We start from the raw sequence: 72089 nt of genomic DNA on the forward strand, positions 1-72089 counted from the left end.
ACATTTAGGTTGCTTCCATGCCTTGGCTATTGTAAACAATATTGCAATGAACATTGGAGTACACATATACTTTTGAACCATGTTTTTCTCCAGGTATATGCCCAGGAGTGAGACTGCTGGATCATATGGTAGCTCTATTTTAGTTTCTTAAGGAACTCCTATACTGTTCTCCATAGTGACTGTACCACTTTACATTCTCACCAACAGTGTAGGAGGGTTCCCTTTTCTCCACACCCTCTCCAGCGTTTACTGTTTGTAGACTTTTTCATGATGGCCATTCTGACTGGTGTGAGGTGATATGTCATTGTAGTTTTGATTTGCATTTCTCTAACAATTAGTGATGCTAAGCATCTTTTCATATGCCTCTTGGCCATCTGTATGTCTTCTTTGGAGAAATGTCTATTTAGATCTTCTGCCCACTTTTTGATAGGGTTGTTGGTTTGATATTGAGCCACATGAGCTATTTGTAAATTTTGGTGATTAATCCCTTGTCAATCAGATGGTTTGCAAATATTTTCTCCCATTCTGTGGGCTATCTTTTCATTTTGTTTATGGTTTCCTTTGCTGTGCAAAGGCTTTTGAGTTTAATTAAGTCCCATTTGCTTATTTTTGTATTTTCCATTGCTCTAGGAGACAGATTGAAAAAGATATTGCTGTGATTTATATCAGAGCGTTCTGCCTATGTTTTCCTCTAAGAGTTTTATAGTATCTGGTCTTACATTTAGGCCTTTAATCCATTTTGAGGTTTTTTGTTTGTTTGTTTATGGTGTTAAAGAATGTTCTAATGTTTTTATATGTAGCTCTCCAGGTTTTCCAGTACCATTTATTAAAGAGACTGTCTTTTCTCCATTTTATAGTCTTGCTTCCTTTGTCATAGATTAATTGACCATAGGTGTATGGGTTTATTTCTGGGCTTTCTATCCTGTGTGATTGATCTATATGTTTGTTTTTGTGCCAGCACCATACTGTTTTGATGATGGTAGTTTTGTAGTATAGTCTGAAATCAGTGAGCCTGATGTGGGGCTCAGAACTTTCACTCCAGTGGGAGAACTTCTGTGGTATAATCATTTTCCAGTTTGTGGGTCACCCATCTGGCATGTATGAGGTTTGATTTTATCGTGATTGTACCCATTCTACCATCTCATTGTGGCTTCTTTGTCTTTGGATATAGGGTAACTTTTTTGATAGACTCCAGTGTCTTTTCATTGATTGTTGTTCAGTTGTTCAGTTGTGATTTTGGTGTTTCCACAAGAAGAGGTGAGCTCATGTCCTTCTGCTCCACCATCTTGTCTCCCAATCTAGTCTCCACATTTTTTCAGGAGCTATGAATTAGTAAAAAAAAAAGTTCATTCAGATTTATAGCATTTTAATCTAAATTAAAAATATAAACATAAAGGCAAAACAGTTTTTTTAATGGGAAAGGTAAAGAACAGCCAGACCACCAACATAAAAATTAAATGCCAATTTCTTCATTTACTTAATAACTTTTTAATAAAGACAATCCATGCGCATTTATATAGTGTAAGCATGGATATGCCTAGGTTTATTTAACTTTTTTTAATCTCTATTCATTTAAAAATTTCTTTCCCTTAAAATTCTGGATTTTTGCAAAACTGATATTTTCTCATTTATTTTTCTCATTTGAAAGTGTGAAATTTGTCCTTTTATTTCTATGCTACTTATGGTTAACCTTTACATTTAAAAAATGTTTTATAACCTATGTTTTCCTAACAATGACAAAGAGGAACTATCTGCAACTTCTCTTCCAACCAAAATAAACTTTTTAGCCGGGGGGGGGGGGGAGCAACATGAGGCAAAGCCAACTTTCCTTCTGGTTGTACAGAGAATTAGGTTCATGGGCAAAGGAGTTTCCTTCTGGGCCCTATTCTACTTCTTAGTTCAGCTCCACCACCCCCTCCCATGGAAGTTAGCTCACTTTCGTAAGAGTCTTTCATGTGCTTTTGGCTTGAGGTAAACACTGGAGGCTGGTGCTGCCAGATTGAGATAAGTACCACTGCACTTATTACATTATCCTTGTGATACTCTTCCCAGTTAACTACTCAAAAACCTGTTCACAAAGTTAACACATGGGTCCTATTCTAGTCTATTCTTTCCCTGTATTATTAGTGGGTTCTATAGCTTTGCTGGATTTTAGCATCAATTTGATCCTATTTATATATCTTCCCAAAATTCCTAAATGCTTTGGGATTACAAGTTTTCCTGCTTTGCTGTTTCATATTTTTACATTTCTTCTAGCATCTTAATGTGAGTTTAGGATAAGGGAGACAGGAGCATATGCATTTAGTCAGTTACCTTCCTTAAAATGAAAATTTACAATTACAAACATCAGAACAAAACCTCAAAACTCATATTCATAAATTTGATTTTATTGAGTTATAGGACAAGGCACATAAAAATCAAACATTTGAGTAAATTTTAACTCTTTACTCAAAACTAGAAATTTTAAATAGTAGTAAGTACATTTTTAGAAGATGTCTAAATTGTTAACCACTTATTTATTATTTAAAAACTTTAAGGCAGATATTTACTTATGCGCTGAATCCCCAAATAGGTAAAAAAAATAATCAACTAAAGTTTGTTATCAATTAAAACAAATTAAAGTTATTACTTAAAGAAAAATTGTTGCAAATTAAGCAAATATAAAACATGCTTAATTAGTGTCAGTTCCTTCTCCCCATTTCATATTAAAGAATCACATACTCTCCTCTCACTTTTCTTAAGCAGCATATGAAAATCCCATACATAAAAAAAAAATCTTAAAGTTTAATCTCCCCTAATATTATCTGATCATAAATTTCTTTGGTCAATGGAATATATGATTTTTTCAAGTTATCCATGAAGTAAAGTGGATCAGAAATTTTCAGTGGACTAAATCCTTCTTCCACCAACTGAAACTTCTGTAGTTTGAATGTTCCTGTTGTTTCCATCTTTTCCTATAAAGCAATGACCAGGATTAGTGGAGTAATTGAATATTATCTATAAAATACAATAAAATACTCAACAATATAGACTGTAATATTTAATTATAACATTTTTATATCCAGTGACCATCTCTATTTTTACTATTAATAATTTAACATTAGAAATTTTTAAATGCCCTTTAGAACAGTTAAATCCTTACCTTGATTTTCCTGGGAACTTCATTCAACATATAAGAATTGTGAATGTAGTTAATAACTGATTACAACTGATCACAAATATGTCTAAAACATACAGGTTTACCTCTTCAATCCAATGTCAATATAATATTATGTACAAAGAATGCTACTAGATAGCAAGAAGATAAAAGCTGCAAAAGATAGCGATCTATTCCACAAGGCAAAATACTGCAAGAACCAGAGAGGGTAAGGAATGATCTAAAAGTTGGGTTCCCAAACTAAGCACTGAAGTGCCTCATGGTACCTCAGTGAATTGCCAGGGTCCCCATGGGATATTTAAAATTTTCAAGGTAAACCCAGTGACATCTGTTGTCACGCTAGCAAACGACTAGCTCAAGGTAGTTCATAGTTTCAATGTTAGTTTAGAAACAGGGTTTTTGGTGGTTGCCATGATACTTATTCTACTTTGCCCTAAGTAATGAATAAATGAATGTTTAGGTATTTGTTTTGGCCGAAGAGTGCTATGAACTAATGACTAAGACACTAAAGATGCTATAAATCTAGAAAGTTTAAGAATCTTTGCTTAAGGAATTTAAAGGAGACAAGGATATTATCTCTGTGATAGTTTAAGGCATAGAGAAGCAAACTTGTTTTAACTCAGATGACAGTTAGGGTCCATATAAGGTTCCTGGAGTAGTTTGGCCATTTTTATGCACCCTTCTGAACTAATTCAACACAGTCAACTTCTCTTTGAAACTTCTTCCCCGATCTCATCCCCTACCCAAAACTGTCATCACAGAATTAGATGTAACTGTGTAGAAGCACATATTCTTTTCTCTTTTTTAGAAAATTAAAAGTTCACATTATACACATTGATGTTCTGCCTTTTTTCAAAAAAAAAACCCCAACATTATACCAGGTATGTTTCTCCAGGTTAGATAATTTTCATCAAAATGGCACTTTTTAATGGTTTCATAAGATCTCATCTAATTATAACATGTTAATTAACCTTACTCTTATTCTTGACCTTACAGATAATATTAAAACATTTTACTACTATAAACAATATGTTATATATAACATTTGTGCATCTTTATGTCTATGGGTAAATTTCTGGAAATGAAATTACTAAATCAAAATATATGCAAACTCTAAGAGTGTGATTACATATTTACCAAACTGTTTTATAGAGAGATGATAACAATTTGTGTTCCCACAAGCCGAATGAAAGGACCAGTTGAATTTCATCTCAGCCATACTGAGTAATATCACATTTAAAAATGTTTTGTAAATTTATTGCCAAATAGAATCCTTTTTAAAACTGTGCTAAACAGAGTTTTAATAAGATAGTTGTCTTATTCATTTTGTCAGAAGTAACTTATACTTTTGCATTGCTTATATCAGATCATTTATTATAATTTATTTATTAAATACTTTTACTGCCAACTAAGTGTTATGTACTGTGCTAACTATAGCAAACAATATAATAAACATAACACTCATAGGCCAAGTTCTCTTAGGTGTTTAATGATTCTAAAATATTTTCTAAATTTGTACAAGACTGATTTAATCTTAAAGAGGAGTCCTGTGCTAAAATATTCCTTCTGCTTAATGACAGTGAATTTTAAGTTGCCTTTGGAGGAAAATGTTTAAAATATTATTTGATCCATAAACTTTCTAGTCCATTAAAATACATTCTTTCTGGGGCAAGATGGAGGGGCAGGAGAGAGCTGGATGTGGTTATAAAATGATAATATGAGGGAGCCTTGTGGTGGTGGAATTGTTCATATCCTGACTACGGTCACTGATACATGAAGCTACACAGGTAATAAAAATGTATAGAGCTTAATACACACACAAATGAGGACAAGTAAAACAGAGGGGATTTTAATAAGACGAATGGATTGTATCAATGTCAATATCCTGGTTGCAATCATTTCAAAATATGTTACCATTGGAGGATACTGAGTAAAACGTACACAGGACCTCTCTGTATTGTTTCTTACAAATGTATGTGAATCTACAATTATTTCAAAAATTTCAATAAAATTGTTACTTTTTTTTCATATTTACTTTATTATTTCAGAGAACTGTTATGAAAATAATCTGAGACATGTAAAAGCTCTTAAAATATTATTTAAATGGCATATATACTTATGACAGTTTACATGATGTGTTTCACTGGCCAAGCAGTGACTTGGCCACAAGGATTACTCAGCAAATGCTTTAAAAAAGAATATTAAGTCAGCTATTGTTCTATTAGAGTTCTAACAGTGATATGACAATTACATGCAGAAAAATTCTATGTGATTGGATATTAAGAGAGGATGAGGACTACCTTTGGGAAATAACATTTAAGGCACAACATTAAATGAACAATTGGCTGAATAAATGAGCAAGCAAAGTTGCCCAGTAGCTGAGTAAATCTGTTTTTTTTTTTTTTTTTACTGGACTTTACTCCAGCAACCTCACAAGAGAGAGCCTACCTCTCAAAACAAATGAATTCTGAATTTCCCCAAAATATAAAGTCCCCGAGGGAGATTGGACAGAATGAAGATAAAAATTAAAAGCAAAATTGCTTTAAAGTCAGTTGCCTTAAGGGTCTACACCCTACACATCCTGCAGACACTTTGATGTCAGCTCGGTGGAACCTAATTTTAGGTACACGGCACTAAATGTCTTCAAGAAGCATGAAGGCATGTGTAAGATGTGGGTCTGGCTGGCCACCATCACTGGGACCATTATTTATCTTGATTGAAGAGGGGGAGAGCAACAAATAGGACAACGACAAAGACTTCCTAGCTTTTTATTGTGCTCCCCTCTATAATTAGGCTTCAAATATGGCATAAATTAGCATCCCAATACTTTTCATTGTTCTTGAAATTTTCTAATAAAAATAAAATGCACATATTATCTCAGCGGTAAATATTATTTTGTAATTAAACCATCTCTTAGATTCCTGGTCTTAAATTTTATAGGTAGGTAAAATTACCTGAATTCTTAAAAATCGTGGGCAGGCATAAGCTGGTAAAAATGTTACAACTTGTTCATAAACTTTTTCCAAGTCTAAAGACTTATCTGGTTTCAAAGTAATAGCAGCCATTCCGGTTTTTCCTTCATAATCTGAAAAAAAAGTTTGTAATAGAGTAAGTTTTATAAGTAGTAGATGAGTTTTTTTTTTAAATCCTGTTAATTACACACTAATTGTTACAAATATAGACATTACATCTATTGCAGCAATAACAATGCAACAGCAGCATAAATGAGTGGGTCTTTCCCTGAGCATATATGATTTACTCCCTAGAAATGATTTAGGAAAAAGGAAGTGCAGAGTCTACGTTTAACTGTCTACACTAGAAAAACAAAACAGATAGAATAGAAAACACCATAAATGACCCATAATTTGCATCCTGACATTATTAATATAAAATATTAAGAGGAAATATTAATTTAAAAGCAAATATATTTTAGAGAAATGTCCATACTAAGTAAGCATCAATGCAAAAAATAAAGGGTATTATTCAATATTTTTAAAGTTAGGAAACTACAGACTGGTATTTCCATAACTAATTCCACAGATCGCTTACTGCTTATCATGCCACCTTTTTTCCAGGGGTTCAGAATCTCTTGTAGCATTTCCCCAGCGCCCAGTGCCTGTCTATTAGAGTAAATATCCTTTGTGTTTGCTCCCCTATCCAAACATTCCTACATTCAGTGTCCCCTGCACCTACAAACATTAATTGGAAAATATTGTCATTTGTTAAAAAAAAAAAAAAGGCGACTGTCATGTAATTTCAAGTTGGTCACTTTTATTTGCCAATTTCACCAATACGAGACAATCCTCATGTGCTATTTATAAAGATAAATGAGGCCAAACAGATTTTAAAATAATTTCTGAAAAAGATTCAACTTAACTACAAGTCAGTGTTATTAAACATTTAAATTAGAACACGTTCCTGTTTAGTGGTATGTATAAACTCTACTCATCAAGAGAAAAATAATAGACCATTGAAAAGCTGTTAACTATTTCTAGCAGAGTCACTGACCAGAGTTTTCAAGATCTGCTTGAAAATACACACATATGTTAAAACGCAGTTGGTAACTTTCCCTGGGTGTGACCATAAAGTTTGCTAGCGTGGTGTAGGGCATTACTTGCCAAGCCCAAACTAAGATATTTATTTTAATATGTGAAAAATGAAATGTTGAATTAGTAAGACTGTTACAAAATGAAAGAAAAGTGGCACATTCTGAGAATCCTTCCAAAACCGGAAATATATTCATACCTGGCACAGCCACACCATAGACATTTGCTTCCTGTATGAAATCCAACATTCCAATAACATCAGCAACCTCTGTGGTTGCAACGTTCTCCCCTTTCCATCTGAACAAAAAAGCAGTTCCAGTTAGTACATATATATTTGCAGAATGAGGTACCCAGCTTTAAGTTTTAGTGTCTTGCATTTGGCTCCTTGCAAGCACCTAATAACCAAAAATAATGGCAGTTTTCAAAATGAAAGACGTTTCTAAAGAAAAACTTTGTTGATAAGTCAACAAAATCAGTATCTGTTTTTTAGTTAAAATTATGTTATCTGTGTCTCATTGGTATCAATTGCTTACCGTAAAATGTTTTTTAAAAAATATGTGATAAAAAATAAAATAACAAATCCCTCTTTGTTTTATAATATAACAGTTAAGTACAAAGCATTCTGTATCTCTAATGAAAGAAAAACCTGAAAGGAAAGCTATAGTTGTCTTTCAGTGTACTGACCCCCTTTAATTTCTAGGGATTAACCCCTTTGGCTGTTTTAATGCATTTGAATGAATATTTTAATTAAAAGGATTTTACATAAGGTGACCTCCGAACTTGACACAAAGAAGGTGAGGACATAGGAAGTATAATTCATTTATTCATTCAAACGTTTTTGGACTGCCTACTGTCTGTCCTCCACTGTTGTAAAAGTCATTGATTAGTAAAGCAAAATAAATTTGTAAGTCTAAAATAAACGTAAGGAATTTAAAAAGAAAATATAACAAAGGGAAATTTTGCTGCTTCACTATTTTTGCCATTAGGTCAAGAATTAGACCATATTTGACTAAATTGGTTATCATTTCGGCATCACATCTGTCTGCCTGTATCATATTCTGAAAAAAAGGAGCTCCCTGATTTGAACCCAAATGATTTGTTAAAATAATTATACAAACAACACCAAAATGTAATTTATATTTCAATCTAGAAACAGATGGACAGTGAATTTTTAAATGGGGAGACATGATTGAGACAAAAATGCTCCATGCCCTGAAGGTAGAGAGCAGGTGGTGTATAATGTTTCCGCAGAGCCTCGCTCAGAGCAGGGCTCACAATCACAGAACAAGCTTTGCAACCGACGCTATTTCATACCTGAAAGTGTCTCCAATACGGTCCCAAAAATAAAGGAAATTTTCCTGGTCTTGGACCATTAAATCTCCTGTGTTAAAGTAAACATCTCCCTTCTTAAAAACATCACAAAGCATTTTCTTTTCTGTGTGCTTCTTATTCCCAGCATAGCCAAAAAAGGGATTCTTTGCATTCACTCGAGAAATGAGAAGTCCAGGTTCCCCTGGGAGAGAGGCATTTTCAGCGGTTTGATGAAAACTATTATGACACACACCATGCATGCACCTAAATTACATCTGACCAACACATTCAGTAGAGCTTATCTTACTTTCCTCTGAACTTCTTTTTATTATATTTGACATCAATACTCTGGGTGCCTAAATCTAGCACACCTTTTCACAGACTGCCAAAGCACAAATCATTTTGGAAAAACTAACAGAAAAGGAAACTGAATGTAAAGAAAGGAATATTAAATTTATTTTACATCCTGGGTGGATACATCAATGGCTACATTTTTGGGTTATGTAGAGTCTAACACTGCTAATAATGACAATTCTATAAACAACAACTATAATAATAATTTTAAATAAGATTATGATGGTAGCAATATTTATTTATTGGACACTTACTATGAAACAAGCCCCATGAGAAATGCCACTGTCATCTTACTAATTTTTCACAGCAATCCTTTGAAATCGACCATTACCATCCCTATTTCACAGGCAAGGCACGAGGGCCCAGATAAGTGAAGTATGTTAGCAAAGTCCAACAAATAGAAAGGAATGGACCTAGAACTCAAATTCAAGTCTCCATGATTTTTCTGTAGAATATTATTTCTGATTTAATTAACATGTTATTAGAAGTTTAAGAAAATGTTTTATTCCTCTGGAATGTTATTCTGGAAATCCTCAATGGACAGGAGATAAGCCATGAAATTTATTAGTTTTACTTATATTTAGATACATTATCTAAAATAATTTTTAATCAGACTTATTCAAGTTAACAAGATATTGCCCAGCAATCAGCAAGATAAAAAAACTACTTCTAAGAGTATAAGACAGAGGGGAGCAGCAATCACTTCCCCAGAAGATGTCAAGGCCATTGTTGACTGGTTTTGGCCACTGTGAAGGCAGCTAACAACTAACTATGTGATGAGTTAGATGAGGCTGTATTTAGAGCAAACCCTAAAGCGATTTATATCATTTTAACACTCTCTTTTCAACTCTTATTGTTCCCACGCCTCTGGACATTAGGGATTCCGAGGGCACACGTGCCACTGTCCAAAACTAGCCTGCCCTGCCTCAGCAGGGACCCCTCACGGTCACTGTCATCACCAACACCATCATCATCACAACCACTGCCAATGCTGCACCTACTGAGCACTTTCTGGGTACCAGTCACTATTCTGAGCACTTTACATATGTATCCCCCCTCTTCCTCATCACAAACCTGTAAGACATATGACCTTCATCTTACAGGTGAAGAAGCTGAGGAAGAAAAAGTAATTTGCCCAAAATTACACAGCTGCCAAATGTTGACACTGGAATGTTTTATCCAGGTCCATCTGACTCCAAAGGCTCTCCTTCCTCATATATCCCATCAGGTCTACATTTCCTATATACATTTTAGAATTTTCCAAGCCTCTTATATTTCCCTTAAAATTTATGTTCTTTATTTTTCTTCTTCAGGACATAGGGGATAGTTTCTTCCCTGACAAATTAATTATTGCAAACGCTTAAAAAGGTCAGAGTGTATTCTTATCTTTCCCTCCTAGGCATAATTTATGTGAGACAAAATGCTTTAATGGAAAAAAAATTGAGCAATCCATAATGAGAATTGCAAAATTGTAAAGCAGATATTTGGGGACAATCTCCTTTTGAAAAACCCTGAGGTTGCATAAGCAGTTCGGGGATTCAAGTTCCAATTTCAGATATTATTGTAATTGTAATAAATAAAACATACTAAAAAAGAGTGTTTAAATAAAATTTTTTGCAATCTCCTTAGAAGTGACTTTTTTCTTAGATGCTATTTATAGATTTGAATTAGAGAAAGATATCTGAAAAAGGCTCTTAGGCATGAAAGTCAGAGGATTGGGAATTTGCTTTTTAAGAGATAAGGCTGATATTTTTGTCCGATCTTTCAGCTACCAGGGAAAACAAACACAAAAACAAAACAAACAAACAAACAAAAACCCAGGTCTAGGACCTTTATCTCCATATTTGAAGTCATCTCTGAAATGTAGTGTAAACATATTCTGAGGCAGTAAACAATAACTTTGGCCTGATTCAGACTGGATCTCAAACTGATTCTAAAGGCACATCTCTACGTTACATTTTCTAGACTGATTATATGCAGCTGCATGTTAATTGGGACACTCAGTTTCATCAAAATTTCTAACCCAAAACTATAAGAAAGACTAGCTTGGTGGAGGAGGAGGAGCAGGAGGAGGAAGAGAAAGGGAGGCAGGTAAGGAGCCACTTGCCAGGCCCTCCACAGGGCTCTGCACACATCATCTCATTTAACTGTCAACAATCACCTCACAAAAGAAATATTGTCACCTCTACTGCACATATGAAGAAAATGAGACTCAGACAGGCTGAGTGACCTGCCCAACGCTGGATAGTTTCTGAGAGCCCAGATTTACATCCAAGTCTGTCTCACTTTCCACTATACATAATGTCATAAATTGCCATTCATTTTTATATTATATCTTGGTGATATAGGACATTAGACATGTGCCACTGTAGGAGTGGTGGATTGAGAAAACTATAAGGCAACAGAAATCACTTTTAAATTTTCTTAATTACCACCTGAATAGCCCACATGGGGCCTCTAAATTCTAACAATTAAACCATTCTACCTGCATTAAAATTCCAAATAAGTCACATTACATATGAGAAATAACATTTCTTTCTTTTCTAAATTCAGTAATTAAAGGGAAATTCAGAAACACTGCCTGAGGAGACATCTTCAAATACAAGAATCTTACCTTTCTTCACATGACTACACCAGCCCTGTTCATTTCTAATGGGTTCATCTTTCTGAAAATCATACTTTATCAAGTCAAAAGTGAAAAAAAGCTGAAAAACAAAATCAAACAAAAACAAGATTTAGTTATTTATTTGTGCAGTGACATCTACTGGTAGTAGATTTGAAGCTCAGTCAATTGAAATACAGAATTATCAACAGAACATGGATTAATTAAAACAAGTAAGTTTTCCTGGTAAAAAGTTAAATATTTAAAAATCAAAATTGAAGGTGTTAGTAGCCAGTGCTCATGTACTGGCATTTACTTTCACTTCTTTTATGTTGCTCATTACCTTAGAAAAGCCTTACTAATTTTAATCTTGAATGAGTACCAGGAAGCAATCCCCGGTACTAAATCACATACTCTGTTAACTATAGTTAAGCAGACCACTTTCTTGCCTTCTCTTTTTTGCGATCTTTCAAAACATCCCTTGCAATGGAAAGTTTTAATAGAACTAAAATGTAAACTATGTGAATGCAAAGATTTTGTTGTATATTTTAACCTACCATCCCTTGAAAAGGGATTAGATGCCTCAAAAATACTTGCTTTTGTCACTTAGACCTTTTCCGCAGGCCTTTCACTTTAATGTCCTTAAACTAACTCTCAGTACTCCTGTACACTACTGTGATGTAATATAGAAATTTGTTGGAACATCCTCATTGTATCAGGAAACAAGCTAACTGGACATCTCTCCTTGACCCCCAATATTTCCAGCTCCGCTGCTCTTGTCACGTTCATATTACCATGTCATGCAGATTCATAGATCCTCAAAATCTGACCCTGGGAGAGAACCTGACCCTGGGATTGGTTCAATCCAACTCCCTCATTTCATACCTAAGAAAATTGAGGTTTTCCAAATCAATTAAATAAGCAATCTTATTAAGCTGAACCAGCACATACTAAATTAAAATCGAGGTGATAAAATGAAGTGAGAAAAATAATTAGGAAGGACAAATGAAAGAGAGTAAGAGAGAAGAAGGAACATGGGGAGGAGGAGGGAAACAAACAAATACAGAACAAATGGAAAAATATGAATGAGATTAATGAGATAAATGTAATAGTATTATCTATTATCAAAGACTAAACACAAACATCTCAGGAAAATCAGCATGTAACTACAATCACAATTCACTGTTTGAATCAAAATACAAATGAAAGCAACTAATATTGATTGAGCTCTCACTGTGTCCCAGTCACTGTGCTAAGAGCTTTTAATTTAATCATCAAAACCCCATAAGGTGGAAATTAATATTATCCTATTTTGGGATGAGGGCCAATGAAAGAGACAGCAAAGCAAAATATATTGTCACTCTAGACACAAAGATTCTTATGAAAATGTGAGCTTGCATCTTGTTGGTCTTTGTAATTGGGATAACAGGATATTGGCCACTTGCCTAATGACTGGTAAAAAAGAGAGATTCCCGAAGTTCTAGAACTGCATTTATCATTTTGGCCAAACAAGAACAGAGCCCTGTTTATTAACCATTTTGTCTCTTCTGTTTTAACACGCTTTATATTTTGAAAAATTTGCCCAGCAACTGGTAATATCAGCTTTAATGTTATTTCTTTTAGATTAATTTGGCAACCACATGCGTGCGTAAGATTCACCCCACACCAAATCACTGTTCAGTGTGCCTGTTATCAGACACAGGGGACCTGATGGTCAGAAATTGAGTAATTTTAAAATACAAATGAAATTTAAATATATCACAGCATCTTCTAGAAGTATCCTGGATCACAGCATTAAGTCCCAGCTAGAAGGATTTCTTTTTTTTTCCTTGCTTTTAAGAGGTCCCATGAGGTTACAAAAATGGTTGTGTTATAATAACACAAATTAAAAAAATAGATACTGCACTTTAATATCTCCTAAGCGTATACATACATGTACAGGTATAGGTACAGGAAGAGGTATGTCCAGAACACAGCTGCAGGGGGTCTCATTCATAACAGTCCAGGCAAACGGGTCCCCAGAACTGCGCAGCACACCCTATGTGGCTGTGTACACTGGCCCTGGGAGTTCTCACACATATCTGTATGCTTTTCTATATTCAGATTTGTAAATGTAGAAGTTGGAAAGGGAACACAGAAATTATTTCCTCTATTAATACATGAGCAGACTAAATACAAAAGAAAGTGACTTGTCAAAGTCAAAAAGTCAAGTAGTGGCAGAGCTGGAACTAGAGCCCTAGGTACAGTGATGCCGATTCAGGATTTTTTGCCTCAACATTATATTACATTGCCTCGACCTATGCAGTACAGGCTCATTTACCCCACACCATAGGTAACGGGCAGTTTCTCTGTTTCCTTAAACAGAAGACCCTAAAAAGATACAAACACACACACACACAAATCATAAACTTATCATCTATCAATTATAAATATATATATATAGAGAGAGTAACATCCTATATAGAGTTGGGCCACTATGAACACTTATTTCTAGGATGCATTGTTATGAAATAGCATAGCTCTGAATGGTTCGCAGCGTTGTGTTTAAAAAACCACTGTTTAAAGAAAATCAAGCAAAACAGAAAAAGAAGAAAAACTTAAATTTCCCCAAATCTTAACCAAAAGTAAACCATTCTTAACATGGTGTAATAAATTCTCAACACACAGTGATCCCTGGCTATCCTACCTACAATTTCCAAAGCGCCTCCCAATACACAGGCATAGCCATATACACAATCTCCTCTTCCTGTTCAATCTTCTCCCAATACACAGGCATAGCCATACACACAATCTCCTCTTCCTGTTCAATCTTCCTCTTTTGCCCATATGCGTTTGTGATATAGACTGTAGTTTATGTATTGATCTTGTTGTTTTCTGTCTTTCCCCATAGAATATGACCTGCCCATGGGCAGGAATGTATGCAAGTTTTGTTCACTGTGCTCTCTTGTGGCAGACATACTGGAAACTTACAATAAATATAATTAAAGAAATGCATTTGCTGAACATCATTACAAATGCATTTAAATCAACAGAGAGAAAGGTAGGAAACTGATTAGTAAAATAATTTATGAAAAATGAAACCACATCATTCTAGTAAATGCAATCCATTTAAATTTTGTTGGATTTAACAAAAGACAATGGAACCAAAGTGAAACTAAAATGTGTCTTTGGCATAAGAGATATCAGTCCCTCTAGGGTAAAAGAATTAAACTTTACCCCCCAATTTAATCAGAGTCCTGGCCTTTGCTCTCAGCTTCTGAGAGGTAATCTCTAAGCCCTTGCAATGTCATGAGGGATAAGGCTGTTTTTATTTGCCTAAGGGACTCTGGCAACCAGATAGTAACTACATGATTCAGAGTGGGTGTCTGAACCACGCCAATAATTTTGTGTAGGGTGGGGGCTTTGGGTCACCCACCTTGACCTCCTGAGGGACTAGAGATGGAGGTTGATCACAGAGGCAGTCAACTAGGTTTAAATGACGGAGCGCCCCTCCCCCCGAAAAAGTCTCTGGGCATCAAGGCTGGGTAAGGTTCATAAGTTGGCAATACTCCATGTATATTGTCACACATCAATTCTAGGAGAGTAATGCCTTCCTGACTCCACCAGAGAGGACAACAAGAAGCCTTGCATTTGGTACCCTCCCGGATTCTACCCTACTGCTCCTTCCCTTGACTGATGTTAATCTGTATCCTTTAGGTTTCATAAACTGTAACTATTTTGCAGCTTTTGTGCATCCTTCTAGTGAATTATCAAACTTAAAGGTGGTCTCAGGGACTCCCAAACTGCAACTGATGTCAGATGTGAAGGTGGTCTTGTTTGAACTGTTTTCAGACTTCACAGATGGCTAAATTTGCTAGTCTCTAAAAGATGCCTACTTTAAGACAATAAAAAAGTTTATACAAATGTGAAAAAAAGGAGCCTTTTTATTAAGTCCCATACTTTATCTTTACTTTGTATCTATGGATTTACCACCATAAAAATAATTAGCATTTATACCTTCTCTCCTCCCACACAATTCCCATTTTTGTTAGTTATAAATATTTTTATATTGTAAGGATTTATACTTCCATTCCATCTACAAACATAATTCAGAGCTTTTCAATCCTCTTTATTTAAATGGATTCAATCAAACCTTTTAACTGAAGGTGGTTCCTTCATTTCTAAATGCTGCTTTATCTTCCAGTTCACCAGAATTTTTCATTCAGTGAATATAAAGAAGTAGTATATTCCTGTAAGTACATAGGAGTTATATTCTCTGGTTTCTTAAAAGTTTGAGAACACTGCTTTGTTGCCTTTGTACTTGTAGGACAACTTTGTTAGAACTAAAATTCTTAGGTGAAAAAATTACTTTATTTTGGGGGGGGCATTGAGTGTAATATTTTTGTTTTGAAAGATGCCTAAGACATTTCCCATCCTCACCCTACAGTTTGTAAATCTTTTGCTTTGTCTGCCTTAGCATCTTATGGTTCTTCAATTTATGTGCAGTAATTTCACCAGAATATATTTTCTGATGACCATTCTGTACCAAATTCCAACCCGTTCCCCAGCCCCTCCCCGGAACATAATGTGCTCTTTTGGTAAAGATTCAAATCTTTACTTTCAGGAAGTTTTCTTCTTTCAAATAGTTTTTTTTCACTTTGATTTTTTTTTTTCCTGAAGGAACATGAATTAAGCATGTCAGATCATTGTCTATGTTTTCAAAATTTATCTTTTTAATCTTTTATATTATTATTTGCTTATTCTTTATATTTCTTTATATTGTTTGTGTGACTCCTTAACCCCATCCATCTTGCTTCCTAACCATGTTAACAGTCTTGTTTATTTTTAAGTCCTTCAATATGGTGTTCAGCTCTGTAATATTGTCATTTTTCCCTTTCATTCTTTTTCCTCTGGGTCGAACATGCCAACTTTCCAGTTCCAATTGTTGATCTATGCTTTCCTTGCTCTTTCCTCTGAGCTCTTATGTTTAAAGAGAAGATTATTACAATTTTTTCTGGTCATTTGGGGGGACTTATTATTTTGATGTTCAACCATATCTTTTAAGCTGTTTTTTATTTAGATTCATTTTCTCCCTTTTTTTCCAGTTTTATTTCCTCTATGGATTTCAGGTTTGTTCTTTCTCAATTATTATTACTGGGTATAGAAAAGGAGAAGGCAGTCCAAAATTTTTACGTGGATTTGTCTTTCAAATACACTGTCACCACATTTTTTATATTGTTTACTTTGGGGGCATATATGGAACACACCTCCCTTCAGTTTTATGCATTTAAGTAGCAAGCATAGCACACAAGAAGACACTTGGGTCACAGGAACTCTTTGTGCTGCTGCCTCATCTTTTTCTTTTGGTTATAGCATCCTATCTCTTTTCAGAGGCTGATTCTTCTCTGAGACAGTAAGTGTAAGTCTCCAAAAGGTTTAAATTTTTGAGAGACATACTTATCAACTCTCTTTGCATAATTATGAAAGTTACTGGTCCAATTTTTTTCTGATTACCTGCTGTGTAATGAAACAATATGCAAATGAAATGATAAAAGATTAGAATTCATATGACATCAGGGTTTTTTTTTTCACTTCCAAACTGAAAAAAAAAAAAAAATCAGAAAACCAATCAGAAGTTTTCCAAATAAATTGGATACAGTCATAACTTCCTGCATTATGGACATTATAACAGTCTGACAGGAACTTTAAGATATTAGAAAAATATAATGAAGTCAAGCCAGCAATATAAAATAAATTTCTTCTTCATTTTATTCCTATTACATGATTACTTAGGAATGACTCAGCTTCACCAAAAAGCTTCAATATGAATATGAAATTTTTAAAGCAACCAGTGCAATCCATTGAGAAAATTAACTGTAAAGAATGTAGTACTCAGTAATATCAGCACTTACTTTTCCCCAATTATTTTCGTTCACAATGCACATGTATTTCTGAAATGTCAACAAGACCCTCACAATCCCAAAGAACACATTATAAAAATAGTTTGCACCTTCTTTAAGTTTCAAACATTAGGGCAATTTATACCAGATTTGAATCTATTTCTTTACTTTTTAAAAATTATACTTTTATCTCTTTTGATACTCCTCACTAAACATTTCTTTTCTACTTCTTTAAATTATGATCTTTATTATTTTCTTCCTTTTATAGTCTTTGAGTTTATTTAGTTGTTTTTTAAAATGAACTTATAGAAATGGATATTTAGCTCACTAATTTTTAACTATTCTTATCTGAGTCGGCAAGTTTTTAAATGTAACATTTTCATTATGATTCAGCTTAAATTATTTTCTATTTCTATTTTTCTATTATGATTTTTTTCTTTGACTAATAGAAATTTAGTGAATGAAAAATGTTTCATTTCCAAATTTATAGGAGATGATCTAGCTGTTATTTTAAACATTTCTATCTTAATTAAACTGTTGTCAGAGAACCTAATCCATATATATTCAATCCTATGAAATTTGCTGGAATTCCCTATGTACTCCTGTAATCTTTCTGAATATTTCATAAACACTTAAAAATAATGGCTATTCTGCAGTTTTTAAATGCAATGTCCTATATATGTTCATTAGTTCAAGTAGCTTATTTATTGTATTATTCTATTGGCTAAAAAGTTCATTCAGGTTTTTCCATAAGATCCCGATAATACACTATGTCATTGAAAAAATTTTTTGCATGTTCTATCAAATAGTGAAAGAGCTAAAATAAAATATTCTACTATGATTCTGGATTTGTTTATTTCCCCTTGAGGTTATATACATTTTCATTTTTTTTTAATTTTCATTTTTATTCTTTAAAAAATATTACTGTCAAATATAAATTCTATCTTGATAATTATTTTCTCCAAGCAAGTTGAAGATATCTGACCACTATATTTTGTCTTCCATGGTTGCTATTGAGAAATCAGCTGTCTTTCACTCCTAAGAAGGTAATTTTTTGGCTACTTTAAAAATTTTAGTGATATCATGACACAGATTTTAAGGAAACCATATATCAGAAGCTTACATATAATTTTTGAGTGATTAAAAATGAATGGAAAATAGAAATAGTGGATTGAAAACACAGAAAATGGAGTCAAATTAATATATATCAGGACCTATGCTTGCTGTTTATACATTACATCATTAAATTTGAAAACTGAACAAAAGAACTATCATTATCCCCATATTACAGAAGGAAAAGATGGGAGAGAGTTGAGGTTTTCATAATCTATGGCACCACAGTTTATCTAGAGGCCACTGTGTCATTTATAGAAGTTCTCAAATTAAAAATAAATAGGTAATAATATTTAGCATAATTTTACAAGCCTAAAGTCTAGAGGGGAGATTAGCAATCTCAATATATTTCTTTTGTAAAGAAAAATATTGTGCTTACTTTGTGAAAGAAATTCGCTCTACCGACTGATCCAATTTTCCCAGTGTGATTCATGAAACAAATGTTTCCTTCAGTAGCTCCATAAAGCTCACACATCTTAATGTTTCCAAATCTGTCTAAAAATTCTCTCCATACATCACTCCGTATGCCATTTCCAACTGCCAAGCGTACCCGATGATCCTTTTCTCCTTCTCTCTGTTAGAAGAAAAGATTTTACTCGTAATTTATTAGTTCCAGTTCCCAATTTTTTCTTTCATTTCTATTACTTAAATGGTAGCCATCCAGAAGTAAGTTGCATGTGTGCAATAATGGAAAGGAGTAAAAAAAAAATCATGTAAGTCCATGGTAGAACTAAGTCCAACAGCTAATGACACAACAGTGGCCCAGAGTAATATAGCTTTTATTTTCCTATATCTGACAAAATCTCTTTGCAAATTTGAGATGCTGAAGACTGCTTTCTTCCTTACCAGAATGGAGGTTCCTCAAAAAATTAAAAATAGAACTACCATATGATCCAACAATTTCACTCCTGCGTATTTATATGAAGAAAACAAAAACCCTAATTTGAAAAGATACTGCACCTCATGTTCATTGCAGCATTATTTACAATAGCCAAGACATGGAAGCAACCTAAATAGCCCATCAATAGACGAATGAGGAAAATGTGATATATATATATATATGTGCATATATATATATACAACAGAATAGTATGCAGTCATAAGGAAGAATGAAATCTTACCATTTGCGACAACATGGATGGACCTTAAGGGCGTTATGCTAAGTGAAATAAGTCAGACAAAGAAATACAAATACTGTATGATCTCAGGTACATGTAGCATCTAAAGAAAACAAACAAGAGCAAAAAACAAAAACCCAAAACCCTGAGCGGAGTACAGATTGGTGAGTGCCATGGGCAGGGTGAGGAGAGGGCAAAAATGGGTAAAGGGAGTCAAAAGGCACAAATTGCTAGTTATAAAAGAAGTAAGTCCTGAGCAGGTACTGTACAGTGCGGTGAGTATAAATAGCAATACTGAACTGCATATTTGAAACTTGCTAAGAGAGTAGAGTTGACCCTTGAACAACCAGGGATTGTTCCATGCAGAACAACCAGAGACGCTCTATGCAGTAGAAAATCCAAACGTAGCTTCTAGGCAGTCCTCGGTATCACCGGTTCTACATCCACAGACTCAACCAACTGCAGAGCATGTAGTACTGTGATATTTACTGTTGAAAAAAATCTGCGTGTAAGTGGACCCTTGCAGCTCAACCCCATGCTATTCAAAGGTCAACTGTAAATCTTAAAGTTCTCATCACAGAAAAAGAAAATTTGCAACTATGTATGGTGCTGAACGTTAATCAGACATATATATTGGTGATCAATTTGCAATACATACAATATATTGAATCACTACATTGTACACCTGAAACTAATATGTTTTATATCACTTATACCCCAATTAAAAAATTAGAGTAAGAATACTATATCAGCTTAGTCACGGTAAATGCATGATTTCCTCTGAAGTACCTCCAACTTCACAAAAGTAATACAAACTAACAAGAAGTAACAATAAATCGACAGCAATAATAGAGAAATCAGTGTCCCTGACACAATTAAAAATAATCCAATGAACACATTCTTTATCTCATTTCCTTCTCCATCTTAAAGATGGAGATTTTAATCTATGAACTCTCAAGAACAAAGAGAATGGGAAAGAAAGGTAATTTCACAAACTGAAAGGTAAATAGATAAGAGGCATGTGACTAAGCAGATTGATTAATTCTGAAATCTAAGCCTGCAGTTGGGAAGCAACACATGCTCCTAAGAGTGTCAAGGAAGCATTAAAACATGAGGAAGGCAGAAGACTTGGTTGGAAATTTGTTTAAGAAGCATTTGCACCCCTAGACACCCTAATACAGACAATGCATCTGGGAGCCTGACCTCTGCATGCCGGTCAAACTCTGGAGACTTACTTTCCTGAGAAGCCCAATCAGATACCATTTCAGGTGCAGGAATCTACCGGAAACAGTAAGTTCAATGCAAGCCTGAATACTAAATGGTGAGATCTCAGAGCCAAATTAATCTACAGAGGTAGAAATCAGAATATTGTTCACATTTGGTAGGACAATGACTGATTTGTTTTATGACATCCAGGGGAAATATCTTCAAGAATAAAATAAATAAATAAAATTGGTTAAAAATACTTGAAGGGGAAGGAAATCCAAAACAGAGGGGATATACGTATATGTATAGCTGATTCACTTTGCTGTACAGTAGAAACTAACACAACATTGTAAAGCAATCACACTCCAATAAAACTTTTTTAAAAAATAAAAAATAAAATATAGGGTAGTATAAGTTTCTGCAATAGGGTATTTTTGGAGTTTTTGTTTTGTTTTTCATTTTCTCTTCGCTTTTAGAACTGAACTAAATTAAACATATCTTAATATTTAGAATTCTAACTTTCTAAGCACTTAAGTATTTTTTAATAAAATCATATTTAGTACTTAACTTTTTAATTCAGAAGAAAATCAAACTTCATGATCTCCCCATTCCCTAGTCTTTTAATTTCAATAGCATTTAAATGTAAGCAATAAAGGTTAGTCTGTTTCTCTCTTAGAAAAAAAAAAGGAAGTATTGTTAAATCATATTCAGACATTTCAGCTATGATGGAGAGTTTGAGAGGAATTAGTAGCAGGCATTTAGAAAGCAAAATTTAAAAAGTCAATTATTATCAGGAATAAAAAATTAAGAACTGTTACTATATTTTAAATACATTATGTGTCACCTATGGGTAAAATATATATAATTTTTATAATGAAAAACCTGATTATCAACATATTTTAAAACGATCATAATTAGATCAGTGCCAAAGAGAGAGAAGAAACATGTGTGTGTAAATATGTGAGTAGTAAGCCAGGTAGATGATAGTTAAGACCGAAAAATCAAGAAATAGTAACATACATGTTTTATTAAGAAATATGGAAGTAAATAATAACAAAAATACCTTAAAATAATTAAATATGTTTACCCTGAGAGATCAAGTATTGATAGCAGGGGGTACGGTTTTCTTGAGAGTACTATTTGATTTTTTAGAACTGTAAAAGTACTAATTTAATAAAATAAAAATTAAATTAAAAAAATAAAATAAGAGCCAAGACTGTTGATACCTCAGAATCTGACTTGCTGATTTCCTTAGGCCTTTAAACCCTTAAGGGCTTAAGGTAAATAATCCACTGATAGAAAACAAAAAACAAAAAACCAAACCAACCAAACAACAAAAAACCTCACTCAATCAAAGTAGGTACTTCCAAGAAGGAGGATTCTTTTCTACCACTGAATACAACCAGGACCAACTCTGTCCTGGTTCCACCTCCCATGGGCACGTCCAGTATTACCCACCTGGCATGGAACTAGCTCTCGGATTTTTCACTGCCATTTTCATATGTAAAACAGTGTGTTGTAAATCTTAGGATTTATTCTGCTTTAACAGAGAACAGTCTTTTCTATGTCATGATTCTTGGATGCTTTTCAGGTTAGATGAGTTTTAGCAAGTATCATTATTTATAAAATGAATTGGCACACTCTGGAAGACCAATAAGGAGGTGATTTACAAACCAAATGCCATAGACTTAAACCTGTGTGGGCTATAGCTATACACGCTTACTAAATAAGAATAAATATTCATCCAAAGTCATTCAACTGATATAGAAAATAAAATCATCAAAACTAGGATAAGGCTTTTGTCGAGAAATATCAAACTCATGCATTTAACTCTCAAGATAGGTAATTGCTTAAAGTATTTCAGTATTTATTCTATTTTCCATTCCTTTAAAAGAAAACCCAGAAGATCATGCTTTGAGGACTATGAGGAAAGATCAACAAGTTCATTATTGAGTGTTGTGGGAAAAAGATAACATGTATTTCTTTCGTTCTGGATATGCATGCACTCCTAAAAGAGTAAAATACAAATGATATAATTGATATAAGGAATATAAATTATGGTTGTTTTCAGTTTATTGAGATATAATCTAAAGTTTCAGTGACATTGTTCAGATTTTTGTTTACCTGATTAAAGTCATGAGCATGCAAATATATATATATGAAAATAATGATCCCTTTATTTATAATAATAATATAAAAACTATATGAAGCTCTGTATTAAGACCAAAATACATAGTTATTTTGGGCACACACACAATCACACATATATACATATATGGAGAGTTGAGGGAGAAACAGAAGTTTAAAAAAAAACTAGTTTGCACAGGAATGGAAACTTTACCTAAAAGATATATAATACACAATAAGATATTATCAAGATGTTATCAAAGGTTAGCAGGGGCTAAATCCAGCCTACTTCCTGTTTTTGTAAATAAAGTTTTATTAGGACATACTCACACCCATTTATACGGATTGCCTACCCTGCTTTTGCAATACAGAGGCAGAATTAAGTGGTTGTGACAGAGACAGTATGATCCACATAGCCTAAAATATTTACTAATCTGGTGCTTTACAGAAAAAGCTTGTTGACCTCTGCCCTAAATTATAAATAAAGTAAAAAAAGCAACAACTTCTTAATATTAATGCACTTTAAGCACCACCTGGTAAACTGGACAACACATTGGTGCTACACATTGGTTAGGCTTCCTCATCCAGAGGAAAGATCCAGAGACAAAGAGATGCAGAGTCTGAGAGCGTGCATGAGAGACAAAAAGACAGAGAGAAAGCAGGAAAGGCAGAGAGTGAAAGTAAAAGAGTGAGAGAGAGAGACAATACGAACAAAACAGAGAAAGGGACAGAGTGAAATAGAGATACACGGAAACACAGAAACAGAGTGACATATGCAGAGGCAGAGGGACCCACCCACTTATGAGAGAAACACAGAGACACTCAGAGAGTTGAAGTCACACACACACAGGGATGCAAAGTGAGATACATTCACACAGCACAGAGACCTACAACACACACAGAATGAGACAGTGACAATGACGTATGCACACAGAGGGATATTTTCTGTCTCTCTCTCTCTCTCTCTCTCACACACACACACACACACACACACACACAAAGCATTAAAAAAAAAAAAAAAAAAAGACATAAACCAGACACAGATATACTGGAAGACAGAGAGAAGTACATACATACAGACACACAGTGGCACACAGAGACATCAGTATTGAGACACGTGGAAAGAGATACATGTAAATAAAGAGACATTACATGCAAATTGAAACACATGGAAAGAGAAATCAAGGCAGAGAGAGTCCAAGAAAGGGAGCAAAGCAGAAATCCAGACAGTGTGCGATGAGAATAAAAGACATGTCTGCAGCCGTATCAGAAGCAGCAAGGGAGTGAAATGTATCTGTGCCTCCATGACCAGGTTATTATATTATCTCATTTTAATCAGCACGACAACCCTATGAAATAAGAAGCATTTATCCCCATTTTGCACATTGGGATAATGAAGTTCAGGTCCAAAGTCATATACTAGATAAACAGAGAGAGAATTTGAACTCATCAAAGTATAAGTGTTCTGTGGGCAGAGAGGGAGGGAAGGAAGGAGGGATGGAAGTAGGGACGGAAACAAGGAAACAAGGGGAGGAGGGAGAAAACCAGCTCAAAAACCTTGACAGCCCCTGCTCTGTTTTCCCAAGACACCCCCATGACGTTAGTAACAGGAAAGAACTGACACCTGGGTTTCAAATGCAGCAGTAAGTGCCTACGTGTTTACACACTGGCACACACACCGAGGAAGCCATTTTACAGTACACAGAAAGCACTCGTTTTATTGTCAGTCCTTCCTTTAAAATTCCGTTTGAAATTTAAGAGAGAATTTGCCACATGGGTCAGAGCTTTTAATGTAGAGATCCCAGGGTCACGGATTTCAGTAGACAGTTTCCCTCTGGCTTTCAGTACCACACAACACAATCAAGTGCCAATAGCAGTGAAGGAGTCACATTAATTTGTATCAAGGCTCTTGTTTCTTCCAAACACCCTTCGGCAGCTGTTTTCCAAGAGTGTCTGTTGAGCTGCTATATTTGAGGCAGTGGTTGAACAGTTACCTCCTACCCAGTCACAGATTTATTCATTTGCTGAAATAGGCAGGTCTCTAACAATGCCTCTTAGAAACAAAACCCCTTTCTTCCAGGCCATGTGCTTAATCCTACTCAGTGAATCTATAACACACCCAAGCTAAATAGCCTCTTTGTGTGCCTGTGAAAATTGAAACTCTGCAGGCTCTGTTTCAATACAGGTAATTTTGTGTATCAACCTTGATTTCTCAGGAAACAAAGACTGTTGATAGATGGAGAGAGAGAAAAGAAACATAAACTCAAAGCGGAAACAAAGGAGCAAATCATTTCTGCCTTCAGCCCTGGATAACCAGCTAATGTACAAAGTATGGTCTAATTCTTAAAGGATCATCTAAAACATATAACGTGTTAGGGATTACGATTCTCCATCATGATTCTATTTAACAGAAGACCTCTTTTCCCTAAAACCCACTGATAATCACACGTGCACATGTATCACACCCACACATCCTTATAATAAAAAGAATAATTATACATTCCAACAGTTTGCTTCTTTCACGGACACTCTACTTCTATGTACATTAGAAAAATACAGGCAGCAAGCCCAGTGGATATCACAGAACAGGGACAGAGAAACCTTCAATGCAAACAGGATATGAGAGAATCCTGTTAACAAGAAAATAGGCACAAAATAGCAGACTTATATTGAAGCAGGAAAAGAATGGTGGAGGGGAGAGGGCAGAGGACTCTTGAGAAGGGAAACAAGAGGATTTAAAAGGAGAGACCCACAAGGCTTCGACAGCATGGGCTTAGCTGCCCCTAAAAGTCTTGGTGGAGATGCTCTTCCAGTTCAGGTACGGGCAGGCCACGGTTTCCGAGATGACAGTTGTCAGTTCACCAAACCATTTTAAGTCATAAATAATAGCTAGAAAAGGCCTCTGTGACTGGAAACGTTACAGCAGAAAGCTGTAACACGTCGTGGGCTTATTTCCAACTCATGTTCTAGAAATAATAAGTAATCAAGATTCCATTTGCAGACCACCCACTCTGCACAAGTACTTTCTAACCTGGCAGCACCGGGGAGACCTGAAAATGGGAGGAAAGCAATGCTTCAGACCAGAGGCATTGCACAGTTGCCTTGCAGAGAAAGACCAGCTCCAGGAGTCTGCAAGACTCGCCTCTGACCCCGATGACTGTGTTCACTCACTTGAAAAAAGACTGTGCAGATAGCTATAAAGGGAGGATGATCTTCCCTGGAAACCCGGAGAGAGGTCACCTGAGTCACAACTACCATGTATCACTAATGAATGTTCTGACAAGTGCAGAGGCCCATTAAAAACGCAGGATAATTTCTGCAGTGATCTGGGTGCGGCAATGGCCTGACGCCCTGCACGCAGTGATGTCGACTTTGATTTTTCCAGATTCGCTCACTGGACTCTGTCCTCCCCAGGAACTCTGACTTTCTCTCCACGATTGAGCTTCCCTTTCAGGTCTGGACTAGGCAAAGATTGTGCCGATCGTGAACACAGAAGGGTCCCTGCAACTGGTCTCATGATACTTGTTACTTTATTTTTTTAAATAATTCAACAAATTTTTATTGAGCACTACTATGGCAGGCATCATGCTGAGTACTAAGGATATAACTATAGATAAAAATGATAAACTCCCTGCTTTCCTGGAACTTATATAATAGGGTGGGGAGATTAAGTGACAACAGATAAAAATTCCCTGTAAAATATGTGATGGGGTCATAAGTTCTGTGAGGAACATAAATCAGTGAAAAAAGGGCTTAGGAGACAACACTGTATAGTAAAGAGCCTGACTCCATTCTTGATGTTTGACTGCTGAGAGCTTTCAAACCATCCCTAATCCCCTTTCCTCTTCTGTCCTGTATCTGGGCAAGCTCTTGAGAAAGCCCAGGGTTCCTTCCTTTGGCAGCAACAGGAAATTCAAAGCACATGTGCAAGGAGCGTGCACAAGGCCCCTCACCCGAGCGCCAGCCTCTTATCACAATGCAAGCTGAACTGGCCTCTTTCCCCTGCTTTCTCAAGCCAGATTTTGACCTGCTTGGACCCCTGCCCTACTCTCCCCAGAAAGCCCCACTATGCGAGTAAAAAACCCATTCATGTTCTCTTAGTGAGCGTGTGGCCTCCTCCGACTCAACATTTGAAGCAGATTTGGGGTATGAGGTCCATCTGAGTTGGGAAGGTGACCACAGCAGATATTAATAAGGGCTGTTGCCAGAGAAACCCTCTCCGAGGAGGAGGAGGGGTAGGATTTGAATGCATCCGGGAGTTAGGCACGCAAATATCTGGGGGAATACTCAAGGGGAGGAAACCGAGAGTCCTGGTGGGTTGAAGAAAAAGAGAGGAGGCCAGAGAGGCTGGGGTGGCGTAAACAAGCGGAGTGTGTGTGGGGTGGGGGACAGATGAGGGAGATCCCAGCGGGGGAAGCAGATCACACAGAGCTGCGTGGCCCCTTGCTAAGTAATCTATCAGAGGGATTTGGGTAGTGAAGTAACATAAACAGACTTAAACATTTTAACAGAATCATTCCAACTGCTACGCACGAATTGAAGTTAGGGGGGTAAAATGGAGTTAAGAAGAGGTCATTGCTAAAATTTCAGGGGAGAAGTAGTGCTGACGTAGGTGAGAGCAGCAGGTAGGGCGGTAAGATGAGGTTTGAGTCTGGACATATTTAACAGTTGAAACTGTAGGATGGGCTCATGGACCGCACAGGAAGTGTGAGAAAAAAGAAGCCGCAAGGGAGATTCTAGAGTGTTTGTGACTGAGTACCTGGAAGAATGGAGTTGTCATTACCTGAGACTTGAAGTCAGCAAGGTGGAAGCTGATGGAGGAGGTGCTGACGAAGTAGAGATCCCAAGTAGGAATCTAGATACATAAAAGTGGAAATCAAGGGAGAAGAGAGGGCTACAGATACAAATTTGAGAGTTAAGCTGTAGGTGAATTCGCAGCTGGGAACACGTCCAGAGAGAAAAGCAAAGGCTTGACTGAGTGTCCCGGACACTAACAATTAGAGGTCAGGAAGACTGAGGAATATCCAGGAGTGGAGACCATTTAAAGCTATAAACTGGCATTCCTGAACCTGGTTTATATGAGCCTAATCTAAAGACAGGTACTGATAAATGCGGTTCTGAACTTGTCAGGCTAGAGGCTAGAACAATTTTGGCATATTTGCTATGATAACAAAAATGTCTTGTGAGGCCTCTTGGGAGAAGGCTGTCTCCTCTTCCAGAAAGCCCCCAGCATTATGGTCAATCTGTTTCCATTTATATTTCAATATTTAACTCATTAATCCTTGTGTCAGCTCTGGATATAACTGTTATTATACTCATTTTATAGATGAAAAAAAATTGGGGTGGAGGCTGCTCAGAAAAGCAAAACAGTGTGTCCAAGATCACAGAGCTTGTAAGACAGGGAATACAGGCTTGAATTTCAGGCTTCCCAACTCCAGGGGGTGAAGAAATTAAATGCTTTGCCTGATGTCACACATGATGAATTAATGGAAAAGATGGAATTAGAACCTTGATCTTTTGAAGTTAAATTCATTGTTATTTTTTTCATTGGGAATAAAAGCATCTATTGGAAAATTGTAGTTGCGAATAATTTGCTAAAGATTCTTGTATTTGCTGGTAAGACTTTCTGAAAGGACAAAGATCGACCATTTCTGACCTTGACTTCATATGTCCATCACATGGACATCAAGAGCAGGGATAGGCAGTGTGAAAAATAGCAAATAAATAGCAAATTAAATAATCTTGAATGTAAATTTTAAAATGTTGAATCAATCTGGAATGCAGGAAAACGTTACTAATATACCACATTTATAGTAACAGCAGGATATACCCCAAGAGCAAACAGGTATAATATTTTCAGGGTTTCTTATTTTGTACTTTATTTCTAATGTTTTTGTGTGACAATGTAATATAAAACTGTTAATATTTTAACATTATTAAAGCTTTATTTTAAAATAATTATGATCTAAATTGATTTTTGCTATCAATGTTGCATGATTTGTGTTAGTCAAAGGCCACTTATTTTTTAACACCACAAAAATTACTCATTTTATAATGACATTCAGGGAAAACATTACCACATTCTGCATAAAAATAAAATCCTTCCATTTGTATTGGCTTCCCAGTTTACATTTTTTCACATATATCTTCATAACTGGATGGTGAGAATCAGAGTCAAATTAGGAAAGGTAGGTATTGTTACCTATTTTATATAAAGACAGGAGCTATGGCTCAAAGAGAAGAGACCAGCAGAGAGTCATACAACAAGAGCTTGAAACTGAGCCCATGTCTTTTGATTCCACAGCCAACACACTATCTGATGGCTTTCCACATAAAGCTAAATTTGTAGGGAAATTTAATAAACAAAGGATATATGTATTCTTAATGGAAATGACAGCAGGAAAGGTATAAGCAGATAGACAGAAAAAGATATGCATACTTTACATGTATTACTACCCACGAACTATGAATTATTGAGTATTAAAATCAGCACTTAGAAAAAGTCTTTTATATATACACAGTTCTAAAATTTTCCAAAACATTAATTCCCTTCTAATTCTACTAACATTTAGTTGGCTAATAGCTGTTGTTTTTTTTTAACTTATCCCTCATATTTCTATGTTTGTAGTTTCTAAGCAGAAAAGAAAGTTCTGGTTCCTTGCCAACTTTTCTAAATGCTTTCATATTTAGTATGAGAATAGTAAATACTTCCTTGATTTATTTAAGAAAAACTGGATTTTAAAAGAGAGCTGATTTTCTCAACCATGTAATAATATGCTTCACATATATGGGGAAAAGAAAAAAATTTTAAAGTATAAATATCTTTAAATGACTAGGTCTTGGAGATAAAATCAATTGTTCTGAGTGCTGTTGAGAAGACAATGGTAATGAAACTAAATCAGAACAGCTTAATAACTAAAATTCACATTAATTTAATTTTTTAAAGCCCTTTATTGGAATATAATTGCTTTACACTGTTGCACATTAATTTTAAAACGTCATTCTTTAGAAGTTACTACATGTGATGAGAAAAGTTTCCAAAGCATAATGCTTTGAGAAACTACATCTTTTATAAGATGTGAAATGGGGAAAACATAACGGTAAAACACGAAGTTACATAGAAACTAAGAACATGAAAACACAATTAAGAAGAACAAATGCTTTACAGATATCCATTTTCAATTAGAAAAGAATAAATGGTAATGCTCTGAATCAGGGACAAGGTAATGCCAATGCACTTAGCCTGTAACTATCTTCAGATCCATTTAAAACATAACTGGTAAAACAAACAAGTTCAAGAGATTTAGGTTAAGACAGCCTCATTTAGTCTCCCCTATTGGAATTTTATTCTCTGATACTGTTGCATTGTCTTTATCCTTACATCTTATCTAAATATGACAAGGAAACCTCTTAAAGCTTGAAAGAATTGATGGACTCTCTTTGCAGAAAATAAAGTAGGCGTCCTCTCATATTGAAGTCTTAAAAAATCGCACGTCATCAATTTCAACATTTTCATTTTTTTACCCTCAAAAAAAGATAGCAAACACCTAGCGGTTCACTGCAGGACTGTCTAAACATTACTAGTGAAAAATTTAGTACAATCCATACGGAATTTAATGAACAATATTTAATATTTAATGAAAATATTTAATAAATACTTATCAAATATTCAGGTGTTTAAAAATGTCTCTCTTTTCATGACGGGAGATAAGCATAATCCACTTGTCCAAGTTTTAATATACTTTCACTATAGTATCCAGACTCATAAGTATACTTTCTGGCTCCCAATAAATTTCTTAGATTATAAGAAAATAGAATAAAGAAACAGGATATAATTAATAGAAAACATATATACAAATATATATATATATATATACATATACTAAAGAATATAAGCTATGCCTTGAGAATATCAAAATGTGGGTGTTTCACATTGAGAGCTAGAGACAAACTACATAGTGTAAATGATAAACTATAAACTTGAAAAATAGGCATCATGCATATACATCATAACATAGGTCCTTGTTAATTAGGCCCCATCCCTTGCACTCTTTGGGCTCCAGATTTCTGCATCCAACTGCCTATTTGACTTCTTAACCTGGATGTCTAATTAACATGCCAAACTTAACAAGTCCAAAAGAAATTTAATTTTCATTCCTCAAATCTCAGTTTTCCTTATCTCAGCAAATGGTTCACAATTTGCCTAGACATTTGAACCAGAAACCTGGGACTCGTCCTTGATTCTATCCATTTCTTCACTCTTCAAAAACCCTATTCCTGAACTAACAAGTCTTGTTATCTTTCCTTCAAAATAGATCCCACATTGATAATAGTATTTTCCAGTTTGCCTTCATCTTTTTCCAAATGCTCTGATGGGAACAAAATCCAAATTTCTCCTCCAGGGTCTACTGAGCTCCATAAGATCTGGTCCATGGACCCAGCTTTTTCTCTTTAAACATTCAAGCTGTGTCCTCTGTGGGCTGCTTCATTTTCAGTTTATTCCATCACGGCTGCAGTCCCCCAGCTTTTCCATGGCTGGATCCCACCTGCCATAGCAATTCCTCAGCTCACAGGTCACCATGTCAGTGAAGTCTTCCCTGACCGCTCAATCTATGGTAATTAGCAATGCCCCACTCCTGTCACTCATTGGTCACCATCACCTCGACCAATTTTGTTTCTCCATAATGTTTATCATTATCTGTAATCACTTTTCATCATGTGTTTGCTGGCTTATTTTCTCTCCCCTCAAACCAGAGTGTAAGTTATGTGAGAAAAGGGGTCTTGTTTGTCTTCTGTGCACCTGTAGACTCAAACCTACAACATTACTTGCATAAATGAATAACACCATCCTATTCCTAGGTAAACCCCTAGGTATGGCAGAGTTATTTAAATAAGATAAACTCTGCAGCAAGTGTCCCCAGAGGATCACTGATGTCTAGAGTTCCACCACATTCCTCACCTATCAATGTTAAATACAGCATTAATATTAAGAAAATATAGAGCTAGACCCAATCATAAAATGTATGATGGTCTTCAGCAATGTAGAAAATATGGAAGATTAGAAAGTGGGGAAGGGGCTGCTTTCCTAGTCTCAGGGGAAGAGGATAATTACCCCAACACTCCATGACTAAGTGGAGCCAATATCAAAGCTCTTCAGCCTTTTTTTTTTTTTTTTTTCTTTTTAAGGACTGTGCTGCTGCCAGCAGTTTGCAGCACATCCAATGTTTATGCCAAAGGAAATTTTGTAACTGGAGTTCTTAAAAAGAGAACAAAGATGGGGTTGGGTGGGGGCGACGGGACGGTGGATAAGTGCTTCCAGCCAGGGAAAGCCAACACTAGGATGTTTTTATACAGCTGCATACAAACACTCAACTCAGACGGTGGCTTCTGCCTACAGGTAAATGTCCTTTGGAAGAAATTACTTACCTAAGATTGACAACAACTCTGGCTACACTTAGAGAATATGTGGTTCTGCTTTCTTTTAAAGATTTGTATTAAATATCCATGGGGCTTCAAACCACGTCTCATGAGACATGCAATTTAATTTCTTCGAGGGTATAACTGTGTCACTTGTTCACTCGTGGCCCTACTTGAACCCATTGCTATGTTGGCTGCACCACAGACATTGCCACTTCCTTGCAGTGGAAGTTCACTGGAAGGAAGGAACACTGGACAGCATGAAAGCAAGATCCCCTTGAAGGGATAAGATGTCATAACAAAATGACTTTCTCCTTTTCCCAGTCTTTAATGCCAAGAACTGTTTGTACTCTTTCTATGACAAATCAACAAAGAGGATTAGGTACTACAATACATCGCTACTCAAAAAAATCATTAAGTTTTCCTTTGGGCAAATCTGTATTTATTTCTCTCTCTCCTCCTCAACTTGTCTTCAGGTAGTGCTTAGAGATTATTTCACAAACACTAGTCTTTCCTCAAAGAACTTCAATTAAGTATTAAAATAATTAACTAAAAGCAACCAGCAATTTTGCTTTCAGTTCTCAGTTCTCTAAAATTCTCTGCAGCTACAGCATTTCCCCCAAATCAGTGCATTACAAATTCAGAGAGATGAAAAGATTATTTCATTTCATTTAAAAAAGTCAAAGGAAAACACCTTGAAAAAAGACTTGCAGCAAATATGACAAACTGTTAATTCTTTTATTATATGAAATGAGAGCTCGAATAAGATAAAACATTATGTGCCAAAGAAAAAAATGAGTAAAAGACTCAGAAGAGGTATTTTAACAGGGAAATACAGCTAGAAAACTATCCCACCTTGCCAGTAATCTTAACAAAGAAATTAAAAACATGTTTGTTTCTAGTCTATATAATTATAAATAAAATTAGAAATCTTTTCCTCTTTTTAAAAAAAAAAAAACCAAGACATTCTTTGTTCAAACAGAATATTTCTAGGAAGCCTAAGCAAGCTGGGTTTCATCCACCATATTTGAAAAGGTGGGCCATGGAGACTGGCCTATTCTTCCTGTTCTCCATCCTACAGGAATTTTGAGGAAGCTTAAAAAGCATAATGTATTTTAAATGCTACCCACATAAATAAAATGTAAGCGTTATTGACTAACAACAACAACAGAAGCAACTAGTGTCTAGTTTTCCATGAACAACACTGGAAGATCACTATTTTTAACACCACTTAGTATCGATAAGAGACTGTGCGGTGGGCATACTCCCACACTGTCAATGAGATCCTAAATCACATCCACCACTTTGAATAGAAATCTCGAAATATGCCATAAAAAATCACCAAAATACCCATGCCCTTTGACTGCCTTTGCTTCTGAGGCCCTACACTGACTATATTTCATGAAGATACTAATTACAGCATCATTTAAGACGGTAAGACTTTAGAAAAAAATTAATGCATGTACCCAACCATTCAAAACTTACAGAGCAAAAGTTAATATTGCTAATAAAGGATGGGAGGAAACAGGAATGACCGGGGGCATGGTCTAGAAAGGCCATGAAGATGTTCACTAGGTAGTGCTTACTATGTCCTGTACTGAAGGAGGCTTTCATTTTACTGGTGGGCATTAATTCCTTAAATTATGTAGTCCAGATAGCAAATCATCAAAGGATACAATGAAAATGATAAAAGAAAATGTCAGTTTGTCGCATTTATAATTATTCTACAGGGAATCTTCAGGTAAGACCACAACTCTGATATTGGCAAAATCGCCTGGGGGAAAATAAAGGTCAAAAAGCTAAAACTTTTCTGGGACTCCCTCTCTTAGCTATGGGCATGGGGAATCTATAGCTATTTGAAGTACTCCTGACCAAAAAAAAAGAGTACAGATGCCTTCTCCCACAAGGAGGCAGGTCAGGAGTTAGATGGAAGGTCTCTCCATGGTAAATTCCAAGCTTAAATTTACAAGCATTTTGTAAATAAGATTATCTAGTTTCAGATTCTTCTCTGTGTTATTGCCCCTGGTAATTCCATATCTTTAATAAAGTCTTATTTAAATGCTTCCAGCTTTGTCTCTATTGTGCTGTGGATAAAGGAAGGCTACCTCTATCACCATCCTTCAAGGGGCTGATTTTGATTTGATTACAGGCAGAGTCCCTTCTTTGTAGCCTCAAGAATGTTTAGACTATCAGTTAAAAAATAAGCATCTTGAAATACAAATGAGACCTGGAAAAGGACAACAACTTCTGAGGGCAAAAAAGCAAATGAATTAACAAAGACAAGCTTCAGGCTAATGCAACTGTCTCTGCTTGTCTATTTTCAGAAGGGGGCGATTTATCAAAAGTTCATGGAAATGATAGCTTTAGGTGGGGAGACAAGTGCAAATCAAAGCAAAATTTCTTTTTATGTTTACAGAAAAACCAAACAAAAAGATATTCTAATGTGATCACTTATTCAAAAGAAAAAAAAAGAAAAATAAGTATAATCAGTGTCATTAGTTTTTGTGTTTTCTTAAAGACCAGCATTTTAAAAAATTATCTAATTCAACCCTTGGAATAACTGCTTTCTGTAAACAGAAAATAATTTCATAATCAGATGCAGCTATGTTTACAGAAATTTTAATCAGTCTAAACATGAAGTGGACTGGATTGCGGGTCTATCTCCTCCTGCCTCAATATAAACCACATTAATACATTCCTTTTATTTTCTTTGACTTGTTTTATACTCATTTTATCTTGGGGTTTTGCATACATCTTGTTCTGGAAGAAAATGGAGTATAAGCAATCAAAAATTATTTTCTCTCATTTATTTTCTTTTTCTTTCTGAAATTACTTTTTCTTTCTGACAATGATTACTCTTACCTTAGGTTGTTTGCAAAGGTAGCGACAAAGTTCTCCAATGTACTGAAACACAGTCACATTATACTTTTTGCAGTCGTTCCAGAACTGGCTTGCTGAAAATTTCTTCTTTAACACACAAGTAGCGCCTACAAGAAAAGGCGCAAGGGAAAAAAATTCAAGGGCAGAATTAACATAAAACAGAAATGATGTTGCTCTGTCTAGAACACTTTTGCTCACTTTCAAAGCTTTTATAATCCATCAATAGCCATTTATATCAAGCTCATTTGAAAACATTAATCTTACAGTCCAATAAATCTTTTAAAAATATTCATGCTGTAATTCTGTATTTTGACTGTGGATAGACTTTGCAATACATGGAAGAAGCAGTCAAAATAAGTAGGAGAATTACAAGTTTTAGAGCATGAATATAGAAAAGGTCATCCTTCTTCAACAGAAACCAAGAATATTCACTAACTTTTGACCTTGACTATATACATAGCATTCATTTTTAAAAACTTTTAAGCAGCCTCAATATATTTTGAGGTTGAGTTAGTAAGGTAGCATTAGTATGAAAGCACTAACAAAAAGGTTCATTGATGACTACAAAACCTAATTTTAACAACCTAATTTTAATAACAACGTAAGTCATATAAATATGTTCCAAGGAAAAATGCTGATGTCTTGACCCTCATCTTTATTTATTCTGGACATTGACCATATTCTAAATACACTAATAAAATTACTTTTTATAGTAATTAATTATATATAATTAAGTAATATATAAATAATGGTGAACAATCGCTATATATTATTTCTGGGCTAACTAGTAACAGACACATAATCTCAGCATGGTTATGAATGGAATCTACTGAGTCACCAGCTCCACTAACCGACTTCTTGGGTAGCTGGGGTACACTGTTTGCAAAGATAGCCTCAACAATTCCTCCTATGCCCTTACCTTTGCAATGTGAATTTGCCACCCTTCCTTTCAAGAAGTGGGGTCTATTTCTCCACTCCTCAAATCTTGAATCTAAACTGGCTTGTGGCTTGCTTTTACCAACAAAATGCAGGTGAAATGATCCATGTGACTTCCAAGGAGGCTAAGACTTAAGAGCTACGCAGCTTCCAAGTTCACCCTCTGGGTAGGCTCCTACTACCATTTAAGGACGTGGGTGTTGACCACTCAAGGGTGAGCAACCACATGGAGGGGGAAGCCCTGTTAACACCCAGATCCAACCACATGGCCAAATTACTGCTCTTTCCACTTCAGGCATACACTGAAGTATGTGATGAAATTGTGTCCTTTTAATAAATATTACTTTATAATTATATAACAGGCACACAATCACTCTGAATTCTACTGATAGCGTTTCAAACTTTAATGAAGGCAAGTTCCAATTATTAGGCATTTTTAAGACGTATCAAACAGAAAATAAAAGCTTACCTAACTCAATACATCCACCAATTCCCAGGAGAGATCCTGCACTATGATACAGAGGAAGGGTTATATAAATGATGTCATTGGAAGTACAACCAAAGGCCCACAATCCAGCAGAACCCTTCATAGCCTGCAGCTGACAAATCACAGCTGCTTTTGGTAGACCTGGAAGAAAAGAAAAGAAAAAAAAAAAAACCTTACTAGAATAGCTACTACACTGGTATCAACTACAAGAGCACTTGAGACAAAAATACATCAAAATAGTCTATACGCTTGATAAAAGGGGCCATGCAAATGTCAGCTACAATTGTAATTAATCTCTATGATCTGAGATCTACCCGGAAGGATTAAAACTATAACATTACATGGAGTTTGAGATCCTGTAAGCTTCAAAGAGCCATATCTGCTCTAAAGATGCCGAAAATATATCATTCTTTCTCTCGTTCAGCACATTTACTGAATAAAGCCAAAGCAGTCATGGGTTTTTGCTGACAGCAGCACATGTAGCTGTGAACTCCAGGCTACTGTGACTTCCAAACATTTTCATCAGGGTGAGCCTCAAGTCCGCCTTATTGCTGCACCTGCTTTGACATTTTCTGACAGGCTTTGTGCTCTATTGCCATTAACTTGAAGATCTCATACACAAAATTGTCATGATCTTGCCTACCATCCTAACCAAAATTCATTTATTCTGTTTTTTCAAAAGAAGTCTCTGTGGCTCTTCCTGATAGGTTGGCATCTCACAACCTGAAAGAGTTTATTGTCATCCACATGCATAGAGAATCCTTCCAAGGTTTCTTGTCAAAGCCATGTATAAAGATTTTGAGTGAGACTAGCATCCTTGATTCTCGATAATGCAATGCCTTTCTCTTCTTCATTGAGAGAATCAAATATTTATGTGTTTTCCGCTTCCGAGAAGTTCCCACCTACAGTTCTTCAGTCACCATATTCCCTACTTTCCATATGTTCCTGATCTCATGACCACTCAGCTTTCAAAACAACTCTTCAGTTGGAGGTGTGTCGAAAAAAGGATGTTTTATCTAGTTATTTTCCACCTCTGTGCTTATGTCACTCCTGTAAAGCACTTCAGTGAGCAAATCACTCATGTTTGCATTTCTAATTTGGTTAGCTTTAAGTGAATAATGATCTCATTAATTTATTATAAACCATTCGAGGTACTCAGACTTTTTGATAAAGGAGACAACAGATAGAAGCTTATCCAACAAACGAAAGTGATCAAAGGTTCATGGAGTTTAAAGTTTTAAAGAAGGAAAGAAGAACCAAGAGTATAAATGAAGCTTGTACAATTTAGAGTCCCTTCTTGGAAGAGTTAGAAAGCGCATTAACATATTGAAGGCTTTCACAAGCCCAGCAGCACAGAAATGTTACTGTTTTTTCAATGATGTTTCTTAAACTCCTGTGGTCATAAAGCCCCTTTTCAACTTTTACCTACTTTATCTGTAGACATGAAGGGATATGCTGTGGCACATGCTTGGAGAAATGCTACCTTAGATGGTCTCTGAAGTCCTTTACTCTTCTAACCTTCTATGAATCCCTGGCATTAAAACTCTCCACATGTCTGCAGATGTGAGGAGACCACTAGGATGAGGTCCAGACATAAAGGTGGGAGTGAGGCTGTGTCCAGGGAGTTGGGGATTTGCAGGAAGAAGGAGGAAGAGATGCTATCAAGAGAAAACCAATTTAGGGGCAGGGATGAAAAAATCTGAGGAATTTTGGGATAATTTTGGAAAAATGAAAGAATCTATAAGATTAAAGAGAAGGAGAGACAAAAGTAAATAGAGACCTAGATGGTGATAGCAACTGGCCCCAGGTGCAGTGTGGAAGACAGTTCCGTCTTTTTCTTCCTCCCACTACTTACAGGAGTGGTTGAAGGCAAGGCTGCTCTGTCCAGACTTAAATAGCCTTTCCTAGAGATCTTGAGGCATCTAACTAATTTCAGTAAGCAACAACAGAACTAGAAGTTGGCAGACTGAACACATACATAGACCCTCGAGGCAAAAAGAATGGAATTGGAGGTGACAGCAACAGAAATTTGGAAAAGCAGATGGGCAACTGGTGACTGACATAGCAGACTCAAGAAGGTGAAACCTAAGGTGAAGCCCTGAAGAAAGCTGACTTGCTCCTACAGAACCCCAGCAAGGCTCAGAAACTTGATGACCAGGTACCTCCCAGAGTGGAATATCAGTTTGGACCTATAAAGAAGGCGCTAAATAAGAGTTCTGTTTAAGAAGCAGAGTCATAAATAAGGGAATCACCCCTTGCTCACCAAGATCTCACAGACACATGAATGGTATAAAAACTGATCTCAGTCCTTCCCTTAGAGACATTCTAAGTTTGTTCCTGAGTCCAAGGATATAATATTTTGGTGAGCTTGGCCAAACAGGACTTCACAGCAGTAAAATGATTAGGGAAGGTTCAACATCATCCAAGGAGCTCCCTTATAACCTGCCAGAAAGGGCCTATGAGCAGACTCTACTGCCATCACTTAACTTTTCCAAGTCTCACTTCTTTATATCACTTCCTAACTTGCACCAACACCTCCATTATCAACATTATAAGATTTTTGTGTGAGAATCAAGCGATTTTTATGATAATAGGTGATATACTAATATAAATTCTCATGTTCGTTACAATTACAATGACTTAACTCAGCTCTGGGTTTTGAGTTGCAAAACATCAGCTTGTACTGGAGAGAAAGAAAGAAAGAGATGCTTTTAATAAAAAATGTCAATTAAATCTTTAACAAGGCCCGACATAAGACGGGCTGGGATCTGGGGCTTGGGATCCGGGCCCTGGGATCCTTTACTGGAGGTGCTTGCACCTTGAGCAACACAATACAAAGAAACTCTAAGGGAATAAAAATAACTGCATGCATGCACAGTTGAGGCAATTATGAGCAAGATACAAAAAGGCCACAAATCAATTGCCATTTCTGAGGTGCGAGGGTCCTGCACCTGATCCCTGCACACACCACCACCAAGGGGGTGAGCGGACCATCTAAGCCACCCCTCCAGCCTGACCCACCGATCCACCCCTACTCTCATCCCATTTAAGGAACCAGCCTGCCCTCCTTGGGCAGCGATCAAGGGCACCTGTTACTTGTTTTTACCTCCTCATGCTGCAGCACAAGTCCTAACAAAGCCTAGCTTTAATTCCTCATCTGACCTCTTATCAACTTCTATTGATTAGAACTTAATTTCTATTGATTAAAGAGTCCAAGGACCCTAGTCAGTAACAAATGTGATTTGGTTACATTCTTTGATAGCTATGTATTTATAAAGCATGACATCTACTGTATGCCGAATTCTGTATGTTGCTTTGTTCTGATCTCTACAAGATCCCATGTTGCTCAAAACTTTAAGCTAAAAGGAGATAAAATTTGTATAACTTTCCCTGTATAAATTTACAATCCAAATTTGGAAGAATGTTAATAAATGCTTTTGATATTTTAAAATGCAAAAAATAAAATAAAATTACAGCCCCAGATTGCTTCCTTCACACTGGTAGAAGATCTGATATGTATTCTCTGGAAAAAAAAGAGCCTCTTGAAACACCAGGAAGAAGAGAGGTTGAACAAATAGGGGGAATAAGAGAAAGTCTGCACTCTCCTCCAGCTCCCTTTTTACACTTGACTGGTTTTCCCTTTGTCCGAGGAATCTAAAGCACCCGAAAGTAAAAACTGACAGTCATGAATTTCCCAACTAAATGTCTTAGACAATGAAACTAACCAGCCCACAATCCTACTCAATCACACAGAGCTTCTAGTTAGGATTTGGTTTGTTTTTGCGTGGGTGTGTTTTGGTGGCTGCACTTTAAATATGAAGAGCCAAAGGTCACCAGATATTTGAGGAAATCCTCTAGGGTAAAAAACAGAGACTAACATAAAATAAAAGAAAAAAGGATGTTAGAGAAAACAGAGACAAGGTAGAGAGGAGAAATTTTCAAAAATATTAATATTCTGAGAGATATGAGACAATGAAGTGTCAATAATACAAAAATGACATCCTACAAAATGAGAAATATTCAGAGAACACAAGGACCAAAAGATAAATCTCTCAAAAAAGTGAATCAAAAGATAAGAGAAGGAAAATAGAATAGAAAAGATCACAAAATTAGTAACTCAGCCAGCGTAAGGAAGCCAATCTTTAAAAAGTTAGATTTCCAAAGATAAAAGAACAGACAAACAAATATAATAGAAAGTGAGAATGGGCAGAAAGAATAGAAATAAAGAAGGAAAGAGAAGAATATGTAGACATCTTTAAAAAATTTTTCAAGTACCTAGAATTGCAAGACATGAGTTTGTAGATTTAAAAGGCCTCCAAATTTACCAGCAAAGTGGATAAGTAAGACCAGTCCCAGTACAAATAATCATGATATCATAGATTACTGAAGGCTCATAAAAGATTCTAAAAATCCCAAAAAAGAAAGAAAGAAAAACACTACCAGGTTGTATGTAAAGGATAAGAAATCATAAAGAAAAAGACTTCTCAATATGTATACTGGAAGACAGAAGATACAAAAGCAATGCCTTCAAACCCCTGCATCAATATCATTTCTAATCTAGAATTCTACCCAAACAAGTGTCAGGATAGAAAAAAAGACACTTTCAGGCATGTGAGGACTTAAAACGTACCTGTTAAATACTCTTTATCAAGCAGCTACTGAAAGCAGTGCAGTGTTAAAATGAAAAGTAAACCAAGAAAATGAATTTAGGAATCAGGGGATCAGAAAAAAGAGCTGAAGAGAATTCTGAGGGTGATGGTACGGAATGAACCCAGGACAGTAAGAGAGCAACATGTCAAGACTGAAATCACAGGGAGGAAAGTTCTGGGAAAGATGTAGCCAAGAACATGGGCTTGACAAACTACAAACTAGCTTTTCAATATCTAAAGGTGAGTTACTTTTTTGACAAAGGGATGGGTACGAACCAGTTACAGATATATAGAAAACTAAGCAAGCAAGCAAACAAACAAAAACAAATTATTAACTCCAGGTTGGGGAGAGTTTTACACCAAAGGAAATACATATAATTTTGTTATACTATAGAGCTCAGCAAGAAACAGTATTTACTAAGCTGTGATAATCATACCAATCAAACCAAAATTTAAGATGAAACAATATTAGGGTGATGCTGGGGAGAGAAAGTATCTGCACCAGACAGAAAGAAATGAGTGGAGGGAGAGAGTGGTAAAGAAAGAAGATAAAATCCTCATCCTCCATTGTGGAAAAGCAGCACGTACTTTTTAGTAGGTACCTATTAAGTATCCGGTAAAATACTATTAATAAATCTATTTAGATATATGGAGGTGATTACAGAAAGAAAGATCTAAAAATACCGAAATAATTAGTTTGGGGATGGAGAAATAGAGGGGTAAGCCGGGTACTTTTCTCTAAAATTTCTAAAACTATTAGAACTTTTCATCTCTGTGCTGTATATCTTTAATACAAATAAATATCAAACGAAAAAAACTAATAAACCTTTTGCTTTCAGCCTGTTGTGCCAATGTATCAAACACTCTGGTTTTAATCTTTAAGAACAAAAGCTGTTCATAGTCTGCTCCACACTATTCTCTTTGGGGTGGGGAGGGGGGTTTGGGGGGGGGAGCAGTAAAGATTGTTTTGAAGACCAGAGTCACTTTCTATTTTTACAAGAAGACAGCATAAAGACAAATTGGTCAAGCACCTTCTGCTGGAAGTTTTCAAAGCATATAATTTCCAAACTTTTATTGTCTCTTTCAAAGTGGAAAGTCAGACTGAATTTATGCTGACAACGTGATACATATTAGCATTTCCTTGTTCATTTATCACAGCTGTTTTAAAACAGTTAAAAAGAAAACCACAGCCTACTCTCCAGTATAAAAGAGATCGTTAGCTTCCAAATAGAAGTAAAAATAAATAAATAAATAAGAAAACTTTACCAGTGCAATAGTAGATTTGCTTACAATACTACCTGTGCTTAAGAAATTAGTACCAATACTTTAAACACGCCTCTGATTCCAACTCCTACTCATCTTCAAATTAATTACAAAAGCTTATTTAGACGACCACAAATACCATTCAATTTTTCCTAAGAATCGATTAAGTTTAACATTTCTTTTGAATTCTCAGGTAGTTTCATTATTCTTTGTGTGCGTGTATTGTTGTTTACCTAAAAAAACAAAAGTTTCGTTACTTGATTCTATTTTGTATCCTTCCCACCAGGAGAGCCAGCTACAGGTGCTTCAACTGCAGCTATACTGAGGTCGTGCTAAGGATTTAATATTTTATATAAGAATATAGAAAATTGTTTTAGGCGCCGGGGCTGGAAGGCCGGCGGCTGCCTGGGCGCGGGCTGCCCGGGCGGTGGGGGCCTGGCCCGGACCGCAGACGGCGGCGAGGTACCTTGTTTTTCTGACGAGAATTGAGCACCTCGGAATGAAAGGAAGCTCTCTGTGCAGTCTGCTGTGTGTGGAACCTCTGAAGTCAATAAAATAGTGTTGGATTCTATAGGGGCACCTCTAGATCAAGCTATGGTGGAAGATGTTTCGGAAAGGCAAAAAGCGACACAGCAGTAGCAGCTCCCAAAGCAGTGAAATCAGTGCTAAGAGCAAGTCTGTAGACTCCAGCCTTGGAGGGCTTTCGCGGTCCAGCACCGTGGCAAGCCTCGATACCGACTCCACCAAGAGCTCAGGACAGAGCAACAGTAATTCCGATACGTGTGCAGAATTTCGAATAAAATATGTTGGCGCCATAGAGAAACTGAAACTCTCTGAGGGGAAAAGTCTCGCAGGGCCGCTAGACCTGATAAATTACATAGATGTCGCCCAGCAAGATGGAAAGTTGCCTTTCGTTCCTCTGGAGGAAGAATTTATTATGGGAGTTTCCAAGTATGGCATAAAAGTATCCACATCAGATCAGTATGATGTTTTGCATCGGCACGCTCTGAATTAAATCATCCGGATGGTGTGTTTTGACGACGGCCTGGGGGCAGGGAAAAGCTTGCTGGCTCTGACGACCACAGATACCAGCAACGAAGAGTACAGCCTGTGGGTTTACCAGTGCAACAGCCTGGAACAAGCACAAGCGATCTGCAAAGTTTTATCCACTGCTTTTGACTCCGTATTGGTATCTGAGAAAGCCTGAACTCTGCAGTCAAGGGGAAGGAGGCTTCATGTGCAAGTGCAGCTGTTTTCTCAGTAGTTCTGTTTTCAGTCTGCGGTGTTGAACTACTATGGAAATATGAGAGATCTTTTGCTCTAGATTTTCTGAAGAAAATGCAACGTGTAAAATGTCAATCATTTGTTTTTCTATTAAAATGTGTCATTTAACAGTGAAAAAAAAGAATATAGAAAATTGTTTTAAAGTAGACTAATGGATTTTTTAATCCAGCAGGATAATTAGAAACTGTTTAAACTAATCTTTTCATTTTATACATCAAGTATCTAAGGAAAGCTAGCAAAGATCCTGCCAAAGAAGCTGGCCAAAGTTCACACTATGAGGAACTGGGTTGGATCACGTCTTGAGACATTCCTGTGCCATTTGTACCACCAAACTTGAAGAAAATCTTTCCACGTGAGACAATGGCCTAGTGAACATGGTGACTTGCCAAGTTAAAGTTAAAGCAGTTACCTTTATCATCCAAGTTTGGGAGTTCAAAGATCTAAGAACCCGAGGTCTCCTTGGAGGCATGCTTTCTGAGTCTGGTAACTATGAAACTGAGCCCCCTCAGAAGCAAGTTCTCTTACCAATCTTATGATTAATCTCTCTATCCAAAGCTTTGTTTCCTTTCTTGTCCCCTCTGACCTCAATTCCTGGCTAACTGAACAGGAATCAACCAGAGTCAGATGACTAAAATTGCTGTTGCTGATAACATCGCTAATGTACTAAAGTGGCTATTATGGATATCATTAAGATGTAAACTCAGGTTGTTTCTCCAGGGCAAGATGAGCTCACAGACCCTCAAGCCACGGACCACCTGGCCAGAGAGTTATAAACCAGAGACACCCTGACTTCCGAAACCGTCCCAGAAATGTCACAAGATGATGATTAATCCTAGCTTCTTTGTTCTTCCTCTTTAAGAAACCCCTAACTCAAAGATCAAGTTGAAGCGGATCTGAGGCTTGGCACCCTGCAATAAATCCTTACTTTGCAGCAAACTCGTGCTGTCAGAGCTTGGCTTTCCATGCCGAGGGTACATGAGTTCTTTGCTTAGTTACAACTACACGGCAGAGATTTGCCTGAAACTGTAGCTTCGCAAATACGTCGCATTCTTTTTAAGTTTCAAGAACAAATGGATCTTACCTGTTGTTCCGGAAGTAAAAATATAAAGATAAGGAGCCTTGAGGTTTGAGGTAACATGGTGGCTGCGTGACACCTGACTGTCAGGTGCTGTGCTCAGTTTTCCTTTGAGTGAAATTATGCCTTGTGGAACAGAATCTTTCATTGCCCAAATGCTGGTATCTTCTGGGAGGCTCGGAAGGATTTCTTCTATAGTTTCAAGCAAATCTAAAAACCAAAGGATTAGGAATAAGGAAATAAAACAGAAATCTCAAAGTACTCACCCTGTGTGTTCTTTTGCATGTTGGAACAGGGATAAAATGTAAATACAATGCTAACTTCTTTTTCCTGTTGGGTAAGTAACATCACAGCCATTTTATGATTCTGTTTCAGCATGACCAACTGAAAGCCTAGTTATTAACTGATTTAATCAATGCAAATAGCCCAATTCAAATTGAAATTTGGAGATTCCATGATCCAGATCGTGTTTTTCTCCCAATTTTTAAATAAGACTCTATTTTTGTACTTTGCTTTAAATCTAAATTCAGGGCACTGCACTAAACATTCTCCTTGAAATGCAACTCAGTAGCTCATTATGCCAAAAAGCCATCTGTCCATTACTGTTCAGTTCTACTATAATGCAATAATCCAGGAGAAACACCTGACTGAATTCACAAGGTTCACACGATTATGGCTTAGAGAGCATTTTAGAGTGAAAAGTTAAATGAGGAGATTTAGAGATGCTCTTTTCTCTGGATTAGAATAATTAAAGGTAAAAGGTCTTTGAAAGCAAAAGGAGAAAAAGAACGCCTTCCAGAAAAGAATCCAGGGTGCACAGCAGGCTGTGACAATGGCAGGTGAGAGAGGGCTGGTGAAAGCAGAGCCTGTGTCAGCAGCATTGGGATCCAAGGCCTGGCTAGAACCAACGTCAAGCAAAAAAGAAGGCAGAGGAGTAGAAAAGTCAGAAACACAGGTGTCTTCAGGCCTGAAGAACTTAGGGGTCTTCACAAGATCAAGGGTCTGGGTTGAAATTCAGGCAGGAGAAAGGAAAAGGGATATTTCTCTCAGGAAGCATCTACTATACAGATAACAAGAGAGCAACTACGAAGGGGAGAATGTGTTGAGTTACTCTGGGAGATTGAATTAGACCTCCTTAATTTGATTTTTAATGTAGGAGAAACTGTCGTCTGTCCAGGAGGAGAGTAGTGGTAGAGAAGGAGGGAGATGGAAGGTGGGTGCGGTCCTGGAGGAGGAAATATTCAGTGTGAAGGTGCTTGGCACTCTATGGGATACAAAAGAAGCAGAGCATCTGCATTCCTGGATGATGTATAAATGAGTGAGGCACCATTTTATTTTCCAGAGTAGAGAGACAAACAGTTCTTTGCATTCTTTAAATTCTTTTAAAATGTAACACTCCCTCCCTTTTACCTGGATGTTTCACAGTGAAGTTCTACTTTCAGGTTCTACATGGGTGTTCCAGTTTTATTTTCTTACTCCTATAGTACACCACACTTTACTAAGATAAAAGTGATTTCTGAGTGCTGTATTATTTATCTTAAAATCTACATTAACATCCACGGGGATATTAAGCAGTGGCCTTTTAGAGTTAATGTAGGGAACGCCAGAGATTACCAGCAACCACCAGAAGCCAGGAAGAGGCAAGGAAAGATTCTTTCTTAGACCCTTCAGAGGGAGCTCAACCCTGCAGACGCTTTGGTTTTGTACTTTTAGCCTCCAAATCTGTGAGGGAATGAATTTTTGTCATTTTAAGCTACCCACGATGTGTTATTTTATCACAGCAGCCCTAGGAAACTAACTCAACCAAGGTCACAAGTTGGTGGACAGAACTGTTGGTCTAACCTAAGTCTAACTCTAAAATCTGTATATTACCTCATAAAAGAAATCAATGATAAACAATATTATTAAATGTAAAATATACCCTGGTCAGAATGGTAAGGTCTATGTAAATATAAATCTATCTATCTAAGTTTAATTACATTTTTAAATAATTTTTAAACAAAAATTTAAAAATAATCACCAGATATATTCTATTTTGAAGTTGAATTCAGGGTGCTGCATTAAACATCTTCCCAGAAATATAAATGTGTCTCGTTATTTCAAAAAGCCATCTGGCCTTTCTGCCCGTGGACACCGCCGAGTAAGCATCGTTGACGTCTCCCCCCTCCACTGCCGTCATGTCCAAGTCAGAGTCTCCCAAAGAGCCCGAACAGCTGCGGAAGCTCTTCATCGGAGGTTTGAGCTTTGAAACAACCGATGAGAGTCTGAGGAGCCATTTTGAGCAATGGGGAACGCTCACAGACTGTGTGGTAATGAGGGATCCAAACACGAAGCGCTCCAGAGGCTTCGGGTTTGTCACCTATGCCACTGTGGAGGAGGTGGATGCGGCCATGAATGCAAGGCCACACAAGGTGGATGGAAGAGTTGTGGAACCAAAGAGGGCCGTCTCAAGAGAAGATTCTCAAAGACCTGGTGCCCACTTAACTGTGAAAAAGATTTTTGTTGGTGGCATTAAAGAAGACACTGAGGAACATCACTTAAGAGATTATTTTGAACAGTATGGGAAAATTGAAGTGATTGAAATCATGACTGACCGAGGCAGTGGCAAAAAGAGAGGCTTTGCTTTTGTAACCTTTGATGACCATGACTCTGTAGACAAGATTGTCATTCAGAAGTACCATACTGTGAATGGCCACAACTGTGAAGTAAGGAAAGCCCTATCTAAGCAAGAGATGGCTAGTGCTTCATCGAGTCAGAGAGGTCGAAGTGGTTCTGGAAACTTTGGTGGTGGTCGTGGAGGTGGTTTTGGTGGGAATGACAACTTTGGTCGTGGAGGAAACTTCAGTGGTCGAGGTGGCTTTGGTGGCAGCCGTGGTGGTGGTGGATATGGTGGCAGTGGGGATGGCTATAATGGATTTGGTAATGATGGAAGCAATTTTGGAGGTGGTGGAAGCTACAATGATTTTGGCAATTACAACAATCAATCTTCAAATTTTGGACCCATGAAAGGAGGGAACTTTGGAGGCAGAAGCTCTGGCCCCTATGGCGGTGGAGGCCAATACTTTGCCAAACCACGAAACCAAGGTGGCTATGGCGGTTCCAGCAGCAGCAGTAGCTATGGCAGCGGCAGAAGGTTTTAATTACTGCCAGGAAACAAAGCTTAGCAGGAGAGGAGAGCCAGAGAAGTGACAGGGAAGCTACAGGTTACAACAGATTTGTGAACTCAGCCAAGCACAGTGGTGGCAGGGCCTAGCTGCTACAAAGAAGACATGTTTTAGACAATACTCATGTGTATGGGCAAAAAAAACTCGAGGACTGTATTTGTGACTAATTGTATAACAGGTTATTTTAGTTTCTGTTCTGTGGAAAGTGTAAAGCATTCCAACAAAGGGTTTTAATGTAGATTTTTTTTTTTTTTTTGCACCCATGCTGTTGATTGCTAAATGTAATAGTCTGATCATGACGCTGAATAAATGTGTCTTTTTTAAGAAAAAAAAAAAAAAAAAAAGCCATCTGTCAGCCCTGACTTAGTTCTACTAGAATACAAAACATTTGAAAAAAACTCATGATTTACTTCCTCAAAATCCATAACCCAGATTGATCACAAAGAAGCAGCAAGAGAAATATGTCAAATGGGACTGGGAAATTCACAATAAAACCTACAAGAAAACTAAGGAAACACAGAAAAATGATAAGGAGTTGATATGTCAGGGTTGGAGAGGCAAATTGGGGCTTGAAAGTTTCTGAGTTAATTTTTGTTTCTTTAACAAATCTAAATAAAATAAACTGTAAGATTCCAGAGAAAAATCTATTTCCACTGAGCATACACAGCATGCTGCCATTTACAGATTGCTCTGGTAAGAAGGAGAAGTGAAAGAAAATCACAAGGAATGCCAGGAGGAGCAAATGATCTAGTCTTTGTATTTTAATTTTTAGCACTAGATTTTGTTTAAATGATTCTTTCCGGCATTTTGAATGTATTAAGACAAGTCTCTGAACTGACCCATTTCATTAATTTCAAATTTCTCACCTGGAATTGTAAATTAACAGCACAAACTGTATATGTTCTTAATAATATGTGTGTCTAAATTGGCAAAATAAATGCGGAGAAAGTTACAATATGATTAACTGTGGCCCCAAATCTTTGTTGGAATTGTAGAGTCTAAAAAATTAGAGTATTTTCAAAGAGTGATGACTTTTACAAGAAAAGGGAAGTGAGTGGATTCCTTGGAATCAGAAAATACAATTTAATCTCCTTCATACATTACAATTAAATTGACTTAGGTGAGATATTTAGAATTATCAAATAGAATTTTATCTAACGAAATTATTTCTTCAATAGTGATAGGAAATGTGGGTGAGGACAGTGAAAATTGGAATAAAAATTTGAAAAGTCTAGGGGATAAAGAATCATTGTTTACTCATCACTGTCAATCACTCTTAATAAAATGGAAAGTTTTGGTGTCATTCTGAAAGTAAATTTTAAATATTAAGTCCTGCCAAAAAATAGCATTTGTTAAATGCTTCATGGACTCGGCTGTGTTTCATGAAGATGTACTCTTTAGTGACATGTCCTACCATTGAAACCCATAGAACTGTAAGCACCTCAGAAGAATGATGCCTGTTCCACTCCATCCTTTCACTGGTTATGGCTGGCACATACACCATAGGTGCTGGATGTGGAATGGAGCTCTGCCCATGGGATCCACTGTAGGTGCCGGTCTTATCAGTAAAATACCACAAGAAAATGAGACAGAGGAAAATTCTATGAGATTTAACAAAGTCTACATTACAGGAGAAGACTGAATCTCTCTTTTCAAAGCAATAGAGTCTTCCAAGAAATACACATTGTTTCTCGCATATGCAAGGCACTGTGTTAAGTGGGGTTGCAAACATAAAAAGAGGTAAATTATGATCTCTGCTTATAATCCTTTAGCACTGTTTGTACCAATTAATTTCTTGTTTCTACATCATTATGTCTCATTCACATTTCTGAGACTATGAAATCAATGAGTAAAAACGTAATATATCCCTCTAATATGCCATTAGTGTGAATTGGGTTATTCATTCTGCATTAAAAACTCTTTTTTTAAATTGAGGTATAGTTGATTTACAATGTTATGTTAGTTTCTGGTGTACAGCAAAATGATTCAGTTATATATACATATACACATATTCTTTCTCATTATAGGTTATTACAAGATATTGAATGTAGTTTCCTGTGCTATACCGTAGGATCTTGTTGTTTAGCTATTTTGTATATAGTAGTGTGTATCTGCTAATCCCAAACTCCTAATATATACCCCCCCCCTTTCCCCTTTGGTAACCGTAAGTTTGTTTTCTATGTCTGTGAGTCTGTTTCTGCTTTGTAAATAAGTCCATTTGTATTGTTTTTATTTTTAGGTTCCACATATAAGTGATACCATTTGATATTTGTGTTTCTCTGTCTGACCTACAAAAATTATTTTTAAATTATCTTATTCCATATAAAACAAACTAATATTTTCAAAGGTATTGCTTGTAGGGCTTCCTAGGTGGCGCAGTGGTTAAGAATTCGCCTGCCAATGCAGAGGTCACGGGTTTGATCCCAGCTCCAGGAAGATTCCCACATGCCGCGGAGCAACTAAGCCCGTGTGCCAAAAAAGAAAAAAACACACACACAAAGGTATTGCTTGTAGCTCTTAAAACACTGGCAAATGTTTAACTTTAAACTTTTACGCATTAATAAAACTAAAGTGAAACTCAACTGCACAGGGCTAACTTGAGCTTTCCGTACTGCAATGCAATATTCACACAGAAACCAAAGTGAAGTTGTAGATCTCTTCACATGCTCATCACTACCATCCTACTGCTTCACAGCAGCTCAGCTGCTTTCTCACAGAACACAGGGGCAGGCTGCGGTGTCTAAGAAAACTGATGCTTAAGTAGGCAATGCCTGAGAGCAACATATGTCATTATACAGATAACAATGCTTCTTATCAGGCCAGAAACTAATTTCATCATCAATAATGTGCCAGCTAGTTTCACAAATATTAGTTTATTGATAATCATGACCCTAGGAAGTACACAGGAGCATGTCTTTCAATTGTGATAACGTATTCTTCCTTGAAGCAATTTTATTAACTGCCCTGAATACATGCATACAAGTTTGTAAATGGGTTTGCGGGCTTTCACTTTCACTTGTCCTCACACCTTTGGGGGAGTATTTATTATAGGCAAAATTGTGCAAGAAAATAAAAAGTAGAATACTGCATGTGACATTATTTCTAACACATCTCTTATTGCCAATAAATAATTACTACTCAGAGGTGTTTCTCCCATTCAGCCTTGCCACTTCTCTGAGGAGGCACAATCCCTCTTTAAATTGTTTTTGCTCCTGTCAGTATTCAAGCATCATTCCCTTACGGTAAACACATGTTCAACATATACTGTGTATAAGAATCCCAGGGTCAGTATCGTCATGATCTTGTGAAGAAGATAACACATGCTTAGAACACTACCTTTTCCAACCAGTAAACCATGAAGCCACTTAAACTTCCAATCAAAATCAGTTGTTTTCTTTTGTAATGGAGGTAATCCTTGCCTGAGTCTAAATGAATGGCAAAACAGCCATTCTTTCTACCACACATAAAAATATAGAAGTACCCTGAAAATTAAAATAGATATATGTGCCACTATCATATTACATGGATAAACTACTACAGGTTCACATGAGCCGTGTCTTATCTATGTGAACATGTATTACTTTCTATAGAACTTAGAGGGTCTTTATTCTTCCTCAAACTCTTCCTCTTGGTCTTTGAAAAGCAGATGCCTTTATGGCTGAAAGTCATTTGGAGAATTACAATGGCTTGATTGTTAACTGGAACATTTGCCCTGCAGTCTGAATGTAACAGATCATGAAAACGAACAAGGCAATGCTGCATGCGTTATTGTGAGTTTAGAGAGCTGACATAGGATTGCACTTCTTATGAACAGAAACACAAAACCCTTCCAAAAATGTGGAGATACAAAATACTATTGAATCTAAAGTAAAAATATTCATGGTAATATTAATATATATTTTTTACTTACCCACTTATAATGATTTACTATGTGATATATTGAGAAAGAGAGTGCAAAATACATGCAAGTAAATCTGAAATTTTGTGGCTGCTTAGTCTAAACACTAAAGACTACAAAGTCTAAAATGCTTTGACTTTTGGGGAGTCATGATTCTAACACTTAGCAACATTGATGTAAAATAACACAACTGGAAATTCCATTGATATATCTATTGCCAAAATCAGCTACCAAAAGAATAGCAGAGGGACAATTCATGGGCAAAAAGAAGCACGTAAGTAAACAGTTACTGGATACCCATAGGTACCTTATAGTTTTTCATTAGGTCATTCAATCATCTATTCATTCACCTAGGCAATAAATATTTATTAAGCATCTCCTTTACACTAAGTTCTGAGAATTTAGCAGCAAAGAAAACAAACTTCCTCAGCTCAAAAAACTAACATCTGAGTTCTTGGCCTATTCCTCACAGCCACACAGATATCTCTATGTGAATTGGCAAACAGATCTTTACCATTCCATGGAGTCACTGGGATAGCCCCAGCACACAGTGACTGAGGCAAGAGGATTGCTGGAAAAAGTGCTAAAACAAAGTAGATGAATAGACGGAAGACGACAGAGAAGGAAAGGGAGCAGGGCAGAGGGAGGGGTGGAAAGGGAAGGGAAGAGGAAGGGGGAAGATGGAGATGAAGGAATGAGCAGAAGCAGAAATGAGGACAAAGACAAAGGTGTACCCAAGAGGCTATTGTGATTTAGCATCAGAAAATCCAGGCTCCAGTTCCCACACTGCCTCTCCTAGATGTACAAGCTTGAGAAGATTACTTGCCCCCTCTAAACTGTGCTTCCCTCATTTTTTTTTAATTTATTATTTTTTGGGGGGTACACCAAGTTCAATCATCTGTTTTTATACACATATCCCCGTATTCCCTCCCTTCCTTGACTCCCCCACCTCGAGTCCCCCCCACCCTCCCCGCCCCAGTCCTCTAAGGCATCTTCCATCCTCGAGTTGGACTCCCTTTGTTATACAACAACTTCCCACTGACTATCTATTTTACAGTTGGTAGTATATATATGTCTGTGCCACTCTCTCGCTTCGTCTCAGCTTCCCCTTCATCCCCCGCCCCCTCCCAAACCTCAAGTTCTCCAGTCCATTCTCTGTATCTGCTTCCTTGTTCTTGTCACTGAGTTCATCAGTACCATTTTTAGATTCCGTATATGTGAGTTAGCATACAATATTTGTCTTTCTCTTTCTGACTTACTTCACTCTGTATGACAGACTGTAGTTCTATCCACCTCATTACATATAGCTCCATCTCATCCCTTATTTATAGCTGAGTAATATTCCATTGTATATATATGCCACATCTTCTTTATCCATTCATTTGTTGATGGGCTTCCCTCATCTTTAAAACCAGACTATGGGGACATCCCTGGTGGCACAGTGGTTAAGAATCCGCTTGCCAATGCAGGAAACACGGATTCCATCCCTGGTCCAGGAAGATCCCACATGCCGCGGAACAGCTAAGCCCACGCGCCACAAATACTGAGCCTGTGCTCTAGGGCCCGCGAGCCACAACTACTGAGCCCAAGTGTCACAATTACTGAAGCCCGTGTGCCTAAAGCCCATGCTCTTCAACTCTTCAACAAGAGAAGCCAGTGCAATGAGAAACCCACGCAACACAAAGAAGAGTAGCCCTGGTTCTCTGCAACTAGAGAAAGCCCACGTGCAGCAAGACCCAATGCAGTCAATACATAAAAATAAATTTAAAAAAAAACAAAAAAACTATGACTGTGGTGAGGATGACATAAGATAATGTGTTGAAAAACAGTTTATTTACACAGTACTTTAAAAATGGAAGAGATTATTATTTATCATTAACATTATTCATATTATTGCTAAATGTGTCAAAGGCTATAATTACATAAACTTTTAAAAGCTTTATACAAACGTCTCAACATTTTTCTGTTTGTCCCAGGTAAAGAGAAAAGCATGTGTAGGTGGATGATAATCTTGGCAGCTGGCACTATTAGCAATATCAGAGTTGAAATATTGGGGGGAAAGAACTAGGTTTAATACAAGACTTTAATTTTCAATAAGTGCTGAAATTTTCCAGGGAAAATTGGGATGCCACTTGACACATCTTCTGAATGAAACTACACACATATAAAGCTTTTTTGCAACTATTTTTGAGTCTTCAGACAGAGAAAAAGGAATAATAGTTTTATAAACATTTAAATTTTTTCTAGTCATCTGTGCATGAAAAGCCTGATGTCTTAATATTGGCAACTTTTATTTTACTGTTTTTATGGAATGCAATTTTTTTCATGATTATATCAAAGGGGGATTAACAGCCCCAGAAACCATTGGGCTATAGTGTATAATACAGCAGAGTCTTATGTCAGAGTCCAGGTTTTGAGTCTGCTCTGTACCTACTAAGCTGTGTCACCCGAGACACCCTAGGTGAATTTCTTTCTCTCAGTTTCCAAAATACAGTTCTGTACCTGCCTCTCAGAATCACTGGGAGTACCTTTTACACAGCCAGCCTTGAGTAAATGGCAACATTAATATTTTTGTTAATGACAATTAGGGCAAGGATAACATTTAATTCTCTCATGGCTTAGCTGACACAGACAGAACTATCAGACATCTGCCGTGATTAAAATGTCACCTAGCACCATGGACCACCATGGACAATATCTGGTCTGAATATGAAGCCTGTTTGACACTGTTTTCATACAACTTATGAACAGTACAATTTTGCTAACGCGTGGCAAAGTGTTAAAGGTCCTATACCAGAGAGATGACTTACTAGCCTTTCTTATAGCTAACACCAAATTAGAATGTAGCAGCAAAATCCAAATGAGATGCCTTAATAAAAGCCTCTAATGACTCTATAATGATAATAGCAATTATTTCAATTCACCAAGGATTTACTTTGTATATACTAGGCACTCAGCTAGTCACTTTACAAAAGCTCAGCCAGTTAATCCTCAGAATTACACTGTGAAGGAGATGGTATTATCACCATTTTACCATTTTACAGCTAAGTAAAGTGAGACTCAGAGCAGCGGATAATCTTATCTTCAATCACACAGAAGTGGCAGATAATAAATGAAAGTTGGGACTGTCTGGCTTATCTTAATCTAAACCACTTGACTGGTTTTTCACCTCCATATACTCTCCCTGGGGATATAATGATTGCATAGTACATCTCCATTAGAAACATCCAATGAGAATTTTAAGACCTCTGAAATGTAAAGTTATAAAAACTATGTGTATAAATTGTTCAAGGATTAGATTCAAGATGCCAATAATACAGTTTTGAGGGTAAGAACTTCAAATACAGAAAGTTGACCGTGATCTAAGCCACACTGTCTTACAAAACAAAACAAAACTAGTAATTAATCAAAATAGAACTGTCCTATCTTTGAAAAACATATGCAATTTATATATTTTGGATGTATGCTAAAAAAAACTGTGGCTAGGATTTAAGGTTGATTTCTCCAGGTACCTACTTATTAAGCAAAGCAATGAAAGATTTTTGGCTTAAAATTCCAGCATCCCAAAGTGGCTTTTATATACAAAACCTGACTGGTGTTGGTAAAAACAAAAACAAGGAAACAATACAATTAGTTATTGGCAAGCAAAGCAAAAGCTGGCACAAGTAAAACTGCAAAATTAATTGGTCCTAATTAGGCAATGACTCAGTCAACAGCAAAGTTTGAAAATTCTATTTTGAGAAGTAAGCAGCCCTATGCACTTCAAGAGGAGTCCCTCAGGAGACAGGATATGGGATGTTTCTCAGGTTGGCCTCAACATCATGGCCACAGAAATCTTTTCAGAGAGATTGTGGCCCTTCTAGTTTGCTCTTCTAAAGGGAATGTATGGCTTTACTAATTTTTTGCAAAATGTAAAGTTTAGATTTGCTCTAGAAACTGCAACTGAAATTAGAATGAGCAACTAAAATGTCAGAATATACCCACAAATGAACTGTGATAGTTTTCGCTGCTACATTCATACTATCACTGTCTCTGCACGAGAGGTAAATATTGTTTCATCATGTTACCAAAATTCTGTGTGACTCCTTTATCTTACTTGTTGCTACAGTTCAGAGAAATTTTATCATACTGTCTAACCTCTTTCCAAGGGGAGGAGCTGAACTTCAATCTTGGAGGATAGTACTGTTGAATGAAAAAAGAAAAAGAAAAAAAAAACAAAAAAACCACAAGAAAGGCCTTCTGGCTTCTCTACTCCTGTAACTTAAGATAAAAATCAGTGCTTAAGAGTAATAAGATAGATTGGGAGCTTGGGATTGACATGTACACACTGCTGTATTTAAAATAAAATGCTTCTCCGTGAAAAAAATATCATCACATAAAAAAAAGAGTAAACATTTTTGCTACTTTATCAGTCACAAATTGAGATGGAAGGACAGCTGGCACAAGCAAAAGTGAAAGCCTTGAATAACTAACCTTTCTAATATATTTCACCTAACTCGTTTTTGTGTGATGTGCAATTATTATATAATAAACGTTACATGGAAAGTACTATACTTTAGACATTACTGGTGTATAAATGTAGATTTTCCTCCCATACTTCTCTGTGAATCTACAAATGCTATATGTGTCAGTATTTTTAACCTAAAATACTTAGTTTCACTCATGTCCTTGCCATGATCCTCATCCTCCACCTTCCTACCCCCACGCAAGAAGCATATTCATAGACCACTTAGATTATACCAAAGTATCCGTTTTCATACTTCACTCCACTTTGTTATGCAACCCATCTTACTAGGTTCTTCATTGGTTAGGCACTCAACCAAAGACTTCTCTATGTAGTTCACTGTCAGTATATGTCTCCAAAGCCTAAATCCAAGAGGAGGGGGAAGAAGGTTAGCACTTACTGAAGAAAGAAAATGATGCACAGGTGGGGGTGGGAAAAGGAAGAGAGAAAGAGGCTGAGTCTGCCATGAGCCCGCTGCTAGCTGGGAGGTGGGAGTCCAACATTGCCAGGCAAATCCTAGCTTGCAGGCAGTGCAGAATAAGAGCAGACATGAAGACAGGAATTCATGCACTTCCGATTAAACATGTTTCTTCTGCAAAGGCAGTCAACCTTGATAGTGTTACTATTAGAAGTAGTAGGTATTCCACAATGAAATCAGGATCACTTTCCTCTTCATCAAACAACTCTGAAAGATTTGACAAAATTTAGAACTTACCAAGCTCCATGTCTCTGTGTTCTTGCACTCACTGAAGGTATCAAGAAGAGTAAAATGCGCCCCCCTCCCTTCACTAGAATAATAAAAAGCAGAGATTTCAGAAAAGTCTTCAGAGGCTGTCCTGATAATTAGTAGTCTACAACAGAGTAAGTGACTGAAGTAGGAGAGAGGGAATTAAACCACTAGCCATAGAATTGTTAAACTATTTTGTACCCTTAACATGCACACTTCATCACACACTCAGAATATCAATTGTGAAATGGTTCTAACAAAAAAATGGGGGTGGGGGGTAGGTAGGAGGCAGGGTTGCCGTTCTGCACAGGCAGATCACACCCCATACTCTACCTGCACCGACCACGAGGGCCCTGGGCTCACAGCTGCGGATGCAATGCAGGAGGGAGACCCCGCGAATGTTGGAGTTGAGGAAGGCCACCACGCAGCCCAGCTTGGCCAGGCCGAACCACACGTGAATGAAATCGGGCTCATTGCCCATCAGCAGAGCCACGGTTTCGCCTCTTTTCAGCGTAGAATGGTTCAGAAAGACGTGGGCCACGCTATTACTCCTCCTGTCCACATCCTGATAAGTGTAGACGTCTCCTTCATAGATGATGAAAGGTTTCTGGGGCTGCTTCTTGGCATGGATCAGGAATTTATCCAGGACAGTGACTAGCTCCCCTTTCAGTCTGTACATCTCCATCTGAAGTCCACAGCATACCACCTTCAGCAGGTACCAGAAGTCGTCCCAGAAGTAAGGGTACAGGAGTTTCTGCATGAAGCTCAGGAAGACCATTCCAGCCCCTAGTCCTGTTAGCCATGACAGGAGCATGGGCGCCACGGGGCCAGAAGGCAGCTCTGATCCCGGCCCTGCCATTGTCCTCTTCTAGGTGCACCTCTCCTCGGAGACAACCGGTCCGCAATGCGCAAGGCTAGCACCTGCAGTTCGTCCCAACCTCTCCGGGAAGAAGGGAACCTTGCGAAACAGAATCAGAAGTTTGCACCGAAGTCGCCCCAAGGAGTGCTGGGGATAAGGCGTGGGCTACCTGGTGGATGAGCAGACAGTGAGTGAGATAAGCTCGGCGCCCTCGCCTCGGAACCCCGACTGCGGCCTGCGGCCCGCACCCCGCGGCGCTCTGAGGCACCTGACAGTCCTCCCCGGGCTGGTTGGCTCAGTCCCCGGCGCCTTCCAAGCCCCTGAGCAAACCCCACCACCCTCAGGGGCAGATGCTCTCCTCGTCGAGGCAATGCTTCCGGCGCCTGCCACTTGGAGGCTGGATTCGAGCGCGGAGAAGCTGAAGTGGCGACGGCTGAGACGTGCAGCGGCTTTCCGCCTTGATCCTCCAGAAAGCGCGCAGGGTGTCGGGACCACGCTTTGGTCCAGGGCGTCCCCAGGTCTCGTGGGATCCGGGCCCCGCAGCGCCGCCGCGTCTCCGCCCCACGGCGCAGCCCAGCGCCCCGCGGCTCACCTTGGTCACGTCTCTTCCAGGTGCCCGCCGTGCCCGCTGGAAGAGGTGCCTTCTACGCCGGCCGCAGCTCCCCTCCGAGGGTTCTCGAGCTGGTGTCTGTCTCCTGCGAGCCACGGCGGAGGTGTCGTCCGCCCCCCGCCCGCCTCCAGGCTGCCGGCCAACCCCGGCTCCGACCGCGGCCGCGGGAGCGGCTCGGGCCCCCTCGCCGGCTCCTCCCTCCCAGCAAGTGTGCTGCGACCCAGTCCCCGTTGGGAAAGCCACATGGCCTGGGGTCGAGGGGAACCAGGCTGTTGGAACCGGGTCGGGGAGTTCATTCATTCAATAAGTAGTCAATAAAGGAGACTAAACTAGAGGCTAGAGAGGGGAGAGGAAGAATTAAAGAAAAAAAAGACACCCCAAACTGCAGTAGGTGGTGGTGGTGGCGGTGGCGGGAGGTTGGCAGGGAGACAGGCAACAACAAAAAAGATACTTATGAATTGGACCGATGAAGGAATATTTGAACTATTTGTTCATAAAACATCACAAAGTACGTTTGTCATTCTACAAAAAAGTATTTTCGAAAACTTAGGTTAGTATTGACATTTATACTAGGATTCTATCCTTACAGTGTCTTGATAGTGCTTTTTACAGGACAAATATCGTATGCTAACTCACATATACGGAATCTAAAAATGGTACTGATGAACTCAGTGACAAGAACAAGGAAGCAGATACAGAGAATGGACTGGAGAACTCGAGGTATGGGAGGGGGCGGGGGGTGAAGGGGAAGCTGAGACGAAGAGAGAGAGTAGCACAGACATATATATACTACCAACTGTAAAATAGATAGCCAGTGGGAAGTTGTTGTATAACAAAGGGAGTTCAACTCGAGGATGGAAGATGCCTTAGAGGACTGGGGCGGGGAGGGTGGGGGGGACTCGAGGTGGGGGAGTCAAGGAAGGGAGAGAATACGGGGATATGTGTATAAAAACAGTTGATTGAACCTGGTGTACCCCCCAAAAAAAAAAATTAAAAAAAAAAAAAAGGCATGCATACTGAAAAAAAAAAAAGTGTGTATAAATGCTTAATTGCACATATTGAAATGATTAAGCATTGCCTCACATTGTCAGCTTTTCCTCCTTTTTCTGTCTTATGTTCTGTAGCTGGGTTCTAGCTAACCTCAGATTTCCTATTAAAGAAAAAACTGATAACTCCAAGGCAGACTCTCGTTTAATAATCTGTAAATGATTACTCTGAAGTCACAATGAAGAGCCCAAAAGAAAGACAGGCTCTTAAAACCTTTTTGTGTAGATCAAGAAAATACTTTCTAAATTTATTCAGAAACTCTGGTCTTTTCAATTCAGAAACACGTTTCCATTTAAAGAAAAGTATTAGTATCCAGTAGTTTACAACTGAGAAGTTAGTTTACAACGTGAAAAGCATCTTTGACATGCTATGCTTTTCTCTCCTAGCTCTAGTCTGAATCAGTCACCTCCTAGAAAACAATATTTGAAGCAGAGAATAGAATATGGAGCAGTTGGTCTCAGACTTCTTAATTCTAATACAACTAAAATTTGTTGTCTTCTACTGGAAAATGCGTAAAGAAACATAAGCTTGCCATCTTTTTAATGTGTAAAGTTAAAAACATTAAGCACACATTAAAACAATTCCTATCTACTGTCACCAGTATTTCATAAAGGGAAGAATTTATTTCAGCATTAAAAAGAAGGATGGGGGGACTTCCCTGGTGGTGCAGTGGTTAAGAATCCACCTGCCAATGCAGGGGACATGGGTTCAATCCCTGGTCCGGGAAGATCCCACATGCCTCAGAGCAACTAAGCCCGTGCGCCGCAACTACTGAGCCACATGTTGCATGCTGCAACTACTGAAGCCTGCGTGCCTAGAGCCTGTGTTTCTCAACAAGAGAAGCCACCGCAATAAGCCTATGCACTGCCACAAAGAGTAGCCCCCGCTTGTCACAACTAGAGAAAGCCCGTGGGCAGCAATGAAGACACAGTGCAGCCAAAAATAAATAAATAATAAATCTTAAAAAAAAAAAAAAGGGAATACCATTATAATAAATGTCAATCTGAGAATAAATAAAATTAACTTCATGAAAAACTCATGTGTTACACTGATTTATCATATCATGGCCCTCCTAACGTAATCCCAGGGCATGGAACAAAATTTTTAGCAACTACTGATATAAGTGAGCTGAGAAAATATTTGGCACTGTAAATGGGAGACAGTTTGATTTATTAGGAGAACTAAAAAGATATGTTGCCAAAACTTATATTGGCCAAGGCCAATTCCGTGCCTGAAATCTTACCACAAAGAAGGAATCAATAATCATCTTGGGACAGCTAGAAGTATTGTGTGTATTCCTACATTAGCCCCATGTGAAACAAATATCTTGCTTTATTTTCAGTCTACATATGCTCTACTGTACCCCTTTCCCATTTCTGATTTGACTTTCCTCTCTTACCCACTCCCACCACCCTCTGTACCCTGAGTTACGTTGAGGATGAATTGTTCAGTGAGTAGATCAAAGTAAAACTGAACAAAGCATCATATGATGAGCCATGACTCATCGTATGCCCATAAGATTTTACCACTGTAAGTTAAACGTTTTGACTCTGTGCAGATCAATTACTTGTGTCCATATGTTTTCTGATGAAATCCTACAGCAGTCACACTTTGGGTGGTAGGAGGTTTGGGGAAGAAGGTAGAGGTTTAGAAAGGCCCCAGATGATGCTACATTGGCACCGAAATACCACAACAGGGGTTTGCACTGGGCCAAGAAGCACTGACTTCCTGCACTGTGGCTGGCACTTGGGAAGGGGCTGGGGTGGAGTGGAATATGTGGGGAAGAGAGATGGTAAAATGAGGGTGAGAAATGCTGCGTGTAAGACTTTTCCACTTTAAAATTCTGTCCAAGAACAGAGCTTTGCTCAGGTTTTAATTACTGTTTTCCTCTTTGATCAGAGCTTGGTTTTTAATGGGAAGCTTCCTCATCCTACAATCTGTTTGCATAATGAACAATGATTACCCACAGTATTATTCCTCACAAGGATTCATGAAGCAAACTCAACATTAAAGATGAGTCTTGCTGTTAGAGGGCTGGGAGATATTAACATTACTGCATATTTTAGATACATCAAACACTTCCTGAAATATAAAATTTGTATAGCACCAAATAAGTGATTTGATAAGAATAGTCTAGGGAACAATTCCCGAACAAATTAAATATTTAATTATCGTTTTTGCCACAGACTACAAACTAGGCCTAGAAACTCATGCCAGTCAGAATTCTGCCAAGAAGACATTTTACGCTCATATTTTATTCATGTTTTTTAAAAACAGTTTGCTTACATTTGGATACTTCTGTTTATGATAGCTTCCCCTTCCCCAGTGTTGGTGAAATGTACTATTTGGAAAAGATGTTTATATAAAGTTTTATCACTGACTCTGAGTCCTCCGGGTAGCCTCATTTCTATTTTATAAGCCACCTGTATGGAGGCTGATCATTGGATCATTGGTGAGATCAATCAAAGAAACTCTTTGGCAGCTTTTATCAGGAATTAACAGCGTTCTGAATATTGCAGTCAGTTGTTCCATGGGCCCCTCTTTTTGCATGTCTGATAAAGTCTAAGATTTAGTCTGGAAGATGTGGGTGGGGAGAGTGGGACTTCTGAAGTTGAGAGTGTATATCTAATTTCTTGACACATCCTGCAAATTTATAACACTTAAAATTAAAAATTTCCCCCAATGGCTTAATTATACTAATCATTCTTCCCTGGGTAGGTAGGTGGTGCAGAGCTGGCCCAACTCCGCAGACTTCAGCCTGCGCCTCCCACTTAGAAAACCAAGGCAGCTGCCCCAGCTCTTGCCTGCTCCCAGGCATCGCGCGAGAGAGGAGGGGACCAGGGAACACCCCGGTCGGTGTTTCTTTGGTTAGGTTTCACTTTTTAGCTTTTTATTATATGAAAAGTTTCAAACATACATAAAGACAGAAATAATACAAACATTGTTTCCAAACCAAACTCGGGTCCCCTTGCCCAATATGCAGCAAAGCCAATCTACTGACACCTGATAGAGGTAAAAGAAATTTCAGCATTCATTGCAGGGTGCCAAGAAGCAAGGAGAACACGCTCAAAAGACCCAAACTCCCTGATGACTTTCAGGGAAGGGTTTTTAATGTCAACCTTAGGGGCAAGGGTTGTAGGGTACCTGATCAGCTCATGGACTTTATTTTGATGGGTTGGTGGTGAGGTAACAGGGTGATGTTTTGCGAATCTTAATTATCAGCCTTCTGATTCCAATCAGCCTGGCGTCTACTGCTTGTGGTCAGTGTAGTCCCCATCCTCTACCTGGGTGGGGGTCTTAGTTTCTGTAGAACAACTCAAAGATATGTATCATGTTATTATACATGTAATAATTATTATTATATTAAAGATTATTATACATATCCCTTCAGGAGGAACTGGGACTCCTTTACTGCTGAACTATTTTTTAAGCTATTGTACTTTTCTTGCTTAACTGCTTTTCCTTTGTTTCTGCATTCCCTCACTTCTCTTATTAGTAACTGCTTTAGTCTTCTCTTTGGAGCTTGGGGAAGGCCTAGGAGACCAAAGCCTTTCTCTACAAACAAGAATCAGGGGACATGGAAGGGCTTTTGTACCAGAAAGGCCCTGCAGGGTTCTACTTGGTTTCAGATCCTCCCCTTTCTTTGCTACTCCTCAATCCTGAGAGGAACAGGGGCAGGGCAAGAAAAAGAATAACGTTTTTGATTGAGAGGTTAATCACAAACTTGGCAAGGGAACTTTGTTTTCGGGGGACTTGGTTTCACAATGCCCCCCCACCGCCCTGCCCCGGCCGATATACTTGTCACCTAGGTTTCATGAGGGTTAACATTCTGCCCAATTTGTTTCAACTATTTTTTTTCCTGAAGTATTTAAATTACAGGCAACATAGAGTATTTCTACCCTAAATACCTCTGGGTGCTTCTGAAAAAAGGATGTTTCCCTATCTACTCGCCATACCATAATCACATCAGATAAAATTAACAATAATTCTTTAGTACCATCTAATACTTAGTCCATATTTAATTCCTTCCAAATGTCTTTTAGAGTTGGTTGTTCTAAACCAGAATCAACTCAAGCTCTAAATTCTCTTTTAATCTGAATAGACCTTTTCACAACCTCTGTATCTTTTCCCAAGACATTTCCTAGTTAAAGACAACAGGCCAGTGGTCTTGCAGAGTCCCAGCTTCTGCATTGGTCTGATGCTTCCCCATGTCTCCTTTAACATGTTCCTTTGTCCCCTGTATTTCAAATAAACTGGGAATTAGACTTAAGGACTTGATGAGACTCAGATGAAACATTTTTTGGCGAGACTACTTTACAGGTGACACTATGCACTCTATGTTGTAGTACATCAGGATAAATATATCTAGTTGTCCTGAAACAGCACATCACTATTGATGATGAAATGTAGCTTACTTATTATACTGATCTGCACCTTGCTTCCTTCACCTAATGTGTCTCTGTGATCACAATCTGTCATTATGCAGAAATCCTCATTTTTTTCTTTTTTTTTTTTTTGTGGTTGTATGTACTCCATTGTATGCTGTTATCACAACCTACTCAACTCACTGTCTACTAATGGGCTTGTCTTCAATCTTTTGCAGTTACAAATATTGTTACAGTTAATGAGTATGTGCACATAGTTTATATTTTTGCAGGTGTGACTTTGGAATAGCTTCCTAGAAATGAGATTGCTGAATGAAAGAGTAAACGTATTTGTGATTCTTTCAGATATTGTCAATTTACCCTCCATGTCAGTTGTATCACTGGCATAATCACCATCAATATATGAAATTATTTGGGAAGTGCAAAAGCAGTTACTAATGACTTTCATTAAATTGAAGATATAAGGGACTACATATAATATTTACACAAATATGTACAAGTTAGTTCATGTTTTATATTTTAAAGATTTTGGTACTATTTTCATGAAGTGTTTCATGCTTATCAAATGTAAATTTTTCTTCCAGTTTACATGAAACTCTTTAATTCAAAATTCATATCTGTTTTATGATTTTGACAATACTTAATTTCCAGCCTATATCATATGGTAAATTAGAAAAACATATTTAAAACACAAGCTAAATTAAATTAACAGATCTTTTCAGAGTTGAGAAACATGGCAGCAACGTGGCCTCTAAATCCAGACCACACACTTCAAAGAGATAATTGTTCTCCAAATTATTACATGAATGTGTGTTCTGATTTGCTACAGGAGGTGCACACAAATTTTGGCTCATTTAATAGTTGATATCCATGAACTGCACAATATAGTATCAAATGAAAACCTAAAGATTATAGACAAGGAATTTCTGGTGCCTGCCAACAGGAAAAACTTTTAAAATCAGTTTTTGAACCCTTAGAAAGATTACAAAAGGCCTAATATGGACCTTTCTCAATGTGGAAATTTCATGAATAGAATACAGATTTGATAATGTTTTTACTGTCCATGAAAGATACGCAATAACAGATGTAGAAAGCCTGCTACTCCATCACAGATGTGAGTTTCCAACAAACAGTCAAAGCCAGTTTCTGTGGCTCTGTTTCAACAAAATGAGAACCAGAATAAACACAGTGACTGATACCCTTGTTTAAAGATCAGAATACAAGAGACGACTTCTAGCAATGACACGCTAATAGAACCTCTGGCTAGAAGACTTACCCAGGGGAGGGTAGAAGCACAGTTAGCCCTGGCTGCTGTCATTTGGCCACATAATTTGTCAAAGCTTAGGCACAGGAATGCCTCATGCAACTCAGGACCACCTTGGACGAGGCTCTAGAAGGAATGTTAATTAATTAAGTCGTTTTCTCACCAGGGAAGCTTACGAATGGTGCTCTACCGGTGCCCTGGCATAATGCTGGTAGATCACCAGCAGTATTGAGCATACAGTCGGGGCCTCAGGGGTCACCTGATCATACCCACCTGACATTGTTATCTAGACCGGACGAACTAAATAGTTTCCTTACCTGCTCTTCACCCCCAAGCACACTGGGATCTAGTCTCAGTGGTCTTACATATAGATCTTCACACTCATATTAGCAAAGGTTGCCCAGTTCAACCCCCTGATATGAATAATCCTCAGATGGTTGCACTCAGGTCTTTAGGTCCTCTGGTTTCCAAGATCACATGAGAAGACTAAAGAATCCCAATTCATATTCTTCTCTTGGTGGCCCTTTCCAAAAATTCCAGGTACGCATACAGTTCTATTTAGCACCCACTCCAATGCCAGTAACAAACGCAGAGAAAACTGTAAACTGAGGGTCACCTAAGTGCTGCATCACCTAGTGTATTACTTACTTCTTTGGGACAAAGTTTACATATTGTAATTCTCTCCAGGCATTTAATAAGTACATATTCTTCATTGTAACATTTTTTATCCTTCTCACTCTCATTGTGGCTATTTTAATAGCAGGCCAGGATTTAGAGAAGCTGCATGGCAAATATGAGGGCTGAAAGTAGGTAAATCAGAGCTAGAAAACTATATCCAATAAGGCTTACATTCTCCAGGTCCATATACACCAGGGAATCTTGGTTGGCATATGCAATAGCTCTCACAATTCCAAAATCATTCTACCTGCACCTTCCATTAAATAAAGCAGAGGTTCCTTGGGTGATGCTTAGAGACCAAGCTAATACCCCAAGAAAACTTCTGCCTTTTTTTCCTTTCTCCCAAGAGTTGAACCCTGCCCCCCACCATTCCCTCCCATCACTACCCCACAGGGTCCTAACTAGTTGCACCTCTCCTTCACCAGCCTCAGTACTAAGCCTAAAGGATTAGGGTATGTGACATGATAATCCTGTACTCACATAACCACAGTGGTCAGCTGTAGTATCAGGTGGAATGGGAGGGATGTAGGCCCACCTCAAGCATGTAAGGAACTTGAGAAGTTCCTTGGCTTCGTTTAATCAGCAGAACACCAAGAGGCCCAGCCTGCCCTCCTTTGGCAGAGAGCACCTACGGGAAGACTGATGAGTGATTTTGCCTAATATTTGCCTAATATTTGAGGGGCCCTCAGCCCACACGTGAGAGAAATATCACTGCCGGGACCCACTCTTGGGCTTCTCTGCTCCAAGTCCTCATCCTCTAATATCAGCAGGTTGGCAGGTGGGTTTTTTAACTCCTGCAACTGGCCATCCTTCACTGACTCTTACATTTGATGAATCCTTAAACTACCAATGTGTTAAATGTCAATTTTATAAGTGAAACATTCACCAATATTTAATTTACTAAAATATAATTTGCTGAGCTATTGAGAATTTCTTTAATGTTTCAGAGTTTTTGCTTTTGTTTTATTTTGTCTTTTGCCTCTCCCTGTATTACTACCAATACTCAAACTTGCCCTTGTACCTTCCAGAGGCCGTCAGACAAATACTAGAACGTGTATAAGACAATTGATCCAGCAGTATTGCCAACAGAGGCAGGGAAGGGGCAAACCCAATTGCAGGAGCAGGGTGACATTAAACTGCAAACAGAATTTAAGCATCAATCTATCCTTTTAATATAAAACAGGAGGGTTAGCACAGGCTCAAGTGTAGATGGTAGAGCAGGAGATGATGTAGGAGAAGGCAGGGACCTCATTTAGCAAAATGGAAATTTTTCAAATAGTCCAACAGCTTTCTTCCCAGGCTCAATGCTTGGTATATTTCCTCACACTAGATTAAGAGAAGGGTGCAGTAAATGTAGGGATTATGGAAGCTTCATTATGGAGCTAGAATGAGAAAGGGATTAACAAACATGAATGAGGATTTTTTTCTTAAGGCATCTTACTTATTTAAAAGTGCATTTGAGGGTTAAAAGTATTGGTTCAACAGATTTTAGAAGATAAAATAAAAGGACTAGAACATACAAATTATATTTTATTGCTAGGATTTATTTAACCCACCCATTTACTATCCTATTTGCTTCAGCATCTCCTCTTCTGCTTTAAGCAAAGCTAGTAGATTGTTTTCTGATGTGCTTTCATGAACGGTTTGACACCTGCTCAGACTTGGGTTGCAGAAAATTTTGGAAAAAAATGCATGCTTGTTCACTAGACTGAAAATAGAGATTCATCAGCATTCACATACAGAAATATCTACTACTGAGGCATTCACAGTAATATATGGGTTCTTTTTGTTTCTTTTAAGGTCATGACAAGGTCAATAATTCAGAACTTGCTTATATATACGTATGCACGTATTTATATTCTTTCACTGTCTAATATCAATAAGAAATAATGTTAGTTATATTTAATGTTCTTTAGGTGATGGTGAGTTTCTTGTGAATATCTCATTTTTTAAACAATTTTATTGAAGCATAATAAAATAAGAAACAGTACCAATTCAAAGTGTACAGTTTAATAAGTCAACATATGTACATGCCTATGAAATGCTCACCACAGTCAAGATAATGAACATATCCATCAACGCTCAAAGTGTCCTCCTTTGCATCCCTCCTTCCTTCCACTCCCACCACACCTGCCCCACCCCTGTCCCCAAGCAAATCCTGACAGTGCTTTCTATCATTATATATTCATTTGCATTTTCTAGAATTCCATTAAATGAATCACATAATGTGCAGTTTTGTTGTGGTTTGGTCTGGCTTCTTTCACTCGGTATATTTTTACAATAACCTATTTTGCTGCAAGTAGAAATGGCTTATTTCTTTATAGTGATAAGTAGTATTGTATTGAATGGATATGACACAACTTGTTAATCCATCCACATTTTAATTACTATTTTAGTGTTTTCCCAGTGTCTGGTCATTAGAAGTAAAGCTGTTGTGAACAGAGTACAAATATTTGCCTGCACATAATCTTTCAGTTTTCTTGAATAAATAGCTGGGGGTAGAATAGCTGAGTCATAGGCTAAGGATCTATCTACCTTCAAAGAAACTCCCAAAATGTTTTTCAAAGTGCTTGGACAACTGTTTATTCTTATTAACAGTGAATGAGACTTTCAGTTGCTGTACAGCCTGATCAACACTTAGGAAGCTAAAACATTTTCATTTTAGACATTCTAATATCTCTATAGCGATATAGAGTGTGGTTTTAGCTTTATATCCCTAATGAGTAATAATGAGCTACTTTTCAAGTGCTAATTTGCCATCATATAGCTTCCTTGGTGAAGTGTTTATCCAAGTCATTTGCCTATTTTGCACTGGGTTTTTTGTTTTCTTGTAGAGTTTTGAGAGTTCTTTTTATATATATTCTGGATAAAAGGTGTTTATCAATAAATATGTGATTTGCAAATATTTTCTCCTGGGCTTCTGTTTGCTTTATCCCCCAGTTTTCTTAATAATGTCTTTCAAAGAACAGAAGTTCTTTATTCTGATGAAGTCTTATCATTTTTTTCTTTTATGGTTCATGCTTTTTTACACCCCATTTAAAAGTCTTTTGCCTAAGGTTTCACAGAAGTTTCCCCCTATGCTCTCTACTAGACAAATACGAGCTTTAGGTTTTATATTTGTATTTATGATCCATTTGAGTTAATAATTTATACAGTGCAGGGTATGGATTTAACTTCATTTTTTGGGTATACTGATATCTATTCCAGCACCATTTGTTAAAAAGACTTCTTTCTACACTTAATTGATTCTGCAACTTTGTTGAAAATCAGTTGTCTATATAGGAATGGTTCTATATTTGTAATCCTATGCTTGTAATCCAATTCTGTTCCATTGATCTATTTGTGTAACTATACAGAATTTTTTCAATATTCTCATTATTCTAGCTATAATCTTAAAATATATCATTAACCCTCAAACATTAATTTTCTTTTTCAATGTTGTTTTGGCTTTTTTATATTCTTTGCATTTTCATCGGAATTTTAGAATCAGTTTGTCAGTTTCTACAAATAAAGTCTGTGAGATTTTTATTCAGAATGCACTGGATCTAAAGAATAGTTTGTGGAGAATTGACATCTTAACAATATTGATCTTTGTATCGAGTAAAACAATATATCTCTCCATTTATTCAGTCTTCTTTAACATCTGTCAACATTATGTTGGTAGTTTGGTAGTTTTTATTGCACAGGTACAGCCCAGCTTTTGTCAGATTTATATAAGTATTTCATAATCTTGATATTACTATATACAGTATTTATAAAATTTTTCAATATTTGATTTTTCATTGCTAGTATAAAGAAGTACAATTGATTTCTGTATGTTAATCCTGTACCCTGGAATTGTCACTAAACTCATTTGTTAGTTACATTAACTTTTTTGCACATTCCACTGGGTTTTCCATATAGATAATCATATCATCAGTGAATAAATACAGATTTACTTCTTATTTTCCAGTGTGGATGCCTTTATTATTTCTTTAGTTTTACTTTGTTGTGCTAGCAAGAACTTCCAGTACAATATCCAGTACAGTACAATAGTCCAGTCAACAGAAGTGATGAGAAGACATCTTTGTCTCATTACTGATATTAGGAAAATAGCATTCAGTCTTTCACCATTAAGTGTGATGTTAACTGTGGGTTTTTGATTGATACCTTTCATCAGCTTGAGGAGATTCTCATCTATATCTAGTTTGGTGCAAGTTTTTATCAGGAGGGTTGTTGGATTTTGTCAAGTGCTTTCTTGCATGTATTCAGAATATCTTATGGCATTTCTTTTTTAACCTACTTTCACTGATTTTCTTACGTAAAAACCAATATTGCATTCCTAGGATAAGCCTCATTTAGTGACGATATGGTATCCTTTTTATGTATTGCTGAATTTGACTTGCTAATGTTTTGTAAGGAATTTCTTCACCTTTGTCCATGAGCAATATTGGTCTCTACCTTTCTTTCTTTGCTTATAGTTTCTTCATCGGTTTTGGTATCAGGGTAAGACCTTCCTTTCAGGAAGTATTTTGTTTTCAATTTTCTGGAAGAGTTTATGTAGAATTGGTATTTTGTTGTTCTTAAATGTTTGATAGAATTCTTCAGTAAAGTGACATTGTCCTGGAAGTTTATGAGGTTTCATAACTGCAACTACTCAATATCTTTAGTAGATACAGGTTTACTTAGATTATCTATTTTTTTATTCCTTATGCCTTAGTAGATTGTTTTTTAAATGAATGTGTCCATTTCATCTGAATTGTCTTATTTGTTGGTATAAAGTTGTTCATAGTATTACCTACTGTGGTAGGCACAATTATGGCCCACCTAAGATGTCCAAGTTCCAGTACCCAGGACCTGTGACTATGCTACCTTTACACAGAAAAGGGATTTTGCAGATGTCATTAAGTTAAGGACCTTGGTATGGGGGAGATTATCCTGGATTATCCAGATGAGCCCAATATAATCGCATTGGTCCTCATAAGTGACAGAGGGATGCATGAGTCAGAATCAGAGATGGAAGAAGGGACCATGACCCAAGGAATTTAGGGATCTCTAGAACCTGGAAAAGGTAAAGGAGCAGATTCTCCTCTAAAGCCTCCAGAAAGAATTAGTCCTGGGCGGAGGGATAAATTGGGAGATTAGGATTGACATATATACACAACACGATACATAAAATAGATAACTAATAAGAACCCACTGTATAGCACAGGGAATTCTACTCAATACTCTGTAATGACCTATATGGGAAAAGAATCTAAACAAGAGTAGATATATGTATATGTATAACTGATTCCCTTTGCTGTACAACAGAAACTAACACAACATTGTAAAACAACTATACTCCAATAAAAATTAATTTAAAAAAAGGAATACTGTCCTGCCAACACCTTAATATTAGCACAGTAAAACCCATTTCAGACTTCAGACCCCCAGAAATGTAACTTCGTGGTACAGTCTTACCTCAGTATCCATGAGGAATTGGTTCCAGAAACCCTATGGATACCAAGATCTGTGGTTGCTCATGGCCCTTATATAAAATGGTGCACTGCAGTCAACCTTCCTTATCCATGAGTTTTGTATTCATAGATACAGAAGTCTGACTCTAATTTGTTACAGTCCCAAGGGGAAAATGATACAACTATTATCCTTTTTACTTTTTTTTTTTTTCAAATTGATTGATTGATTTTGGCTGCACCGGGTCTTAGTTGTGACACTGGGCTTCTTAGTTGTGGCATGCATACAGGATCTAGTTTCCTGACCAGGTATCGAACCTGGGCCCCCTGCATTGGGAGCATAGGGTCTTACCCACTGGGTCACCAGGGAAGTCCCTATTATCCTTTTTTAATATCTGTAAAATTTGTAGTTATGTTATTTCTCCCATTGCTGATATTATAATTCATGTTTTCTGTCTCTTTTTCTTGATAAGCTTGTCCAGAAGTTTATCAATTTTATCGCTCTCCTCAAAGAACCAGTGTTTAGTTTATTGATTTTTTTCTGTTTTTCTTTAATATCATTGAATTCCTACATGATGTTTAATTTATTATTTCCTTTATTCTGCTTCTTGGAA

General features: G+C 37.3%; 2 protein-coding genes and 1 pseudogene across 5 annotated transcripts; 2 read left to right on the forward strand and 1 right to left on the reverse strand.

The window, feature by feature from the left end:
* Positions 1-2371: 2371 nt before the first annotated feature.
* On the reverse strand, positions 2372-58798 carry SLC27A6 (solute carrier family 27 member 6). Of its 4 annotated transcripts, XM_057736008.1 has the most exons (11): positions 58649-58787; positions 57531-58225; positions 44911-45114; positions 36616-36774; positions 35193-35317; positions 18842-19036; positions 11483-11573; positions 8518-8716; positions 7403-7500; positions 6112-6242; positions 2372-2954 (listed from the first exon to the last, which is right to left on the reverse strand). In XM_057736008.1, exons 2-11 carry the CDS (start codon positions 58054-58056, stop codon positions 2778-2780), a joined length of 1905 nt encoding a protein of 634 aa, XP_057591991.1. In that variant the 5' UTR covers positions 58057-58225; positions 58649-58787; the 3' UTR covers positions 2372-2777. The 4 variants fall into 4 exon arrangements, with proteins under 4 accessions (XP_057591991.1, XP_057591982.1, XP_057592002.1 ...); XM_057735999.1 differs by having other exon boundaries at positions 57531-58793; XM_057736019.1 differs by lacking the exon at positions 18842-19036 and having other exon boundaries at positions 57531-58798.
* LOC130858926 (integrin beta-1-binding protein 1-like) lies at positions 42928-43752 on the forward strand (annotated as a pseudogene).
* Positions 47026-48321, forward strand: LOC130853736 (heterogeneous nuclear ribonucleoprotein A1). The gene has a single exon (XM_057736038.1). It carries the CDS (start codon positions 47082-47084, stop codon positions 48042-48044), a length of 963 nt encoding a protein of 320 aa, XP_057592021.1. The 5' UTR covers positions 47026-47081; the 3' UTR covers positions 48045-48321.
* Positions 58799-72089: the final 13291 nt, after the last annotated feature.

The sequence above is a fragment of the Hippopotamus amphibius genome, chromosome 1 (genome assembly GCF_030028045.1).
Source record: "Hippopotamus amphibius kiboko isolate mHipAmp2 chromosome 1, mHipAmp2.hap2, whole genome shotgun sequence".
NCBI lineage: Eukaryota > Metazoa > Chordata > Mammalia > Artiodactyla > Hippopotamidae > Hippopotamus > Hippopotamus amphibius.

Coding starts and splice junctions, on each gene's coding strand:
- LOC130853736 (XM_057736038.1), top strand. CDS start 47,082: ATGTCCAAGTCAGAGTCTCCCAAAGAGCCCGAACAGCTGCGGAAGCTC.
- SLC27A6 (XM_057735999.1), bottom strand. CDS start 58,056: ATGGCAGGGCCGGGATCAGAGCTGCCTTCTGGCCCCGTGGCGCCCATG. Junction 19,037..35,192: donor ACCTTTGCAAACAACCTAAG/GTAAGAGTAATC, acceptor TTCTTCTAACAG/AGAGAAGGAGAAAAGGATCA. Junction 8,717..11,482: donor GTGTAGTCATGTGAAGAAAG/GTAAGATTCTTG, acceptor CCTCTCTCCCAG/GGGAACCTGGACTTCTCATT.